This window comes from Bombina bombina, chromosome 1, assembly GCF_027579735.1.
Source record: "Bombina bombina isolate aBomBom1 chromosome 1, aBomBom1.pri, whole genome shotgun sequence".
NCBI classification, from domain to species: Eukaryota; Metazoa; Chordata; class Amphibia; order Anura; family Bombinatoridae; genus Bombina; species Bombina bombina.
The window spans coordinates 566,813,739-566,885,827 of NC_069499.1; positions in this window are offsets into that span (position 1 = coordinate 566,813,739).

Sequence of the window (72,089 nt, forward strand, 5' to 3'; positions counted from 1 at the left end):
CACACTCACAGGCATATCCCACACACACTCACAGGAATATCCCACACACACTCACAGGAATATCTCACACACTCTCACAGGCATATCCCACACACACTCACAGGCATATCCCACACACACTCACAGGCATATCTCACACACACTCTCAAGAATATCACACACACTCACAGGTGTATCCCACACACACTCACAGGTATATCCCACACACACTCACAGGAATATCTCACACACACTCACAGGAATATCTCACAAACTCTCACAGGCATATCTCACACACACTCACAGGAATATCTCACACACTCTCACAGGCATATCTCACACACACTCACAGGTATATCCCACACACACTCACAGGCATATCCCACACACACTCACAGGCATATCTCACACACACTCTCAAGAATATCACACACACACTCACAGGTGTATCCCACACACACTCACAGGTATATTCCACACATACTCACAGGAATATCTCACACACACTCACAGGAATATCTCACACACTCTCACAGGCATATCCCACACACACTCACAGGTATATTCCACACACACTCACAGGCATATCCCACACACACAGGAATATCTCACACACACTCACAGGAATATCTCACACACTCTCACAGGCATATCTCACACACACTCACAGGTATATCCCACACACACTCACAGGCATATCCCACACACACTCACAGGAATATCTCACACACTCACAGGAATATCTCACACACTCTCACAGGCATATCCCACACACACTCACAGGCATATCCCACACACACTCACAGGCATATCTCACACACACTCACAGGTGTATCCCACACACACTCACAGGTATATCCCACACACACTCACAGGAATATCTCACACACACTCACAGGAATATCTCACAAACTCTCACAGGCATATCTCACACACACTCACAGGCATATCTCACACACACTCACAGGCATATCCCACACACACTCACAGGCATATCCCATGCACACTCACAGGAATATCTCATGCACACTCACAGGAATATCTCACACACACTCACAGGCATATCTCACACACACTCACAGGCAGGGCCGCCATCATTGGGTAAAAGGGGTGACACCTGTCAGGGGCTCACTGGGCCAGGGGGCCCCATGAGGCAAGCACAACTATTATTAAAAAAATATATATATATTTTTTTTAAATGTTGGCAGGCCCCAAAGGGCGCTACAGCAGAGTGCTATTAAGCGTGGTAAATGTCATTACAAGGAGTAAAGCATTAGCATTTGAGAGGATTTCTGAGTGTGCACTAAACCACTATGCACAGTGTGAGACAGACATGGCACTTCAGTTTGTACAGTGTGTGTCTGAGTCAGACGGCAGATCACTTTCATTTGCAGAGGAGGTAAGACTTACTTAGTAAATGTTTTTTTTATTTCTGTGTGCAATTTCAGATTGTAACTTCTGTGTGGTAGTTGTATGGTGCGGCCAGGGGTCCATACAAACACATTTTTTTTAGCAATATGCAGCAGTGTATTTATGATTATTCGACAATGCTGTATAAATTCTATATTTAAAACCATGCATAAATGTTTCCTCCTTAATACACAAATGGTAGGTGCCCTTTTGGCAGATATTATTTTTTTTATTATATATATATATATATATATATATATATATATATATATATATATATATATATGTATGTATACAGGGAGTGCAGAATTATTAGGCAAGTTGTATTTTTGAGGATTAATTTTATTATTGAACAACAACCATGTTCTCAATGAACCCAAAAAACTCATTAATATCAAAGCTGAATAGTTTTGGAAGTAGTTTTTAGTTTGTTTTTAGTTATAGCTATTTTAGGGGGATATCTGTGTGTGCAGGTGACTATTACTGTGCATAATTATTAGGCAACTTAACAAAAAACAAATACATACCCATTTCAATTATTTATTTTTACCAGTGAAACCAATATAACATCAAAACATTCACAAATATACATTTCTGACATTCAAAAACAAAACAAAAACAAATCAGTGACCAATATAGCCACCTTTCTTTGCAAGGACACTCAAAAGCCTGCCATCCATGGATTCTGTCAGTGTTTTGATCTGTTCACCATCAACATTGCGTGCAGCAGCAACCACAGCCTCCCAGACACTGTTCAGAGAGGTGTACTGTTTTCCCTCCTTGTAAATCTCACATTTGATGATGGACCACAGGTTCTCAATGGGGTTCAGATCAGGTGAACAAGGAGGCCATGTCATTAGATTTTCTTCTTTTATACCCTTTCTTGCCAGCCACGCTGTGGAGTACTTGAACGTGTGTGATGGAGCATTGTCCTGCATGAAAATCATGTTTTTCTTGAAGGATGCAGACTTCTTCCTGTACCACTGCTTGAAGAAGGTGTCTTCCAGAAACTGGCAGTAGGACTGGGAGTTGAGCTTGACTCCATCCTCAACCCGAAAAGGCCCCACAAGCTCATCTTTGATGATACCAGCCCAAACCAGTACTCCACCTCCACCTTGCTGGCGTCTGAGTCGGACTGGAGCTCTCTGCCCTTTACCAATCCAGCCACGGGCCCATCCATCTGGCCCATCAAGACTCACTCTCATTTCATCAGTCCATAAAACCTTAGAAAAATCAGTCTTGAGATATTTCTTGGCCCAGTCTTGACGTTTCAGCTTTTGTGTCTTGTTCAGTGGTGGTCGTCTTTCAGCCTTTCTTACCTTGGCCATGTCTCTGAGTATTGCACACCTTGTGCTTTTGGGCACTCCAGTGATGTTGCAGCTCTGAAATATGGCCAAACTGGTGGCAAGTGGCATCTTGGCAGCTGCACGCTTGACTTTTCTCAGTTCATGGGCAGTTATTTTGCGCCTTGGTTTTTCCACACGCTTCTTGCGACCCTGTTGACTATTTTGAATGAAACGCTTGATTGTTCGATGATCACGCTTCAGAAGCTTTGCAATTTTAAGAGTGCTGCATCCCTCTGCAAGATATCTCACTATTTTTGACTTTTCTGAGCCTGTCAAGTCCTTCTTTTGACCCATTTTGCCAAAGGAAAGGAAGTTGCCTAATAATTATGCACACCTGATATAGGGTGTTGATGTCATTAGACCACACCCCTTCTCATTACAGAGATGCACATCACCTAATATGCTTAATTGGTAGTAGGCTTTCGAGCCTATACAGCTTGGAGTAAGACAACATGCATAAAGAGGATGATGTGGTCAAAATACTCATTTGCCTAATAATTCTGCACTCCCTGTATATATATATATATATATATATATATATATATATATTGCATTCCAGTTTACTGCCCCTTTATGCAAGGACTTTCCAGATGCCAGGAGGCATTTTATCTAAGATTTTTACATCTACACAAAATGTTATACTCTCAGGCTAAGATTGCTCAGTGTTTGAAATGAGTCAGGTTAACTTAACACTGTTCAATTTACACTACAGCTGAATTAATTTTGAAATACATACAAACAAGCCTAAATCCTGCATTTAACCAGATCTAATGGTATGAGACTGAGTACCACATCTTATGGTTTCACCAAGACCATATAAAGTACAGCACAGAGGGTGTGTGTGGGTGTCTTTGTGCATTTTATGTGGATGTCTCTGTGAGGGTGTGTGCATATGTCTGTGTATTTTTTGTGGATGCCTCTGTGAGGGTGGGTGTGTATGTCTTTGTATGTTTTCTGTGGATGTCTCTGTGAGGGTGTGTGCGCATGTCTTTGTGTATTTTCTGTGGGTGTCTCTGTGAGGGTGTGTGCGTATGTCTTTGTGTGTTTTCTGTGGATGTCTCTGTGAGGGTGTGTGTGTATGTCTTTGTGCATTTTCTGTGGGTGTCTCTGTGGGGTGTGTGTGTGTTGTAAGTCTTTGTGTATTTTCTGTTGATGTCTCTGTGAGGGTGTGTGCATATTTTTTTTGCACATTTTCTGTGGGTGTCTCTGTGAGGGTGTGTGTGTGTGTATGTATGTCTTTGTGTATTTTCTGTGGATGGCTCTGTGAGGGTGGGTATGTATGTATGTCTTTGTATATTTTCTGTAGATGTCTCTGTGAGGGTGTGTGTGTGTGTATGTATGTCTGTGTTTTCTGTGTATCTCAATGTGAGGGTGTGTAAATATTTCTTTGTGCATTTTCTGTGGGTGTCTCTGTGAGTGTGTGTATGTATATCTTTGTGTATTTTCTGTGGATGCCTCTGAGGGTATGTGCATACTGTATGTCTTTGTGCATTTTCTGTGGGTGTGTCTGTGAGGGTGTGTGTGTGTATTTTGTGTGGATGTCTCTGTGAGGGTGTGTGTATATGTCTGTGTGTTTTCTGTGGGTGTCTCTGTGAAGGTGTGTGCATGTGTCTGTGTTTTTTCTGTGGGTGTCTCTGTGATGGTATGTGCATATGTCTGTGTGTTTTGTGTGTGTCTCTGTGAGGGTTTGTGTGGGTGTATGTATTTGTGTGTTTTCTGTGGGTGTCTCTCTGTGTGTGTGTATGTCTTTGTGTGTTTTCTGTGGATGTCTCTGTGTGTGTGTGTCTTTGTGTGTTTTCTGTGGGTGTCTGTGAGTGTATATGTCTTTGTGTGTTTTCTGAGGCTGTCTCTGTGGGTGTTTCCTTGGGTGTATGTGCAGGTTTGTGTTTGAGTTTGTGTGTGTGTGTCCATTGTCTGTTCCTTTTTTGGACATTTTGACCTTACTACTGATTATTCACATCTTTTTACAGAATTTGAGACTAATGAGACCTTTCCGGAAGTCACCAATCCACCACTTAAAGGGACATGCCACCCACATTTTTTCTTTTATGATTTAGAAAGAGAATGCAATTTTAAACATCTTTCTAATTTACTTATATTATCTAATTTGTTTTATTCTCTTGATATTCTTTGATGAAAAGCATATCTAGATATGCTCACTAGCTGCTGATTGGTTGCTGCACATAGAAGCCTCGTGTGATTGGCTCACCATGTGCATTGCTTTTTCTTCAACTAAGGATATTTAAAAAATGAAGCAAAATAAATAATGGAGTAAATTGTAATGTTGTTTAAATTTCTATTCTCTATCTGAATCATGAAAGAAAGATTTTGGGTTTAGTGGCCCTTTAACCTTTAAATTTAGGCAGAGCAGGGTCCTTCCTTTCAGCCACTGCATGCTGTTGCCATCATATAGTTGGCATCTTCCTTGACAAAAAGATAATCAGAAAGCCATATTATGTCTTGTAAATCTCCTTTTTTGACAAAACTGTAGTCTACCTCATTACTTTTCAGGTCAGTGTAAACACGTGCTGTGTGGGTGTCTGTGTCTGAGTGTGTTTGTGTGTTTCTTTGCATGTCTGCTAGAGTGTCTATATGTGAATCCTTATGTGTGAGTGTGTGCTTCAGTGTATGAGTGTGTCTGTGTGTTCCTGTGTTTGTGTGTTACTACCTTTACAACATTTCCAAGTTTGACTACACTGAAGAATAAAGTGCATATACATTTTAGTCACTTGGTCAAAAATTGCACATGTCAAAGGGGGGGGGGGGGCTGATCAATGGTTAAGTAAGGGGCCCCAACATTCCTAGTGGCAGCCCTGCTCACAGGAATATCTCACACACACTCTCATGAATATCTCACACACACTCTCAGGAATATTTCACACACACTCACAGGCATATATCACACACCCACAGGCATACTTACATTTTCTCTGAAATAAAGACGTTATGAGACACGTTTGTCCACAAAATAACTTCTGCCCCTAGGTGTAAACACCTCTCTATCATGGTCATTGAAGCACTACTTTCTTTGCTCACTAGTTTAAGACCCATCTCATGTCACAAAGTGTCACACACAGTGAAGTGGCCAGAGGTATACACTTCATTATAAGCAGTGAAGGGGTCAGGTCCTTACAGAGCCCATATTTTAATCCTTGCACATGGAAACCTTCATTTGAAAGAGGGAAGTTAGGGCTGAGGGGGGCACTATAATGGAAACCTCTGTCTCATCCTACTAAGGGAGTTGGACAGGGGTAAAAATAAATATATATTTAAGTAGTTTTATACTTAATGATATTTCAGTTAAGTACAAGTTTGAAAATGTCATTTGAGTTTTTTCTTACTTTTAATGAAACTGGAAAATGATCATATTTATTATCATATCAAATGTAATGTGAACAGCCAAGATATGCTTAACAATAACATCCTTATAACACTAAAATTAATAATTTAGCTCTATCTATCTATCTATCTATCTATCTATCTATCTATCTATCTATATATATATATATATATAGAGAGAGAGAGAGAGAGAGTTTTCTACAGAATGAGTGTTGCTTCTATAAACTGCAACACCCCAATATTTGCAAGACACTTAGGTGCTAAGTCCCCTCTGCCAAGGTTTACTCAGTTGTATTAAAAAGGAAAATGCTTTATTAGTACATGAATTTCTAGTTATTCTTATACTCTACTCAAGTGCATTGTGGTTTAAAAAAATAAATATATATTTTATTGAGGGAATGTAGTAAATTGCTGTGGTGCAGATAAAGCATATAAAATAATTTGCAGCACACCATGTAGTATTTTTACAACAACTCCCATGGTATCAAATTCACATCCATCTGCTTCTATTTTACCAATATATACTCGGCTTCCTAAACAAAATAATAATTAAACTTAAAGTAAAGTAGAGCCAAACTTTAGGTTGAAAGTGTTTGGGAGATAACTAAAAATGTATTGGACCATTATAGTCACAAAATGAAATGCTCTAATTTGTTAGTTGTAATTATAAAGATTATGAATCCTGCATCTCTGTGTGTTTAACCCCAGCAAAAGAATTAAACACATAATAAACATACCACTCAGGACCTGCAGGGTACTGCTGGCCCCAAGCAGAAACTTCCACTGACCCAGTCAGCAGTGCTCTGCAGGTCACAAGTATTTCTTCTACTGTGTGTGTAACCCCTCTGTGGGAATTAAACACTAAGGGGCCTATCTATCAAGCTCCGAATGGAGCTTGATGCCCCGTGTTTCTGGCGAGCCTGCAGGCTTGCCAGAAACAGCAGTTATGAAGCAGCGGTCACAAAGACCGCTGCTTCATAACCCTGTCCGCCTGCTCTGAGCAGGCGGACAGACATCGCCGAAATTCAACCCGATCGAGTACGATTGGGTGGATTGACACCCCCTGCTGGCGGCCGCAAGTCTGCAGGGGGGCGGCGTTGCACCAGCAGCTCTTGTGAGCTGCTGGTGCAATGCTGAATACAGAGAGCGTATTGCTCTCCGCATTCAGCGAGGTCTTGCAGACCTGATCCGCACTGTCGGATCAGGTCCGCAAGACCTTTGTTAAATAGAGGCCTAAGGGCTCGATGATTGAAAGCTCTCTGGGCTGGCGAGATTATTAAAGAATGCTCACCAGTCCTTCTATTTCCGTGGTGGAATGATCTAAATCCACTTTTTACCCATAAAAAATGGTGTCTCGCTAAGGGGCATATACTGCATTTTCATGTGAAATGTGCACAACAAAATTCGTATTTTAAACATTGTACAAAACAAATATTTTAACCTTTCACTTAAAAATAAGCAGGAACAAATTGTATTGTTAAGGTGCATCAAAAATTGTAACACAATTCTTCACCAAAAATCGTATGTTAGCAAAAAAGTAAAAATCGTACGTAATTTACACAGGAATAAATCAAAATTAATATGCATAGCGTAAGTCATAATTGTAGTACACTGGATGTGCAAAAATCACTCAGACATTTGAACTTATAAATACAAAATGCGTAATTGTTGTTTTTTCATAAAATGGGCTGAACATGGGCGTTCCATGAGCGTATATGAAAATGTCTCTCTAATCCCAGCGTAATTCTATAAAAAAAATTGCACTGCAGATATCGCAGTTTTTTCTTGCCAACTAAAAGGTGGCGTGCTTTTCTCAGAATATTCAAAATAATTATAACCCTAATTGAAAAACACATATATACGAAAATATAGGCTAATGTAAGGTGCTCTATGCAGAAAGCAGCATACTGTGAGTTATATTGGCTGCAGGATTTTAATTTCAATGTGCTCCTCCTGCTCCCTGCTAACTTCGCTCTAAGGAGTGAAGTGTCCCTATCTAGCGAGCTCCAATACTTTTAATAGGAGCCATCTCGCCACTTGCAGGGACTGCCCCTTTTTATGTGCATTCCACCGAGGCAACCCTGTGAGAGTTGGCGAGAAAAAGCTTTGAGCAAGCGAAGTATATATCATCAAGCCCATAGAGGCGCAGGGCTGCTAGTCTTAAATTAAATGTTCTACTGATTTATTGCATGTCATTTTGTGACTATAACGGCCCTTTAATTAGAATAATTGTGCAGGGATACACATCAGTTATTTATCAATTATAAGAGTTATAAGGTTAATAGTGTTTACTTGAATCATGTAAAAACCATCATGATTCCCCAAGAAGTGAAAGATCCCAGAATATTATAAGGACTGAATTATTGAAGACCAGAACTGGAAGTATTACTATGTGATCCTCACTCCAGAGTTCTAGTTAAATCGTACAGTCTGTGGTTTAAGCAGATGATATTATTTATAAATCAACATATTTAATCAAAATCAAAATAATAATGCATCACTGATGTGATTTTAGATACATACTGGGTTTGTGGTTAGTGAGATCCATCCAAATTAATGAGTAGTGGTGCATTTATTTTACACATCTAACTAGGTAAAGTATAGCAAAATGTATCAATTAAGTGAGTATTTTTTCAAGAGCAGAGAAACGCCCATTTAAATCAGTCAGAATTCAGTGTATGTATAAAAAAAGGGCTCTCAGTGTATTCACTAGAGAAAATGATAAATAAGCTACATGTTTTATATATAGATAGATAGATATCATCCAATAACCTAATAAATTGTGGTAATTGTAATGACTCGATAAGATGCAATAGTAAAAATCTAACCTATATTACAGTTAGCTAGGCTGAACCCACATTTTTTCTTTTGTGATTCAGATAGAGCGGGAAATTTTAAGCAACTTTCTAATTTACTTCTATTATCAAATTTTCTTCATTCTCTTGGTATCTTTATTTGAAAAGCAAGAAGTTTAGATCCCGGACCATTTTTAGTGAACATCCTGGGTTGTTCTTTCTGATTGGTGGATACATTCACCCACCAATAAACAAGTGCAGTCCAGAGATCTGAACCAAAAATTATCTGGCTCCTTAGCTTAAATGCCTTCTTTTTCAAATAAAGATAGCAAGAGAATGAAGAAAAATTGATAATAAGAGTAAATTAGAAAGTTGCTTAAAATTGTATGCTCTATCTGAATCATGAAAGGAAATATTATATATTCTTACTGCAACAGAAGTCCTCATATGGATGTGCCAAGGGCTTAATGAGTACAACATAAAAGTCTAAAGAAGAATACAGTTCAGTTAAAAAATCTATAGTGTTTAAACAGCAGACTCAGGAAGTAGAAAGAAAACCTTGTAACTAAAGCAATAAGCCAAGTGATTAGGGTTAGTAAAGTTAACATAAATAAGGTAAAGTAACCCAATTATACATTAATAGCAGTAGATGGGCTCAGCAGCGAGGATCAACAGTGTATTGTAATGAGAGCAGTATCCATGTTAGTCCTCCGGTATTGTAACAATAATGAGGTTTTTACCTACTACTAGTGGTCATTTCCAACACTGTATTTATTCTGTACACACATGCATATATTATAGCATGGAGAGAAAGGGGAGCTGAACATTTTTAAGAGCTCTCACTCAATATAGAGAACATTCTCATAAAAGTGAATTTAGAGAGTAATAATACATGGTAATTAATGATGTGAAGTGAAGCAGACACCTCTGTCTTAATTTGCTATCCTACAAACAGCACTAGCCAGTTTTGTTCTGTTATGGCAGAGTCCTAGTAGCTGCAGCGTCTCTCTTAGGGTGGATGATGTGAACGATGTTGTGATTCACACTTGTGATTCATCCTCAGAGTGGTAGAGGTGTTGGCACACACATATTATTAAGTATGTATATATATACAGATAGCCCTCAGTTTGCGCCGGGGTTAGGTTCCAGAAGGAATGGTTATAAATCAAAACCGTTGTAAATTGAAACCCAGTTTATAATGTAAGTCAATGGGAAGTGAGGGAGATAGGTTCCAGGCCCCTCTCAAAATTGTCATAAGTAACATCTAATACATTATTTTTAAAGCTTTGAAATGAAGACTTTAAATGCTAAACAGCATTATAAACCTAATAAAATAATCCCACAACACAGAATATATAATTAAACTAAATTAAATGAACAAAAACATCTGCTAAACAACATTATAAACCTAATAAAATAATCACACTACACAGACTTCACTTGCATTTTTCTGCAAACAGTTCTTTCTATTCATTCCAATCTGGACTGATTTATAGACAGGAAGATCGTGTTCCTTTGAAATCTGCTCGATAGCTCAGGTCTGGTTAAACTGATTCATTTCAGCTTGCTTGGCTTTGCTGCAACACAAGGGGACAGCTCCACCTACTGGCTATTTTAATAAACGCACTGCTTCTCAATGCTTTTCAATAGCAGTCACATGACTGGGAAAAAAAGGTTGTTATTCTGAAATGGTGTAAATTGAACCATTGTAAAACGAGGGCCACCTGTATATATAAAGCTGGAAATTGGATTATCAACTGTATACACTAACACATAGATTTTTTTTCTCTATTTAATCCCCCTTTATTCCAAACATGTATTTTGTCTATTTCTTTGATTTTGTTATCCAGCACAGATCATGTAAAACTTAATTCAAGAGAAGCAGGGATGTAGGAGAGAGGGAAAGGATCAAATAGAAGTAGGATACATTTGTTAAATTTTTATTGCACAAATTATCATTAAATACATTTATGTCAAATTATTCAATTGATTGGTGTTTTGGATAGAGGAAAATTATATAATATTAGAAAATATTCTGGCAACATTTTCTGTGGAGAACACTGCCTATGCACTAGTACAAATACAATCCTGGACTTCTTCTATGCACCTTGAACTTCATGTTGAAAAGTTACATTGATACACTATATTTTATATTTATTTTGTACACACTCTGTGTCTTTCAATATATATGTCTCTGGTCACCAATAGGTTAAACAACTGATTTGTGTATGTTACTGGCAGCCAAAAGGTTTTGTGTCTGAGAGTTTTACTGTTAAACAGTGGGTTAAATGACTGTTTTATGTGAGTGTATTATTATTTTTTCAATAAAATATTAATCACTAGTTTGTCTGGGTGTTACTGCCAACCAAACAATTAAGTCAACCATTGGGTTAAAACTATAGTGTGTGTGTTTTATTGCAATCTAGGGAATCAGGTAATCATTCATTCTTATTGTCCAAAACAATGGCCAGGCTACGTTTTGGCAGTGAGCCTGCCAATCTGCAATCCTTATGGTTTATATTATTCAGGATTTTTTAAAATTCTTTATAAATGCAGTGGAAGCAAGAAGGATGCCCTAGCCCACAGTGTTAATACTGCTTACAAGGGAACTGTTAATGTTGTGTCAGAGCTAAATTGTATGTGCTAAATTCTAGCATATTTAATAATAATATGGTGGGAAGAATACAAAAAAATTATATCACTGGGACAATAAAGTAAAAATGAAATATAAATGGATTGTATAGAGCAGAGTTCTTCAAACCACGGGTCGGGACCAATTACTAGGTCGCAACACCATGTTTACTGGGTCGTGACTTGTGTATGTGTTATAGGAGAATGTGTGTGGTGTATGCTTGGTGTGTGAGTGTGTTGTATGAGAGTGTATATGTTTCTTATTAGACATGTGTGTTTCGTTTCAGGCCGAGTTTAGTTTTCGGCTGAATTTTGGCCGATTCGGAGATTCAAATGCATCCAAATTTCCGAGCCCTTGGTAGTTAATTATAGATTAGGGTTTTTTTATTTTGGGGTGTTTTTTTTTTTTTAAATGGGGTATTTGTTATTTTTAGTAATCGTAGTTTTTTATTTTTTGTAATTTTAGTGTTTATTATGTTTTTAAATTGTAGTTTTAATTTTTAGTAATGTTAGGTTTTATTAGTGTAAGCTTAGGTTTTAATTTTATTTCACAAGTAAGTTTGTATTTATTTTAACTAGGTAGTTAGTAAATAGTTATATTGTAGCTAGCTTAGGTTTTATTTTTATTTCACAGGTAAATTTATTTTTAAATAGGTAGTTAGTTAATAATTGTAACTTTAATTTAGGACTATTTTAATTATGTTAAAGTTAGAGGGTGTTAGGTTTATGGGTTAATACAGTTTAATTAAGGTTGTTGTGATATGGGGGCTGGCGGTTTAGGGGTTAATAGGTTTAGTTAGTGTTGGGGACGTTTGGGAACGGCGGTTTGGGGGTTAATAGGTTTATTTGGTGTTTTAGTTAGTGTTAGCGATGTTTGGGAACGGCAGTTTAGGGGTTAATAGTTTTAATTAGTATTGGTGATGTTTGGGAATGGCAGTTTAGGGGTTAATATGTTTATTTAGTGTTTCAGTTAGTGTCGGCAATGTCGGGGAAGTGCGGTTTAGGGGTTAATAGGTTTAGTTAGTGTCGGCGATGTTTGGGAATGGCAGTTTATAGGTTAATAGGTTTAGATAGTGTCGGCGATGTTTGGGAATGGCGGTTTAGGGGTTAATAAGTTTAGTTAGTGTCGGCGGTGTCAGAGAACTGCGGTTTAAGGGTTAATAGGTTTAGGTAGTGTTGGCGATGTGGAGGGGCGGTGGTTTAGGGGTTAATAGGTTTAGTTAGTGTCAACTATGTGGGGGGACAGCAGTTTAGGGGTTAATAGCTTTATTGAGTGTCGGCGATGTGGATGGCGGCGGTTTTAGATAATTTTGTTTCGGCAATCGCCTGCATATTAGTTATGTTTAGTTTTTTCGGATCCTTTTGTTTTTCGGATCAATTCTTTATTCATATGCATTATTCTTTTCTAAACTTCAGAATAGAATAATGCATATGAATAAAGAATGGATCCGAAAAAAAACTATTTAACTTAAAAATTTTTTTTAACTTAACTAAACTAACTTGCTGAAACAAAAATTATTTATTTAACTAATAAATACGAAACAAATTTTTTAGCGTTGCACATCTATTTCTTATGAGAGTGTGTGTGGTGTATGAGAGTGTGTGTGGTGTATGAGAATGTGTGTGTGTTGTATGAGAGTGTGTGTGTTGTATGAGAATGTGCGTGTGTTGTATGAGAGTGTGTGTGTTGTATGAGAATGTGTGTGTGTTGTATGAGAAGTGTGTGCGTTGTATGAGAATGTGTGTGTGTTGTATGAGAAGTGTGTGCGTTGTATGAGAATGTGTGTGTGTTGTATGAGAATGTGTGTGTGTGTTGTATGAGAGAGTGTGTGTGTTGTATGAGAATGTGTGTGTGTTGTATGAGAATGTGTGTGTGTGTTGTATGAGAATGTGTGTGTGTTGTATGAGAAGTGTGTATTGTATGAGAATGTGTTTGTGTTGTATGAGAGTGTGTTTGTGTGTTATCACCTTTTACAACACTTTTCAAGTTTGACTACAATCAGGAATAAAATATGCACACATTTTAGTAATTTTCCCAAAAAATTCCAGCTATCTTGTTGTATATTACTTTATAAAAAACTTTCCAATTTACTTCTATTATCAATTTTGCTTAATTCTCTTGACATGAGATGAGCTCAGGAGCGTGCATGTGTTTTTAGCCATCTGGCAGCAGAGTTTGCGTTTTTTATGGGTGTACAAACCGGGCAACTGCCCAGGATACCATTGGCTCAGTAAGATTGTCAGAATAGTATGGAACAGACTCAGGAAGGATCAGGAGTATTTACTTTTATAATGGGGATTGTTGTACTATTTAATGTTGGAAGCTGAAAAGCTCAGATGCAGCCGTTGCTCCTGCAAGTCAGTCTGTAGCTTTTAAGAGACTGCAGAAGACGGCATTGGAGCTTCTTCTAAGCTCCAGCTAACTCTATTGCCTAATATGGTTGGGACGGCAGGGAGTGACCACAAGCCTTCAATCTACGTGTACCTTCAGCTGTAGCATCAGCACCCAAAGGTAAGCAGTGCCCTGCACCATCCTGCTAGCTGTCTCTTCAGTGCTGCTCCTGTTCTACCTGGTACATATGTGTGGACATTTGCCCTTGGATTGTAACCATGAAATGTGCTGTCACATTGGGATTTGCAACAGGTTTTTTTCTCTGCCCATGTTCACTTTTCTGTTCTCTTTCCCTTTTTGTCACTTCTCTGCCCATGAGTTGCTCCCAGGGTGGGAATTACCCCTCTCCTGCCACCCAGGGTATCAGTTTGTTAGGCAGTGTAGGGGCATTTTGTCTGAGAGCAGCTCTGATAGGATGGTGCCAGAGGAGGGCTGGTGACAGTGTAAGGGACATTATGTCTTTGGGCAGCTCTGGTATGGTATTGCCAGGGGAGCAGTGTAGGGGCATTATGTATGGGGGCAGCTCTGGTAGGGTGGTAATAGGTGAGGGCTTGGACAAATAACTACTGTGTAATGTGCTTGTGGCTAACAAAGGCTTTATTGCCGCATTATCTGGCGCCCCCCTGTGATGGGGGTGATTTTCTTAGAGGTGGGAGGTGGGTTACTCACAGCTCCCTTTTTTTGGTTCCTTTGTTAGTATGGGTGACAGCCATGGCCCCTGAATAGCAGAGCTGTAATGTGAGCTTATGTGCCAGAGTAGCTAAAGGATGTGTAGGTTCTCCAAACTAGGTCCTGTATTGTCTGTAGTGGATCCCTTGGCATGTTGTCTGGGTCCCTGTATTTTTGTGCAATTAGTACGTTCCCTGTTTTGTTTGCAGGATGAGTATTGATCACAGTTAGCCAGGTCCCAGTAATATTTGGCTGGATATTGAAAGTAAGATGGGTCCCTGTATTGACTCTAGTGGTAGTCACATGTTTCTTTGTGTGAGTGTTTCTGTGTGTATGTGTGTCTCTCAGAAAAATAAATCTTGCCGTAAATCCAGATTATGGGGTAACTTTACCAGATACCACTAGTCCCCCAAGGAAAAAAACTAAGTATACCCAAAGGGTCAGTGCAAGATGCAAAAGACATTCATCAATAAATAAAGAAAATAGCATCCATCTGACACACTCACGCTCAGCTATGTGGTATAAGGTCACAATTATCATGGTAAATGAGCTACTTAATTAAAATATAACTTTTATTACATGATAAATAAAAGTGTTTTCACACCACACATAATTGAAACACCAGACTTATGATATACTATAATAACAATGAATAATTCTGTTAATAGACCAAGGTTAGCACAATATAGGTAATTATCCCTATTGCCAAGTAAATGCTGAATACAAAAGATACCTACTATGATTGATAACTATATAGTGACTAATTAAAGCCAGTGTCAGCAACACAATAAAAAAAGGGAAAGAGAAACTCCCTGAACCTTTTTTTTTTTGGTAATTTGCGTTGTCAGTATATTTATGAAAATCCTAGCGGTATTCTCCAAACAATGTGTGAGTATATGGCAGGGAATATATTTAACAATCTTCCTTTAGACTGAACCCACAATCAATATACTTCTACTAAGACAACAAATAAAATTAATATAAATATCTGAATTCTTTTATTTAGTTAATATCCATGAACATTTTTGAAATATATTTGCAATAAAAGGAATATGAAATAATATTATATGCGCTTGAAAACTATTTAAATATGCTATGCAAAGCTCATACACGCCCACCTTTAAAACCAACCCTATTTATAAATAGCTTTAACATCCAAGCAACAGTGCTTATAATCAATAGGGTAATATATATATTCTGCTATTTAACTGCAAGATATCCTAATACATAATTAACATACAATATCAGAACTTGCACAGATGCGTTACTTAACAAATCAGATACAGATTTAAACAATATGTAGGCTGTGACTACCAATTTGAAATACAATTTATTTCTCTGAATTATTATTATATATTTGCATAGATTAACAATTTAAGATTGGGATTAGTTAACAATACATAGGCTATGAAATGCTAACTTAAAATCCAAACTATTTCTTTAACTCTGCTACATACAGCAATAGTAAATGCTTACTTTAAATGCTTGCATACAAATAGGCAGGCTAAGAGCTATCTAAAATAATGACACACAGTTTAAAAGTACAATCTGCTCTTTCAATATATTAACTGTAATGGCTATGCATATAACTTATCTTACATGAAACCTTGTATACATCACCAAATAAACAGCAATCCAGTTTCCAATGTTTCTTAACAGATCCAATTTCACCTCAGAAATTCAAAATTTGGGGATAATGCATATGGAGTTTAAATCATCTGATCTCACCCCTCCCCGTTTTTGATTATTATCAGTCATTGGTGAATATTGGAAACGCCCACGGTCTTGTCTTGGATTGGTTCTTTGCAACTGAACATGGATTGGTTTATTTGGTAAATGTGTTGTCAAGGAAATGCATTCTTTGCAACAACCAATCATCTCATGGCTGCAATTTCGCATCATAACACTAGGTGGTAGCAGGCATACAAACAAAACAAATTCACCTTTAAAATTTCTAAACATTTTTAAACAACTTAATTACTTTTATAAAATGATTATTTAATCAGACCATAACTTTTTATAGCAATTGTTCATAATATTTGTTTTAGATAGGGTGCGGTTTTATGAATTTTCTGATTATTTTGATATGAAACATCAAATACATCTAACATTATATTAAAATAATTTATATTGCCAATTATTCTGAAATTAATGGCATTTATACATTCTGTTATATAGGTTTTCACGTAATATAATATGTTCTATATCTCCGACGATTTCTGCATATATGAATTGATGCCTGCAATAGAAATGGAAACAATTGTTAGAAATGATTTAAGCATTCATATGTCTATGGTCCATATGAAATAAAATTAAGTATTATTAATCATTTACTTTTAGGTCCACAAGTATTCTTAAAAACACAGAGGCTAAGTAAGACCTTTTATATTTTCAAAACATATATATATATATAACATATATATATATATATATATATATATATATATGCACATTCATTTCTATGTAGATCTGAAATGATATAAAATCCAGCAGATTATGCATTGTTCCCTTTGCAAAATGTATTTAATTCTATTTGTGTCACCTTCTCCCCAGCCGTATATCTGCAACATATGTCTTACTTTGAATCTACAAAAGTTAGGTGACAAATTCCAGAGGGCTCCCAAGCATATTCTCCACCCAAAACACAGATCATTTATTCTAAATAATCAAAGGGGTTTCCTGTAAGTACTATGCTTATCCAACTATTTTAGATTTTATCCTTTTAAGTGATCGTTTTAAATTGGGTAGACCAAATGTCTTAGAGTCATAAAACTCTGCATATAGTCAAATGAGCATGGTCACTGAGTTAGTTCCTTTTGGAAAATGTCTGTGTATTTTACACAGCAGGAGGTCGTACTTCAAAAGCTATGTTGATTTTCAATCCTGATAAACGTGTATTCACCCAGCTAACCCATTTGGTAGGGGGTGGGGACCTACAGTGGATTAGAAGCTGTGTTCAACAAACTCAGGTTCAATTAATCCTGAGGTCTCATCTAACATATACAGTGTATAAAATATACATATATATATACATATGTATACATATGTAATATTCATCAGAATATTCATATACTCTGACATAAAATGACAAAACAGCAGGCGAAACTCGTGTCAGGTGTCCCTTGCTTCTCTGCAAGATATGTGATCTATGAGATTTATATAATTGTGAGTTTAAAAGGTGGTTTAGATATTGGGACTACTTGATTTAGGTGTAGCACAGGAATACCCAGGTTTCTTCAATAATAATTGTAACATTTTAAAATTTTCTCCCTGGGAGCCAGATTCTATAGAAACTGTCCTTAGCACTGTAGCCATAGACTGCTAAAGAGACATGTCCACTCCTAAGCTCCTATCAGCGTGTCTAGATTTATTCTTTATTAAAGGATACCAAAAGAACAAATCATATTTGATAATAGAAGTAAATTGGACAATTGTGTAAAAATCATATTTGATAATAGAAGTAAATTGGACAATTGTGTAAAATTACATGCTTTATCTGGATCTGAATAAATGTTTAATATTGACTTTACTGTACCTTTAAAGCTTTGCATTTTAAAATATGACATACCAGAATAGAAATTAAATATTCTGCAAGCAGCTTTTAGCCCTGTTAAACTAGTGCTGAGCAAACTTTCTGCCTGGCTGGTGGTTACAACCTGCACATGTAGTCTTGTTGTAGTTTCCATGGTAACCGTTTGGACCCACAGTAATTGTCTTTTAGTCTCAGTAGTGAGAACAAATAAAGAAAAAGGGAATATATCTATTCTGACACACTGCTCAACCACAATATACACTCACCGACCACTTTATTAGGTACACCTTGCTAGTAACGAGTTGAACCCCCTTTTGCCTCCAGAACTGCCTTAATTATTTGTGGCATAGATTCAACAAGGTGTTGGAAACATTCCTCAGACATTTTGGTCCATATTGACATGATAGCATTGGGCAGTTGCTGCACATTTGTCGGCTGCACATCCATGATGCGAATCTCCCATTCCACCACATCCCAAAGGTGCTCTACTGGATTGAGATCTGGTAACTGTGGAGGCCATTGGAGTACAGTGAACGCATTGTCATGTTCAAGAAACCAGTTTCAGATGATTTGAGCTTTGTGACATGGTGCATTATCCGGCTGGAAGTAGCCATCAGAAGATGGGTACACTGTAGTCATAAAGGGAAGGACATGGTCAGCAACAATACTCAGGTAAGCCGAGAAGTTTAAACGATGCTCAATTGGTACTAAGGGGCCTAAAGTGTGCCAAGAAAATATTCCCCACACCATTACACCACCACCACCAGCCTGAACCTTTGATACAAGGCTGGATGGATCCATGCTTTCATGTTCTTTACGCCAAATTCTGACCCTACCATCTGAATGTCGCAGCTGAAATCGAGACTCATCTGACCATGCAAAGTTTTTCCAATCTTCTATTGTCCAATTTTGGTAAGCCTATGTGAATTGTAGCCTCAGTTTCCTGTTCTTAGCTGACAGGAGTGGCACCCGGTGTGGTCTTTTGCTGCTGTAGCCCAACTGCTTCAAGGTTCAACGTGTTGTGCGTTCAGAGATGGTATTCTGCATACCTTGGTTGTAACGAGTGGGTATTTGAGTTACTGTTGCCTTTCTTTCATCTCGAACCAGTTTGCCCATTCTCCTCTGACCTCTGACATCAACAAGGCATTTTCGTCCACACAACTGCCGCTCACTGGATATTTTATCTTTTCTCTGTAAACCCTAGAAAGGGCTATGCGTGAAAATCCCAGTAGATTTTTGAAATACTCAGACTAGTCCGTCTGGCACAAGCAATCCCCTTTCTTCCCCATTCTGATGCTCGGTTTGAACTTCAGCAAGTCATCTTCACCACGTTTAGATGCCTAAATGCATTGAGTTGCTGCCATGTGATTGGCTGATTACCAATGTGTGCTACCATGCAATTGAACAGGTGTACCTAATAAAGTGGCCGGTGAGTGTATATTGTAGATAGGGTATCTGTAATAACTTCCATGCACATCTATAGCCACGTCTTAGAGATGGATAAGACATTGCTTTGGGGTGTGAGCCTGTGCTTTCACAGAGGAATTTTTTCAACTTATACCAATGATTAAGGACTGCTACAGGTGGGGTGATTACAGATTAGCAAAACTAGAAAATGCCCCCCAGGGGGGCATTTGATCTGAATATCTAAGCATAAGCACCCACTTGAATTGCTCTTTTAGTTCCAGTGAACCTCAGTGTTTAATATGTGCAGCTCATAAGTGCAACATACAATGGGCCTGCTTACAAGTAGAGCTCTATTGTCATTGATATGAAATATTGCAAACGCACCAACATGAGCGCATATTACAAGTTGAAAGTAAACACGTTCGCTTGAGTGCAAACAAATTTAGCAAATTTAGAGTCGGATTTACATGACTGAAGACCTAGCATAAAATGTAAATGTTAAAATAAAATGTGCACCAAACACAACATAAATACATTAAAATTAAGTGTTTATATAATGGTTAAAAGGTATATAGTATATTAAAAGGTCTTTGAACGGAAAGGGATATATTGTGTGCATATAAAATATATATATATATGTGTGTATTTATGTACAGTATATATATAGTGTGTGTTTTATTTATATAAGTATATACATACATATATACACATGTATAGACAGTCACACACACATATATATATATATATATATATATATATATATATATGTATATATATATAATAAATAAAGAACATAGAAAGCGCTGGTTAATAAAATGTGCTATTACTGCATATACTACTGTAGATGATGGTGTATAAGCTTAACAATGCGTGAGTTAAATTAGCCTCTTAGTGAGACTCAAAATAGAATAAAATAAAGGTACAGTTTCTCCGAACAAATAATGTACACAAAATGTATATTCTCTTATATTTATTTGTTGGTCCTCTTCGTTGTTCCACTTTTAGAGGCCCATTTACTTTGTGTTACCTCAATCGATATGAGGCAAGTATTAGACATATCTGATGTATGCACCTCACACTTGCTCTTAAACGGGAGTTGTTTAGGTAATGATGCCTCTTGTCAGTGGTAGAATCTTTAAATCCTTTCACTTCCCAGGCCGTTCACTTTGTGATTTCGCCGTTCTCATAAAGATGGATGACAGAAAACAACTAACAGGGGCCTATCTATCAAGCTTCGAAAGGAGCTTGAAAGGCCCGTGTTTCTGGCGAGTCTTCAGACTCACCAGAAACAGCAGTTATGAAGCAGTGGTCACAAAGACCGCTGCTCCATAACCCTGTCCGCCTGCTCTGAGCGGAATCGCCACAATTCAACCCGATCAAGTAAGATCTGGTTGATTGACACCTCCCTGCTCTGCAGGGGGCGGCATTGCACCAGCAGCTCTTGTGAGCTACAGGTGCAATGCTGAATACGGAGAGCGTATTGCCCTCCGCATTCAGCGAGGTCTTGCGGACCTGATCCGCAAGATCTTTGTTAAATAGGGGCCATAGTGTAAATCCATTCATTTAAAACAACAGGTTAGAAATACTTTCATTCATCACACTCACATTTAAAATCCTCATAGTATGAGGTATTTATACGGCACATAAAACAAATTCAGGTGATAACTACACAGCAGAGGTATCTCTCCTAGTGTTTCCCTAACGCTCACACGAAATGGGGGTTTGTCCCTGGAGCTAACTGGTTCGATTATTCACAAAAATAAAATTTCAAAGTGCAGTCTTAAAAACAAAGGTCTACATATATCATCCACAGTCTGTATTGCCCTTACGTGTTTCGAAGGTAAAAAAGCTTTCAAAGCGCCTTCTTCATCAGAGGGTTTTATCGACTCCTTCCATTTCCGTGTTTAAGACACCATGGCGTTGATAAGTCAGAGGGGGCGGACCTCCCCTCATTGGTTAGTGCGGCAATCATGTGTATGAGAATCTAAAATTGTCATGCCCTATTAATGCTCAGTTACTGGAGATTGACTAGGTGCAATTCTTTGATCAAGATCGCTTTGATCAAGATTTGCAATGCAATGCAAATAGAGTTTTTTCTTTTTTATGGGGGACCATTGGTTCTTATCCTTTAGTACTTTCTATCATATAGTGAAGACTTTCTTTAAACACAATGCAATACATTAATAATGTTACAAGTAATACAGCTGAAAGTCATATTAATAAAGAAATATACATATAATACAACCTATTTGCATATACTATTTGAAGTGAACCTTAAGGGTAATTGGGAAGTAGATGGACACTAAATTCTCCCTGGGTTGTTATTTTTTTATATATTCTCATTCTCATACCGCCTATTCATAAAGGGATATATGTATAAATATAAACTGTAGCCTATTTGCATATTCTATTTGACGGCAACCTTAGGGATATATGAAATACAGATCGACACAAATGTATCCTTTATCAATCATTCTCAATATATTATCCTTCCCATATTGTCTATTAGTATATTTAGTTTAAAAGTTACTTTAAAAATGTTAAAAATACAAAAATGTCTCCCTAGGTTATTATTCTTTTTCTGTTCACCTTCTTATAGGTGTATATTCTCATTGCTTTCATAGTCTATGAAATACGCACTTTTGTTCCTTATAGGAAGGCCGCAATGTCTATATCTTTATTTAAACCCCATGGACTTAGACTATTTAAATAGTGTATCCAGTAGGTTTCTTGTTGTCTCTAAAGTATCTCTCTCCCCCCCCCCCCCCTCGTCTCCCAAAAGAACCTGTTCCAAAATTGTACCTCTCAGACATTTTGGGTCCTGATTATGTTTGGTTCTATAGTGTTCAGACAGGTTATGGGATTTTAGACCTTGTTAGATATTTGTGACATGTTCGTATAATCTCTTCTTGTATGGCCTTGTTGTGCGGCCTATATATTGAAGTTCACAGCTACATTGAAGTAAGTACACTACATATTCCGTTTTACAGTTGCACAGGGTTTGTAATTCACATGTTTTCACATGTATTCTCATTGGTTGTAAAGGTAATTATTTTGGTAGGCTTGCCAGTATTATACATATGTTCACATGAAAAACAATTCATCCTGTTGCACTTGTAAAAACCCTTTGTTCCTCTTTCATTTAACCATGTTCTCTTTTTTGGTTATTTTCTTAATTTACTAGGGGCCAAGATGCTTTTTAGATTTTTATTTTACTTAAAGACCAATCCTGGTTTCTGGCCTAAATATATTTTCAGTGAATACAAAGTTGCTAACAAGTGACTACTCACAAGGGTGTGTGCACTAATAAAGTGCAATATGTGCAGGCTGGGCTTTGCAGTTTCCAGCTGACTGATTGGGGCAATCTTCTTTAGATTTCAGTGAACTGGATACTGGATGTTGTAGCCTTTAAACACATAAAGGACACAGAACTTCTCCTAGTGCAGTTCAAACTTTTAACAGAATGATTCCAAGAAAATATACAAAATGGGTACTCACATTCCAGTTTGCACAATGAAATCGTGCAAACAAACAAGGCAGGCTGAATGTTACAGACACCAGCTGTCGGAATCAGGTCTCCCTGGATTGTTCTTTCAAATGGTTTGAATAAGTTGTGTAAAGTGCTCCAAAGTGAAAAAGTAGTTAAAAGGCAGACTACTTAAAATCACAGTTTTTTTTTTAAACATATTAAACATGAAACGCGTTTCTCAGCTGACTAGCTGTTTCATCAGGCATGTGATACTTGCCTGATGAAACAGCTAGTCAGCTGAGAAACACATTGCATGTTTTATATGTTTTAAAATAAAACTGTGATCTTTTTTAGATTCTTCTTGCAAGTTCAATCCTGCCAGAAGAAGAGCAGACTCATGAACTTTTAAAACACGACTTCACGAATTATAATTTTTTATTCTTATTTAATTTTCAATTTTTATTCTATTTTTATTTTTTATTTTTCACAATTATTAATGTTATAAATTGTATTGTATATACATGATTGCACATAACTGCACATTTTCCCATTATTATTATCTTTTTGATTCACACACAGAAATACCCAAATTATTTAAAGGACAACACAAATTGAAACCTAAGTTTCATAAACATCCATTTAATTTTCAGCACCTTTTTACAAAACTATTTATATTTGCGCCCTCTGCAAACCTCCTACTATAGGAATTTGCATTAGATACTCTATCTGAATCATGAAAGAAAAAATCTGGGTTTCATATCCCTTTAAAGGTAACACTGCCTATGTGTTAACCTCTGTTACCTAGAGTTAGTAATTCAACAATTACATGTTCTACAGAGTGTACTTTGTGCATTAGACTGTGCCTTTAATGTCCCTGGGATCTACATTGTTGATAGACTGTATCCTCGTGGCTAGCTTTCCCATAACTCTATGACACTCTATGAGTGTGTAGTCTTCTGTTATGTATACATGACCCACTGAGTTAAAAGGGCATTGAAAATAATCTGTAACAAAATCAGCCATATTGTATTGAGCATGGATAGTTCAAATTGTTGAGTTTTATTACTTTGCAAAACAAAATAATTCCACAGATACATGTTGGCACAGTGCACACCCTTCCAATCAGAAAAAAAGGTTGTTTTCATAAGTGTTTACCAATTTTCATAGCTTTATTAGAGTGATAGTATACTGTAAAAATGTTTTTCCCTTAATGTGTTTCCAATGGCTTTTAATACCTGTAGCATAGTATAAAAAATATGAGAAATTGATCCTTTTGGTTTAATTTTGCATATGAAATAGCTGGTTTCGTTCTTTGACACCACAACCCCTCAAAATAGGTTGAGCTTGCAGATCTCCTTATGTTATCACTTTCACTGCCTCATCTGTTTGTTTTTATCTGTTTTAGTTTCTCTGGATGGGATTAACTGAGAAGCAGCTGGATTGCTTATTTTCCTTAGGCGCTCCTATCCTTTTTTCTAACATCACTTTCTCTACACACAAATGCTTATCTCTGTTTGTATACCAAATCTAAATACTTAGAAAGAACAATTGGAAATTAACATTTTATTGCTTATCTTGCCTACCATCTCACCTACCACCCACTGGGAGCGTAATTTATTCTGCTGGCTGTATTTACACAGCCTGTTATAGCCTATACTTAAATATATAATCTTCCAATATAGTTAGGGATACCACAAGCAAAAACAGCTATTTCAATTGCTGATATACATGTAAAGGAACTATTTGTAAATAATTTAATACACTCCAGCATGTAAAATGAATCATTAGGAACACATTAAAGGGGAGATAATTTTAGGGTAAATTGTCCCTTTAACATCATGTAAGTTGAAACCACCCATTGTGCAGATTTGGCACAATTTTTCATATTTTAGTTAATAGATGGCTAACATAAATCATACCCACACTCTATCATGTATCTTGCAATATAAAGTGATTCATATAACTCACCAGTCTGCTAAATCCTCAACACTGATTAAAATTGGCTATAACACTTGCTGCAAGCGTTGAACTCTCTAATACATTGCTGACATTGCCTTTGGTTGTAAGGCTTCATTAAAAAAAACGTTGGCCTAAAATCTAATACTGGTAAAAAGCTGGACTTATTTTGCTCACCAGCATCTACATTTGTTTTAATACTTTAAATCGTTGATGGTTAGTTTTCTTTTTTTTGTGACAAATATATTGTATATTTGTACTATAAGATGTACCCTTTTAATATTAGGACAAACCAATCAGCCAGTAGAACAATATCATGAGTTTTTCACAACAGGCAAAAACAAACAAACAATCTATGTAAAATATTTACCAAATACACATACACATTATATTTATACACCATATACTTTCATACATACACAATCATTTTTACTAAAATCTGTTTATGGTTGTCAGAAAGCCTAATGAATCAATAGTGAGACTTTAGACAACCTCATAGACATCTTCTTTGTCTTAAAAAATATTTCATAGTTCCCTGCGTTTTATTTTATAATTTAATATACATTTTGTAGAAAACAGAATTGTGTTATTGATTGTTCTAGAGAACTGAATAGTGCTCTTATGCTGACTGTTCATGAGATGGGAACAATGAAGCAGACAAAAAATAAATGAAAATCACAGAGATACACAGTTTTAGCAAATCTATGTGTTCAGATCTCATACAAACTAAATTGTGCACAAACTACTGGCATTAACCCCTAAACCGCCACATCTCCCACTGCAATAACCCCTACACTTATTAACCCCTTAACGGCTACCACCCAAGAATTCTAATCTTAAAACCCCTAAGTTAAAAATATTACCATTAAAAAAAAAAATACCAAAAATAAAAACCACACTACCAGTAAAAAACCTATCCTAAAACTAAAGTACCCTAAAAAAAGCCCCCTCATGAAAAACCCTAGACTAAAACTAAAATAACTCCACAAAAAAACTATCCCCGTCGCTGCCCCCCAAAGGAGCCAGATTTAAGATGGTAAAAACTTTGGGGTTTAGCTTTCATTTTGGTTTTTTTTTGGGGGGGGGGATTAAGTTTAGTATAGGGTTTTTTCAAAAGAGTTATAATCACTTGCCCATTTAAGCGTGATTAGGTTTTTTGAGGGTTTATTTTTCTTTTAGTATAGTTTTTTTAGAGGGGCTTTTTTGGGTACTTTAGTTTTAGGATAGGGATTTTAATGGTAGTGTTTTTTTGTAACTTAGGGGGTATTAGGTTAGGGATCTTAGGGGGTTAGCTGTTTGCATTGGGGGTTATGGCATTTTAGGGGGTAATAGTGTAAGGGGTTTATTGCAGTGGGGGTTGTGGAGGTTTAGGGGTTAATAGGATAGGTAATTTATTGCAGTGATGGGTTGTGGCAGTCTTTGATGTGGGGTCTGTGGCTGATTAGGGGTTAAATAGTGTAGTGGTTAATAGTGATGGGATAATGGCGTTTAGGGGTTAATAGTTTAGCAGGATAGTTTGCTATGGGGATGTGGCGTATTAGGGATTTATAGTGTAGCTGGGTAGTTTACGATGGAGGATGTAGAGAATTAAGGGTTCATAGTGTTGGGGTGGATAGTGTAGGTCGTCAAACTTAATTTTAATGTTTTTCTTTGTGTTTAGTGCAACTTTTTTTCAAGTGTAAACCTTTTATGCCAGCTTTGAGCTCGTGTAAAATGTTTGAGCGTAAAATGCGATTGCTTTTGAGCAATAGCATTTACTTTAAACTTGTAATATAAGCGTAAGTTAACGCGATAACGACATTGCAATATAGTGCTCATGTTAATATTACCACTCCACTCGTAATTAGGCCCTATGTAGGTAATGGGTGCAGTAAGTAAAGTAGTGGGTGCCTGAGGTTACTACAATATACATCAAAGAACATACATCTGGTTTAAATGGACAATAAAGTAAAAAATGAAACGTTCAGGATTCAGATGGAGCATTCAATTTTAAACAACTTTCCGATTTACTTCTATTATCAAATGTGCTTTGTTCTCTTGGTATCCTTTGTTGAAGAGTAAACCTATATAGGGCGAAAGGAGCTTAGGAGCTTGCTTGTGTCCTTAACATTCTACGTCAGCAGTTTTTGCAACAATGTATAACATTACTATAAACTTTTTTTTCAAACACAGCTGCCAGATGGCTAAAGACGCGTGCACACTCCTGAGCTCATTTATGACTACTGTTAGGATAGTAAGAGAACTATGCAAAATTATAAATACAAGTACATTGGAAAGTTGTGTCAAATTTCATGCTCTATCTAATCCATTTAGGTTTACTTTTGTAAACTACAAGAAGTGATAAAGCAAAACATGTAATTAGTGTATGTAATTAGTGGCACGTCTTCTTTCTTTTGGCTTTTAATATATCTTACAGTTGTAGAGAAATATTTATCTGTTGAAATTAATATTTAAACAAATGTATAAGGGATACCAAATCAAAAGTAAATCTAGGTTAAGCTATAATATTATCATTCTCTTGCATAAATGTGATAAAGGATCAAAATGCAGCCTATGAGGCCTATTTACTAAAGGTCTTGCAGACCTGATCCGACAGTGTGGATCAGGTCCGCAAGACCTCGCTGAATGCGGAGAGCAATACACTCTCCGTATTCAGCATTGCACCAGCAGCTCACAAGAGCTGCTGGTGCAACGCCACCCCCTGCAGACTCCCGGCCAATGGGCCGCCAGCAGGAGGTGTCAATTAACCTGATTGTACTCTGGCGAATTCCTGTCCGCCTGCTTTGTGACTGCTGCTTCATAACTGCTGTTTCTGGCGAGACTGAAGACTCTCCAGAAACACGGGCCCTCAAGCTCCTTACGGAGCTTGATAAATGGGCCCCTATGTTTTCTTTTAAGGGCCTTACTTCCCAGACCATAAAGTCACACATTTGTGTCCTCTCTGTGTGGATTATAGTGTTTATTTTTCTGGTCTGTATACATATGGGTTTGCTTGTTTGAAAAATTATTTGGATACATTTCTGTCTATAAACAAAATTCATGGATATGATTGCTAGTATTAAATGGGTCACCTTTTAGTGGGATTATTTAAGCTTAACTGGAGCTTTTTGTATATATTTTAGATTTGTATAGGCTGAACTCGATGGACTTCGGTCTTTTTTCAACCTCATCTACTATGTTACTATGTTACATTATTGTTCCAGTAAGTAGAGTTTTGTTAAATGTATTCGTTGCCACATGAGTGAATAAAAATCCAGTCTCACCCTTGTTTGAAAGGGTTATAGATATAATAATTTTAATCTGTCCTTTTCACCCTATTACACTATTTCCTTTCCTTTTTATAATTTCAATATTTCCATTTTTTTTTTATTTATCTCTATAATTACCTCCATTACACTAACTCCCCTAGCCTTATTTGCCCTATCAGTCTACGGCAATCGTCCTTATCAACCAAGGAACATAAATACAGCAATATCAACACTTGAGAAAACTGTACCCTCCTGCATCATGCACTTGCAATAACCACAGCACACAAAGTAGTCCCATTGTCTTCAAATATATTCTTGGGCTGCTGAACCTCACTTGGGGAGATGATACAACTCGTCCATCTTTTCAACTTTGTCATTAAACCCCAGATGACTGTTCTCAACTTTCAACTCTTTCATCAGTTCTTCTGAACCTCCACCCACTACCACAGTACACTTGATGCAATTAGAAAGAACATCCCACAAAGTCTCACCTTCTACACACCCACTCTATCAATAAAACACTTAATTACTCCTATCTTCTTCTCATCTCACAACCTGTCATCTTGACCCTATTCCTTCATGACTTCTTTTATCTCAGTCTTCTTCTTTAACCCCAACTCTAACTTTTTATCTGCATTCTCAATGCTGGCATATATTTTGATCCGTTCAGTCATGTGATAATCACTCCCAAAAAACAATTTTCTGTTAACCCCACTACCCCTTCTAACTATAAGCCAGTCTCAATTCCCTTTGCCTCCATACTATTGGAATGCCTAGTCTATAAGTGGCATTCTCTTATCTAATAAACAAAAAGCCACCAATCCTTACTTATTCTTCTAGACCTATTAGCTGCATTTGACACCAACATGGTAGGTCATTCTCTCCTCCTAGATTATAAGTGGACCACTAATTTATTTGTCCCTTTGCGGGTGTACAATAAATAACCAGCCATTACAAGTGGCTAGTTATTGCTACTGTAAGCTCGCGGAAGCAATAAACACTTATAAAATTAACTAGAGATCAGATCTCTGGTTAATTTTATAAATGTCCACCAAAAGCCCCCAAAATCAAGTGTAATATACTAATATACTAGTAGCATCTTTATTTTTTAATAAAGTAACTGTACTTTTTTGGGGGGCTAAAGTTGGCGTCTGTAGGGTGTTGCAGTCTATGGGAACTGTGTGTTCCCTATAAATATATATGTATATGCTTATATGCATATATATTTACGTGCTAATATGTGTATATACACATATCAAAACATAAATATATATGTATATAAGCATATACATATATATTTAAAATATGTTGCCATCGCAGCGTGACTTCCCCCCTTCACTGCGCTAGTTCTTATATCCTGTCTCACGGCATGAGAACAAGGCTCCAATTGGAGCTTATGGAAGTGCGCTCTCGTGAGGTCTCATTCTCATTGCAGCTAACTTGCAATACCAGCACACATTTCCATACGCTGGTATTACTCAGTGGAGAGCAAATATCGCTTTCACGAAAGCGATATTTTGTGCTCCACTTGTAATCTAGCCCTAAATGTTCTTTTGGGATCTAATAAAATCTCTCTCCTAGTTTACACCCTACATCTCCAACCACTCATTTAGAGTTTCTTTCAGTGGCATATCTTCTGATCCTCTGCCTCTCTCCGTAGAAGTACCACACACCTCTGTTTTGGATCCCTTGCTTTTCTCAATATGTACATCCTTTTTTGGAAAGCTTATATATACCTTTGAGTTCCAGCCAATACCAACCCTGTGCTGATGACACCCAAAACTATCTACCTTTTTCAGTCATCTCACCCTCTATACTCAAACAGACCATCAACTATCTCTCTGAAATCTCCTCTTAAATGTCTTCACTCTACATCTGGCTTGATCCCTCAAAAACAGATGTTTTCCTTATTCTCTTTCTCTCATAGACACCCTACATCAGATATTTATTTTTCTTTAGCGGGGACTCAAAACCACAACCCATATACACTGTCATGACTTCATGCTAGGCTCAACTAACCAAGTCCTACACAGTTTCCCTAGAACTTTGTTTTCCTTACCTAGAAAAACAATAAGAAGTTACTAATTTTATTACATATTGACTACTGCAACTACTATTCAGTGGCCTTCTCAAGTCCCTTCTTCCCCCTGCAATCCATCATCATCAATGTCTCAGCTATTTAAATCACCAATTTACGTCTGCTAACACTAACCCACTCTGCTATTCTATATATTGGCTCCAGTTCAGAATATTTACCAACCTATAAGGCTTTAAACAACATCACACACAGCTTTATTTCCTCACTTATCTCCAAAATTTCACAAACCTTTCTCTAGTATAAACTTCCAACCATTATCTATCCACTCTTTATTACTAATTCCATCTCAAAGCTCCAATACTTCTCCTGTGCTGCTCCTTCTTTGTGAAACTCTTTACTCTATTAGGCTGACACAGGTTCAAGTGCTCTTTAAAAAACCCACTTAAACATTACTGATCTCAAGAGAAGAGTAAATGTAGCCACCAATCAGCAAGTGCTAACCAGGGTTCTCAACCAAAAATGGGCCTGCTCCTAAGCTTATATTCCTGCTTTTTCAACAAAAGATACAAAGATAACGATGAACATTGCTAATAGGAGTAAATTAGAAAGTTGCTTAAAATTGCATGCTCTATCTCAATAATGAAAGAAAAAATTGGGTTTCATATCCCTTTAACAATATTCTCAGGGGAAGGGTATACTATCAGAAGAGTAAACAGGCACACACATATACCAACGGTACTTTACCAATACTCTCAGGGGCACAATAAACAAACGCATTTTGCTTTAGTGATACTCTCAGGAGAAGAGTAAGCAGGCGCACATAAACACATTAGGTTACCAATATTCTCAGGGGAAAAGCAATCAGAAGCACACACAAACACACCTTAAGAATGCTTTCAGGAGAATACTGAATTACTGTATATACTTTACCTTACCAGTACTTTCAGGGGAAGTGTTAACAGACATACAGTTTATCCACATTATGTTGCTAAAATTCTCAGGAGATATTATGGTAGTATCATTCCAATACAACTTTAATTATTTCAGTGGAGCAAATTGGTCGTAATGATCAATAGAAAACCGAATTTAAATAGAAAAAAACTGTATGTAAATGTCCTTCTATCCAATAATAAAACAGAGCAAGAAGGTTTTATCACGGTTTGTTGATTAGAATGATGTGAGAAAATTTTGTTGAGTATCTCAGACAAACAGAACACATTTTTAACAGTTAAATTTTGAAGCTCTAAAATTCTATCCCGTGGCTCTGAGCTAGAGACAGGGGAATAGAGAGAAGTTATTTTGGAGCAGTTTTGAGGAGAAACCTATTATCGCTATAATTCTGCTAACTCAGTAGTCATAGACATTTTAAGTGCATCTTATGTAAAAGACCCAAGATAAACTGCTTCTAAGATGAATATTATTAAGTAACAGAGATTTATTCACAGTGGCAGTTACACTGTAACTGGTAGAACGCTGTGTTGGCATTTATTTTTTCTAATGAACAAATTCTTTTTATAACCAATTTGTCTTTTTCAGCAAAATTGGACAGCTTATCCAGAGTACTGGTGAGAAAGGATGTGCAGGGGATTCATATTCTAAAATTAAAGTGGGCAGAAATTAAAGATGTGAGATTTTACAGAAATGTCATGTAACTCCCAGTGGGGTTTGAGGAAAGCAGGCTTGTTCTAACATTCTCAGGACCTTATATTTGCTTAGCTTCCCATATTTTCTTTATTTATTTAGGTTTAAGTTCACTGTGGTTTACAGAGCTCCTGTTCCATTCCAAATATTTGTATTTATGGGCATAGCTGATTTGCAATTAGAATGCTTTTTACAGTCGTTGTAAATGTTTAGTGTATATTATGGATTATTTTTCCAATGTCTAATTACAGAGATTCTGGAAGAGGCTTTAAATAAAGATCAAAGAAAAACAGCTCCATAACAAGAGGGCAGTTTAAATTTTAGCTAATGGATTTAGCAGTCATATATAGTGCTGCCGCCATACTTACAACGCTCCTGGATCAATCATTAGTCACCTGAAGCAAAAGCAGACATTGGAGGTTATGGAAAGGGGGATGCTGCAAGTGGTTATTCACTCACCCTGTCTTAAGTGTTGCACCTTTTTTAATTGTGCAGAATGCTAAGTATTTTTTTTTTCAACTGTCTGTTTAGTTAATAAACAGCCTGCTGTATTGTTATAGAGCAGTTTTTTAGTCTTCAACAGGAGGTGTTGCTCAGGTTAGAAGAGTTTAGTGAGATCCTATGGTGCAAAATGAGATCCTGACACACCATGGAAGGTGGAGCTAGAGCCAAAAAAATATTGAACAGGACAAACCCATAGGAAAATATGTTTGCAGCTGTCCTGACATCTATCCATCCTGGGAATAGCCTAATCAAACGCCCCCTCCCCCCGCAGATAGTTCCCCCGGTAGATTCTGATTTAACCCTAAAGCAAAACCTTTTTTTAAGAGTTTCGCAGGTATATCCACATTCTTCAGACTGTTTTGGGACCTGACTCCATATACACATATTAACACATAAATATATATGTATATATTTATAATCATATAGATATATATTTATAGTTGCTGCCATTGCTTGCTATTTACCCCCTGATGGCATCAGAATGAGGCTCCCATATGAGCCTATGGAAGCACGCTCTTATGAGCGCAATCTTCCCAGCAATGCGAATGCGAGTTCGCGTTCGCATTGCTGACAACGTGTAATACCAGTACACATTGCAAATATCGCAATATTTAGCGATATTTATCGCTCCACTTGTAATCTGGCCCTACAGTATGTATATTCACACACAGGACTTTAATCCTTCACACGGTAGGACTTCAACCCCCGTGACGGCAGGCCTCTAACCCTCATAAAAATATATTAAACCAGCCAGATCCTTGGTCCGGATTCACAGAGGGAAAGCAAGTTAACAGTAAAACTCTCAACTTACCCTTTGCAAATCCCACTTGTCTGACACCAGAATTGTTAGGCGTGTTTTCCGGGGGTTGGATACACTGTGTCACTCACTGATCAGTATTCTGCACTTCACCTGGAAAAAGAGTATTTCACCTGATGAGATACCTCGGAGAATAGAAGTCGGACAGGCAACAAGTGAAGTCTAAAAACTGTTCTGTTTATTGACAGCTTGCACCACTGTTACATAGTACACATCACATACATAGTAAATTGACACAGAGGGGCTTCAAACACGCCATTATTTTAATTAGTGGAAAGCTACAAGTTTCAGACATAAGATTGTGTTTAATAAGCTGTCAGGCTTCAACATTATGACAGAGATAAGAACACATCTGCCTTAGCTAGGATATGTGGTGGCAGCATGTTTAAGTTAGCAAAATGCTGAGCTACACAAAGTAATGAGATAGAAATGTTTCCCTGTAACAGCAGAAATCAGGAGACTTAGTTCCATAGCATAATAAAGGTCAGTGTTAGTTCAGAATGGCTGAATAGATACAAGATAGAGGAATAGAGACAAGATGGAGGCAGGTTGGTTATACATTCTTACAGGCTCAAAGATATGAGGTCTTAGGAGTTAGGGGAAAAAAACGCTTCAAGTTAGAAAAACAAAGGCTGCAAAGGGCTTTAGCATTGAGATACATACATATACATAGAAGATAACTTACAAAAAATTCACAGCGCTATAATGGAAGGTGGAATCTTACAGTAATTGGCTATGAGAATGTATCCATTTAATTAACTGAATGATCTCATGATGTTCAAAAAAAAATAGGGTAAACTATAATAACATAAATGCAAATGATCACAGAGTAAAAGGTTACATTTAACTGGTGATCAGCTAGTCCTAATAGACCGCTTATTATAATAGTTACCAACTTGATGTCACTATTCGTAAAGCTGCATGGATTTAAAGTCCCAGCTGGTAAATTTCACCTGATCTCCTGTTGATTACTAAAGATAAAAAGTGATTGATCCCCGGGTGCTGCTTGAATTTGAAAACGTGCTGCTGACGTTTCTCCTGGTAGGTAAGTATCTTTGAAAGCAGAAAACAAGCGCAACCCAGATTTAAGGTAGTATAAAAATATTTATTGTACAATACCAATTCGCATATATATGCACTTACAAGAAGGTGGTTAAAATGAGCATATCAATAAGATCCCCGGCTTAGCTTTGTCACTGTGGCCATCCAAGTTTCTGTCAAACCCTCAATTAAAATGTTCTTCAGATAAAACGATAGCCAAAACAAGACTGAAAAGATTTGAATCCTCCAACAGTAAGTACAACTTATTAAATATATACCACTAAGCCTGATATTGATAAAAAGATTAATCCGTAAAAGCTTGAAGGTCTAAATCTATATTAAGACCTTGGGGAAAGAGGCTCCCTAGTTTATGAATCCATTTGGTGTTACACTTTCGCAGATTTCGCAGTCTTTGCATATTGATTTTCATAAAAGGTATAGTCTCAATCACCATCACTCTCAGTGTGTCTGGCTTCATGCTGTGAAATCTGCGAAAGTGTTCAGACACACTATGATTTTTTAATATTGGTAATGTGTTTATAGACCTGTTCTTTTTCTTTTTGTCCTACCAATATAAATTAAATTACAACTGCAGGTAAGCATGTATACTGCATAAGTGGTATTACAAGTGGTACGGGTTTTAAAATCTTGTGATCCATCCCAGTTATGGATTTGGATCCCTGATTTGATTATTGGGCATAAGCAACAGTTTAATCTTCTACATTTGAATAATCCGTTACTCAAGTACAACCACCCTGACAAAGAGCTGTCTTGTTAAGTCCCCAAGGCTTGTTTGGTTGCCAACATTTTTATGGCATCTTTCGAAAATCAGTATATATGAGAAAACAACCCATTTTGGGAGAATATAGTACGTTATCGACGATACATCGATGATATCATTATGATTTGGAAAGGAGGCAGTACCCAGGCAGAGCAGTTCTGCAGTCACATCAACACTAATACTTATAATTTAACATTTACACATAAGATAGATAAAGATCCAATAGATTTATTAGACCTCACTCTTTTTAGTGATCTAATTACAAACAAAATAGCTTTCAAAAACTATAGGAAACCCACAGACGACAATGGCTTCCTTAATGATAGTAGCAGCCATTTATCTAGTTGAAAGTCCAATATTCCCTATGGTCAGTTCCAGCGGATTCGCAGGAACTGCACTATAGATGATGACTTCAGAAAAGAGGCAGACATCTTAGAGAGGAAGTTTAAACATAAAGGTTTCAATCATAATTTAGTTATGACTGCTAGAGAAAAATTGGATAATACTTCCAGAGAGGTCTTGCTACAAACACAGACTGTCAATAAAAAAACATGATGGTATTAAGTTTATCACCGCTTATAGTATAGGAGCCCACAAAATCAAATCTGCATTAAATAAACATTGGAAAATTCTCAAATTAGATCCCATTTTAGGAAAGGATTTATCAGAAATGCCCAATGTAGTTTTTAAGAGAAATCAGAACTTTAAAAACCTATTAGCACCCTCAAAATTGAAATCAAGGGAAGTACCAGAAACCTTGGGAACCCAACAAGCCTTGGGGACTAAACAAGACAGCTCTTTGTCATTGTGGTTGTGCTTGAGTAACGGCTTATTCAAATGGAGAAGACTAAACTGTTGCTTATGCCCAATAATCAAATCAGAGATCTAATTCCATAACTGGGATGGATCACAGATTATTATTTTTTTACCCGTACCACTTGTAATACCACTTATGCAGTATACATGCTAACCTGCAGTTGTAATTTAATTTATATTGGTAGGACCAAAAAAAACAAAAAACGGGTCTATGAAAATATCGCCAACATTCATAAAGGATTCAAAAAAGATTAAAAAATCATAGTTTGTCTGAACACAATCGCAGATTTCACAGTATGAAGCCAGACACACTGAGAGTGATGGTGACTGAGACTATGGGGCCTATTTATGATGGTGTGAGCGGACATGTTTCGATATAGCGGATCATGTCCGCTGCACATCGATAAATACCGACAGCATATGCTGTCGGCATTTATCATTGCACCAGCAGTTCTTGTGAACTCTGGTGCAATGCTGCCCCCTGCACATTGGCGGCCAATTGGCCACTAGCAAGGGGTTTCAATCAACCCCATCGTATTTGATCGGGTTGATTTCTGTCCGCCGCCTCAGAGCAGGCGGACAGGTTATGGAGCAGCGGTCTGTTTCGGCGCTCCATACGGAGCTTGATAAACATGCCCCTATACCTTTTATGAAAAACAATATGCAAAGACTGCTAAATCTGTGAAAGTGTGAGACCAAATGGATTCATAAACTAGGGAGCCTCTTTCCCCAAGGTCTTAATATATATTTAGACCTTCAAGCTTTTATGGATTAATCTTTTTATCGACATCAGGCTTAGTGGTATTCATTTAATATGTTGTACTCACTGTGTATATATTTTTCATTTTTATATTTATTTGAGTTGGAGGTGTTTGCACACTTAGTTGGAGGATTCAAATCTTTTCAGCCTTGTTTTGGCTATCGTTTTATCTGAAGAACATTTTAACAGAGGGTTTGACTGAATCTCGGATGGCCACAGTGACAAAGCCGGGAATCTTATTGATATGCTCATTTTAACCACCTTCTTGTAAGTGCATATATATGCGTATTGGGATTGTACAATAAATTGTTTTATACTACCTTGAATCTGGCTTACGCTTGTGTTCTGCTTCCATAGATACATATACATGTCTATCTATCGGGTTTGCGTGCAAGTAGGTTTTTTTTTAACTTTTTTTTCTCCATTGACTTCTGGGGGAATAAGTTATCTAAGTTCGGCTTTTTGCATGTGTCGGGTTAGCACGAATGCAACAACTTTTTACTTTCAACCAATAATACCAGCGCATCCTGACATGCGCAGAAAGTTTACCACTAGTGCAATTAGCGCTCTAGCGAAAGTGCTAAATAGTACTCCACTCGTAATCTGGCCCTATATATTTTGTGCTTTTTATTTAATTCCACATTTTTTCTTGCTATAAAATTTCTGTTATGTAATGATGTCAGCTAATTAATGCCAGGTAGTATTTTATGGTACATGCAATACAAATAAGAAAGGCAACACTTAAAAGCTTATGTCCTCATGTAACTTCACAATAACAATGTCAGCGTTGCTCCACAAATGTGTTTAAATTACATACTTTATAAAACTGGCATTAAGCCATGGTTGTCTTGCCTTTTATTCAGTCAGACATGTTGCATAACAGTAATTTCAGAAAGTATGTAATTTTAACACATTTGATTAGTACTATGCCTTTGATGCAACCTCCTATAGTCAAATGTGTTTCCTAAAAAAGAATAATAATAATAATGTTTAAGATTTTTTTAGTTCATCTGGTTGTCCTGCTATGCAGACAGTTTAACTTAGCTGACACATTTCAATCAATCATAACTTCATTTAAAAACATTGTATGCAATCTCAAATTATTATTTTGTTTTTCTTTGCCATTCCAAATAATTAGAAGAGTCGCCATTTGAAGTAAAACTACTTGAATTTCATAAATGATATGATAGGAAACTGTACTTATAACTTTTATGTATTTATTTTTGTATTCATTTCATCTAACTACTCCCCACACAAGGATATGTGCATATCCAGTCTCTAGCGGTAGAGTATATTATAGGTACATTGTAATCCTAAATTTTCTGTCATCCAAATAAAAGAGCATCATTGAAACATATTAACCCCTTAAGGACAAGGCCATTTTTTAATTTCTTTCCCGTAAGGACCATGGCTATTTTTACATTTTTGCGGTGTTTGTGTTTAGCTGAAAATTTCCTCTTACTCATTTACTGTACCCACACATATTAGATACCGTTTTTCTCTCCATTAAATGATACAATTATTTTCATCATATCTTATAATTTACTATAAATTTTTTTATAAAATATCATGAAAAAATGAAAAAAAACACACACTTTTTCTAACTTTGACCTCCAAAATCTGTTGCACATCTACAACCACCAAAAAACACCCATGCTAAATAGTTTCTAAATTTTGTCCTGAGTTTAGAAATACCCAATGTTTACATGTTCTTTGCTTTTTTTGCAAGTTATAGGGCAATAAATACAAGTAGCACTTTGCTATTTCCAAACCTTTTTGTTTCAAAATTAGCTATACACTGTGTGCAGAATTATTAGGCAAATAAGTATTTTGACCACATCATCCTCTTTATGCATGTTGTCTTACTCCAAGCTGTATAGGCTCGAAAGCCTACTACCAATTAAGCATATTAGGTGATGTGCATCTCTGTAATGAGAAGGGGTGTGGTCTAATGACATCAACACCCTATATCAGGTGTGCATAATTATTAGGCAACTTCCTTTCCTTTGGCAAAATGGGTTAAAAGAAGGACTTGACAGGCTCAGAAAAGTCAAAAATAGTGAGATATCTTGCAGAGGGATGCAGCACTCTTAAAATTGCAACGCTTCTGAAGCGTGATCATCGAACAATCAAGCGTTTCATTCAAAATAGTCAACAGGGTCGCAAGAAGCGTGTGGAAAAACCAAGGCGCAAAATAACTGCCCATGAACTGAGAAAAGTCAAGCGTGCAGCTGCCAAGATGCCACTTGCCACCAGTTTGGCCATATTTCAGAGCTGCAACATCACTGGAGTGCCCAAAAGCAGAAGGTGTGCAATACTCAGAGACATGGCCAAGGTAAGAAAGGCTGAAAGATGACCACCACTGAACTAGACACACAAGCTGAAACGTCAAGACTGGGCCAAGAAATATCTCAAGACTGATTTTTCTAAGGTTTTATGGACTGATGAAATGAGAGTGAGTCTTGATGGGCCAGATGGATGGGCCCGTGGCTGGATTGGTAAAGGGCAGAGAGCTCCAGTCCGACTCCCGCCAGCAAGGTGGAGGTGGAGTACTGGTTTGGGCTGGTATCATCAAAGATGAGCTTGTGGGGCCTTTTCGGGTTGAGGATGGAGTCAAGCTCAACTCCCAGTCCTACTGCCAGTTTCTGGAAGACACCTTCTTCAAGCAGTGGTACAGGAAGAAGCCTGCATCCTTCAAGAAAAACATGATTTTCATGCAGGACAATGCTCCATCACACGCGTCCAAGTACTCCACAGCGTGGCTGGCAAGAAAGGGTATAAAAGAAGAAAATCTAATGACATGGCCTCCTTGTTCACCTGATCTGAACCCCATTGAGAACCTGTGGTCCATCATCAAATGTGAGATTTACAAGGAGGGAAAACAGTACACCTCTCTGAACAGTGTCTGGGAGGCTGTGGTTGCTGCTGCACGCAATGTTGATGGTGAATAGATCAAAACACTGACAGAATCCATGGATGGCAGGCTTTTGAGTGTCCTTGCAAAGAAAGGTGGCTATATTGGTCACTGATTTGTTTTTGTTTTGTTTTTGAATGTCAGAAATGTATATTTGTGAATGTTGAGATGTTATATTGGTTTCACTAGTAAAAATAAATAATTGAAATTAGTATATATTTGTTTTTTGTTAAGTTGCCTAATAATTATGCACAGTAATAGTCACCTGCACACACAGATATCCCCCTAAAATAGCTATAACTAAAAACAAACTAAAAACTACTTCCAAAACTATTCAGCTTTGATATTAATGAGTTTTTTGGGTTCATTGAGAACATGGTTGTTGTTCAATAATAAAATTAATCCTCAAAAATACAACTTGCCTAATAATTCTGCACTCCCTGTAGTTACATTGGAACACTGATATCTGTCAGGAATCCCTGAAAAAACCTTCACATGTATATATTATTTTTTAGAAGACAACCCAAAGTATTGATCTAGGCCCATTTTGGTATATTTCATGCCACCATTTCACTGCCAAATGCGATAAAATAAAAAAAAATCGTTCACTTTTTCACAAACTTTAGGTTTCTCACTGAAATTATTTACAAACAGCTTGTGCAATTATGGCATAAATGGTTGTAAATGCTTCTCTTGGATCCCCTTTCTTCAGAAATAGCAGATATTTATGGCTGTGGCATTACTTTTTGGTAATTAGAAGGCTGCTAAATGCTGCTGCGTGCCACATTTGTATGAGGCCCAGCAGTGAAGGGGTTAATTAGGTAGCTTATAGGGCACTTGTAGGGTTAATTTTAGCTTTAGGGTAGTGTAGTAGACAACCCAAAGTATTGATCTAGGCCCATTTTGTTATATTTCATGCCACCATTTCACTGCCAAATGCGATTAAATAAAAAAAGAAACTTTAACTTTTTCACTAACTTTGGGTTTCTCACTGAAATTATTTACAAACAGCTTGTGCAATTATTGCACAAATGGTTGTAAATGTTTCTCTGGGATCCTCTTTGTTCAGAAATAGCAGACATATATGGCTTTGGCATTACTTTTTTGTAATTAGAAGCCACTAAATGCCGCTGCGCACCACACTTGTATTATGCCCAGCAGTGATGGGGTAAATTAGGTAGCTTGTAGGGAGCTTGAAGGGTTAGTTTTAGCTTTAGTGTAGAGAGCAACCTCCCACCTGACACATCACACCCCCTGATCCCTCCCAAACAGCTCTCTTCCCTTCCCCATCCCACAATTGTCGCCGCCATCTTAAGTACTGGCAGAAAGTCTGCCAGTACTAAAATTAAAAAAAAACATTTTTTTTTAAAATCATATTCTGCTGTGAAAGATCCCCCCTTAGCCCCCAATCTCCCTGATCCCCCCAAAGAGCTCTCTAACCCTCCCCCCACTAACTTTTCCCCACCATTTTGGGTACTGGCAGCTGTCTGCCAGTAACCACTTTGCAATAAAATTTGATCTTTTTTATAAAAAAACATCACTTTTTCTGTAGTGTATCTGCCTCCCTCCATACTCTCCCCCTCCCTGATCGCTTTTTAAAAGTACCCACCACACTCTCCTCTTTTATGCTGCTAGATTGCACCCACCCCTCACCTTCCGTGCGCACCCGACATCAAAATCTGCTGGCCGGAAGGAAGTTCCCCAGCGATCGGCCGCCCACCCGCCTCCCTGAAATGGCTCCCACCCACCAACGATCGGCACCATGCCAAAAAAGGTATTGCAGTGATGCCTCAATATCGAGGCATCACAGCAATACCCTGAAAGCGGCTGCTACCCTGAATAGCCGCCAGCTATATTAAACACATTAACCCCTAATCTAATCCCCCTACACCGCCGCCACCTATAATAAATGTATTACCCCCTAATCTAATCCCCCTACACCGCCGCCACCTATATTAAATACATTAACCCCTAATCTAATCCCCCTACACCGCCGCCACCTATATTAAATACATTAACCCCTAATCTAATCCCCCTACACCGCCGCCAGCTATATTAACTATATTAACCCTAATTATATTAGGGTTAATATAGTTAATATAGTTATTATATTATATATATTAACTATATTAACCCTAATTATATTAGGGTTAATATAGTTAATATCGTTATTATATTATATATATTAACTATATTAACCCTAATTATATTAGGGTTAATATAGTTAACATCGTTATTATATTATATATATATATTAAGTATAATAACCCTATCTAACTCTAACATCCCTAACTAAATTCTTATTAAAATAAATCTAATTAATATTAATATTATTAATTAAAATAGTCGTATTTAAATCTAAATACTTACCTATAAAATAAACCCTAAGATAGCTACAATATAATTAATAATTACATTGTAGCTATTTTAGGGTTTATATTTATTTTACAGGTAACTTGGTATTTATTTTAACTAGGTACAATAGCTATTAAATAGTTAATAACTATTTAATAGCTACCTAGTTAAAATAATTACCAATTTACCTGTAAAATAAATCCTAACCTAAGTTACAAATACACCTACACTATCAATAAATTAAATAAACTACAAATATCTAAACTAAATTACACTTAAATAAACTAAACTAAATTACAAAAACAAACACTAAATTACAAAAAATAAAAAAAGATTACAAGATTTTTAAGCTAATTACACCTATTCTAAGCCCCCTAATAAAATAATAAAGCCCCCCAAAATAAAAAAATTTCCCTACCCTATTCTAAATTTAAAAAGTTAACAGCTCTTTTACCTTACCAGCCCTTAAAAGGGCCTTTTGCGGGGCATGCCCCAAAGAAAACAGCTCTTTTGCCTGTAAAAAAACCCCACAATACCACCCCCCAACATTACAACCCACCACCCACATACCCCTATTCTAAACCCACCCAAACCCCCCTTAAAAAAACCTAACACTACCCCCTGAAGATCTCCCTACCTTGTCTTCACCCAGCCGGGCAGAACTCTTCATCCAATCCGGGCGATGTCTTCAATCAAGCGGCAGAGAAGTCTTCTTCCATCCGGGCGATGTCTTCAAGCAAGCGGCAGAGAAGTCTTCTTCCATCCGGGCGATGTCTTCAAGCAAGCGGCAGAGAAGTCTTCTTCCAATCAGATTCAAGTTCAATCCGATTGGCTGATTGGTTCAGCCAATCGGATTGAACTTGAATCTGATTGGCTGATTCAATCAGCCAATCAGATTTTTCTACCTTAATTCCGATTGGCTGATAGAATCCTATCAGCCAATCGGAATTCGACGGACGCCATCTTGGATGACGTCATTTAAAGGTACCTCATTTCTCGTTCAGTCGTCGTGCCGGATGGATGCTCCACGGCGGAGGAGCGAAGAAAGAAGATTGAAGATGCCGGATGGAAGAAGACTTCTCTGCCGCTTGCTTGAACACATCGTCTGGATGGAAGAAGACTTCTCTGCTGCTTGCTTAAAGACATCGCCCGGATCGGATGAAGAGTTCTGCCCAGCTGAAGGGAAATTTTTTTATTTTGGGTGGCTTTATTATTTTATTAGGGGGCTTAGAATAGGTGTAATTAGCTTAAAAATCTTGTAACCTTTTTTTTTTTTGTAATTTAGTGTTTGTTTGTTTTTGTAATTTAGTTTAGTTTATTTAATTGTATTTATAGTTTATTTAATTTATTGATAGTGTAGTGTTAGGTGTATTTGTAACTTAGGTTAGGATTTATTTTACAGGTAAATTGGTAATTATTTTAACTAGGTAGCTATTAAATAGTTATTAACTATTTAATAGCTATTGTACCTAGTTAAAATAAATACCAAGTTACCTGTAAAATAAATATAAACCCTAAAATAGCTACAATGTAATTATTAATTACATTGTAGCTATCTTAGGCCTAGATTTGGAGTTTGGCGTTAGCCGTGAAAACCAGCGTTAGAGGCTCCTAACGCTGGTTTTAGGCTACCGCCGGTATTTGGAGTCACTCAAAATAGGGTCTAACGCTCACTTTTCAGCCGCGACTTTTCCATACCGCAGATCCCCTTACGTCAATTGCGTATCCTATCTTTTCAATGGGATTTTTCTAACTCCAGTATTTAGAGTCGTTTCTGAAGTGAGCGTTAGACAAAACTCCAGCCCCAGGAAAAAAGTCAGTAGTTAAGAGCTTTCTGGCTAACGCCGGTTTATAAAGCTCTTAACTACTGTGCTCTAAAGTACACTAACACCCATAAACTACCTATGTACCCCTAAACTGAGGTCCCCCAACATCGCCGACACTCGAATAATTTTTTTTAACCCCTAATCTGCCGACCGCCACCTACGTTATCCTTATGTACCCCTAATCTGCTGCCCCTAACACCGCCGACCCCTGTATTATATTTATTAACCCCTAACCTGCCCCCCACAACGTCGCCTCCACCTGCCTACACTTATTAACCCCTAATCTGCCGACCGCAAAGCGCCGCCACCTACGTTATCCTTATGTACCCCTAATCTGCTGCCCCTAACACCGCCGACCCCTGTATTATATTTAATCTGATCGGAACAGCCAATAGATTGCGAGCTCAATCTGATTGGCTGATTGAATCAGCCAATCGGATTGAACTTGAATCTGATTGGCTGATTCCATCAGCCAATCAGAATTTTCCTACCTTAATTCCGATTGGCTGATAGAATCCTATCAGCCAATCGGAATTCGAGGGACGCCATCTTGGATGACGTCCCTTAAAGGAACCGTCATTCGTCGTTAGTCCGTCGGGCCAGCAGGATGTTCCGCGTCGGAGGTCTGCAAGATGGATCCGGAAGAAAGAAGATTGAAGATGCCGTTGATAGAAGACTTCATCCGGATCATGGACCTCTTCAGCTCCCGCTTGGATGAAGACTTCATCCGGATCATAGACCTCTTCAGCCCCCCGCTTGGGCTTGGATCAGGACATCGGAGGAGCTCTTCAGGACGGATCGGTGAACCTGGTATGGTGAAGATAAGGTAGGAAGATCTTCAGGGGCTTAGTGTTAGGTTTATTTAAGGGGGGTTTGGGTTAGATTAGGGGTATGTGGGTGGTGGGTTGTAATGTTGGGGGGCTTGGGTATTGTATTTTTTTTTTTTTACAGGCAAAAGAGCTGAACTTCTTGGGGCATGCCCCGCAAAGGGCCCTGTTCAGGGCTGGTAAGGTAAAAGAGCTTTGAACTTTAGTTATTTAGAATAGGGTAGGGCATTTTTTTATTTTGGGGGGCTTTGTTATTTTATTAGGGGGCTTAGAGTAGGTGTAATTAGTTTAAAATTGTTGTAATATTTTTCTAATGTTTGTAAATATTTTTTTATTTTTTGTAACTTAGTTCTTTTTTATTTTTTGTACTTTAGCAAGTTTATTTAATTGTATTTATTTGTAGGAATTGTATTTAATTAATTTATTGATAGTGTAGTGTTAGGTTAATTGTAGGTAATTGTAGGTAGTTTATTTAATTAATTTATTGATAGTATAGTGTTAGGTTTAATTGTAACTTAGGTTAGGATTTCTTTTACAGGTAAATTTGTAATTATTTTAACTATTTTAGCTATTGTACCTGGTTAAAATAAATACAAAGTTACCTGTAAAATAAATATTAATCCTAAAATAGCTATAATATAATTATAATTTATATTGTAGCTATATTAGGATTTATTTTACAGGTAAGTATTTAGCTTGAATTAGGAATAATTTATTTAATAAGAGTTAATTAATTTCGTTAGATTAAAATTATATTTAACTTAGGGGAGTGTTAGGGTTAGACTTAGCTTTAGGGGTTAATACATTTATTAGAATAGCGGTGAGCTCTAGTCGGCAGATTAGGGGTTAATAATTGAAGTTAGGTGTCGGCGATGTTAGGGAGGGCAGATTAGGGGTTAATACTATTTATTATAGGGTTAGTGAGGCGGATTAGGGGTTAATAACTTTATTATAGTAGCGCTCAGGTCCGGTCGGCAGATTAGGGGTTAATAAGTGTAGGCAGGTGGAGGCGACGTTGTGGGGGGCAGATTAGGGGTTAATAAATATAATATAGGGGTCGGCGATGTTAGGGCAGCAGATTAGGGGTACATAGGGATAATGTAAGTAGCGGCGGTTTACGGAGCGGCAGATTAGGGGTTAATAATAATATGCAGGGGGCGGCAATAGCGGGGGCGGCAGATTAGGGGTTAATAAGCGTAAGGTTAGGGGTGTTTAGAATCGGGGTACATGTTAGAGTGTTAGGTGCAGACGTAGGAAGTGTTACCGCATAGCAAACAATGGGGCTGCGTTAGGAGCTGAACGCGGCTTTTTTGCAGGTGTTAGGTTTTTTTTCAGCTCAAACAGCCCCATTGTTTCCTATGGGAGAATCGTGCACGAGCACGTTTTTGAGGCTGGCCGCTTGCGTAAGCAACTCTGGTATCGAGAGTTGAAGCTGCGTTAAAAATGCTCTACTCTCCTTTTTTGGAGCCTAACGCAGCCTTTATGTGGACTCTCAATACCAGAGTTATTTTTATGGTGCGGCCAGAAAAAAGCCGGCGTTAGTTTTTCGGGTCGTTACCGACAAAACTCCAAATCTAGCTGTTAGGGTTTATTTATAGGTAAGTATTTAGATTTAAATAGGAATATTTTAATTAATAATATTAATATTAATTAGATTTATTTTAATAAGAATTTAGTTAGGGATGTTAGAGTTAGATAGGGTTATTATACTTAATATATATATAATATAATAATGATATTAACTATATTAACCCTAATATAATTAGGGTTAATATAGTTAATATATATAATAACTACATTAACTATATTAACCCTAATATAATTAGGGTTAATATAGTTAATATAGCTGGCGGCGGTGTAGGGGGATTAGATTAGGGGTTAATTAATTTAATATAGCTTGCGGCGGTGTAGGGGGATTAAATTAGGGGTTAATGTAATTAATATAGCTGGCAGCGGGGTAGGGGGATTAAATTAGGGGTTAATGTAATTAATATAGCTGGCGGCGGTGTAGGGGGATTAAATTAGGGGTTAATAATTTTAATATAGCTGGCGGCGGGGTAGGAGCTCACATTAGGGGGTAGTTAATGTAGGTGGCGGCTGTGTAAGGGGCTCACATTAGGGGGTAGATAATGTAAATGGCGGCGGTATAAGGGGCTCACATTAGGGATAGGTAATATAGATGGCGGTGGTGTAAGGGGCTCACATTAGGGGGTAGGTAATGTAGAGGGTGGCGGTGTAAGGGGCTCACATTAGGGGGTAGGTAATGTAGATGGCGGCGGTGTGAGGGGCTCACATTAGGGGGTATGTAATGTAGCTGGCGACAGTGTAGGAGGATCACATTAGGGGGTTATACTTTTAATGTAGGTGGCGGCAGGGTCCAGGAGCGGCGGTCTAGGGGTTAATAACTTTATTAGGGATTGCGGCGGGGGATCGCGGTTGACAGGTAGATAGACATTGCGCATGCGTTAGGTGTTAGGTTTTATTTAGCAGTTCGCGGTTGACAGGTAGATAGACATTGCTCATTCGTTAGGTGCTAGGTTTTATTTGGCAGGTAGTTTAGGGAGTTACGGGGCTCCAATAGACAGCGTAAGGCTTACTACGGCTGCATTTTGTGGCGAGGTGAAAATGGAGTAAGATTTCTCCATTTTCGCCACGTAAGTCCTTACGCTGTATATTGGATACCAAACATTGCGGGTTTGGTATACCTGCCTATGGCCCAAAAAACTACGGGCGAAGGCAGAAATATACGAGCGTAACTTCTAGGTTACGCCGTATATAGGATACCAAACCTGCGCAAAATTCGGCGGCGGCTTTTGCGGGCGACGCTGCATATCGGATCGGGCCCCAGTTTGTGTGTGACGTACCCTGTATGACATGCATCGTTAAGGGGTTAAAAAAATATATATGTTGTTAAAAAAATATGAATTCAAGTTCTTAAATTTTCTTTTTTTCTAATGTTAATTTGTGCCCCTTTTGAATAGACACATGTGACCTTCATGTGACACTGCTGCTTAGCTCTTATTCTTGTTCATGGGTGTCCGCCTGGGTTTTGCTCTCCACCTGGAGTAAAAATTGCAGTAAAAAAGACAATTACATTTTTTAATCCTCCTGAATGTAGCTCCATTTTAGAGGAAGAAGCACAGTATTCTGGGAGTCATATAGTATTGTGATTCTGCAATTCTGGACTCTTAATTCCCAGCATGCATTCTACAATGGTGCACCCTCCTCCATGCTGTGTGTGTTTATGTGTTATAGACACTAAGGAAAGCATCTGGGAGTATTCTCTGACCCTTTACACAGGTGTTTTATATTTATTGGTGTAGTCAGACCCTCTGCACAAGTGACTTACATGATATATATATATACATACAGTACTGTGCAAAAGTCTTAGGCCACAATTAGATTTGTTGTTTTAGAAAAGTTTTGATGACCATCCATAAATATATTTCAGGTCCCTTTAACAAACAGAAAATACAGGAAATATGTACACAAAATATAGAAAAACACAATTTTCAGAACAAAATGGCTTCTTCAGGCAAAAGTCAGTATTTAGTGTGAACTCCCTTGGCACTAAGCACATCTTAAACTCTTTTGGAGAGACTGTCCTGAAGTTTTCTGAAGTAATCTTCTAGTATATTATATGGCTTCTTTCAGCACTTCCCTGAGTTCTTCTTTAGATTTAGGTTGTCTATTATGTATTTCTCTGTTCAGGTGATTCCATACTGCCTCTATAATATTCAGTGTTTCTTTTACAAAGATATGACGAGTCCACGGATTTCATCCTTACTTGTGGGATATTAACTTCCTGCTAACAGGAAATGGCAAAGAGCACCACAGCAGAGCTGTATATATAGCCCCTCCCTTCCCCTGCACCCTCAGTCATTCTCTTTGCCTGTGTTATGCTAGGAAGAGGTAAAGTGAGGTGCTAGTTTTATTTTCTTCAATCAAGAAGTTTTTTTATTTTATATGGTACCAGTGTGTACTATTTTCCTCAGGGGGTTATAGAAGAAGATTTCTGCCCTGAGGTTGATGATCTTAGCAGTTGTAACTAAGATCCACGCTGGTCCCTACAAGACTGAAGGTAACACATAAGACATCTTCAGTGTGGAGACCGGTTTCATGCTACAAGCAGCATTAAGGTATGTGCAGCCTTTTATTTCTTGACTTGATATATCAGAACTGGCTGGCATTTATTTCCCTATATGGGAATGGGGCAAGCAGTAGACCTGTTTCACAGAAGGGTGTTACTGGAGTCCCTTGTTTTTATTTTATATTTCTGACATAAGGGCATGATATGACACTCTGGGAGAGGCATAAGGGCTTTAAATTGATAAGCAGTTAAACGATTGAGCTGTTTTTTTTATTATATATCCAGCATGGCTTGCTGGGATGTGTTTGGGGTGTGTTTTGTGTTCCACTTAGCTATATGAAAAACTGCTTCCCATGCGGTTGTGTTTAGGCCTACTCCAACTTCGGCCATAAGGGGCGGGGCTTGTCTTCCCGCGCTCAGATATGCACTTCCTTCTGACAGAGAAGCAGCAAGCAGTAACTCTGGTTGCTCCTGGACAGTAGTCTCTGGCTTGGAGTGTTGGCTATTCATTACAAAGTACCCTGGGGGCAGGTAGGCGCCACAGCATTGCTGTGGCAAGGTGCAGAGGGTATTTTTGTGTAAACTGATATATTTTTTACTTTAGAGCCTTATTTTTCACCTTTCATATAGGGTGCAATAATTTTTGGATATACCAATTAGTTTTAGTGAATTTTGGTAGCAAATTAACGTTATTTAAGCAGTTTTGGAAAAATTGTTCACTTTTTCTTTCTTAAAGGCGCAGTACACGTTTTTCAAAGTTTTATTTAAAGCAATAAATAAAGTGTTTAAACAACTTTTGTGGCTATTATTAGTCTGTTCAACATGTCTGACATTGAGGATTCTCATTGTTCTATGTGTTTAGAAGCTATTGTGGAACCCCCTCTTACATTGTGTACCTCTTGTACTGAAAGGGCCTTACATTGTAAAGACCATATTTTAGGTCAAGATAGTGTGCCTAAGGATGATTCTCAATCTGAAGAGAATCAGGTTATGCCATCCAATTCTCCCCAAGTGTCACAACCTTTAACCCCCACACAAGCGACGCCAAGTACCTCTAGTGCGTCTAATTCCTTTACTCTGCAGGAGATGGCTGCAGTTATGTCAACTACCCTTACAGAGGTATTATCTAAATTACCAGTGTTGCAGGGTAAACGCAGTAGGTCAGGTATTAATGTAAATACTGAATCCTCTGATACTTTATTAGCTATTTCTGATGTACCCTCACAGTGTTCTGAGTTGGGGGTCAGGGAATTACTGTCTGAGGGAGAAATTTCAGACTCAGGGAATGTGTTACCTCGGATGTTATGTCCTTTAAATTTAAGCTTGAACACCTCCGTCTGTTGCTTCGGGAGGTCTTAGCAACTCTGGATGATTGTGATCCTATTATGTTACCACCAGAGAAATTATGTAAGATGGACAAATATCTAGAAGTGCCTACTTATACTGATGTTTTTCCGGTTCCTAAAAGAATTTCGGAAATTATAAAGAAGGAATGGGATAGACCAGGTATACCATTTTCTCCCCCTCCTACTTTTAAGAAAATGTTTCCCATATCGAACATCATTCGGGACTTGTGGCAAACAGTCCCTAAGGTGGAGGGAGCTATATCTACCCTGGCTAAGCGTACAACTATACCCATTGAGGATAGTTGTGCTTTCAAAGACCCTATGGATAAAAAATTAGAGGGTCTCGTAAAGAAATTGTTTATTAATCAGGGTTTTCTTTTACAACCTACTGCTTGCAATGTTCCAGTAACTACTGCAGCAGCTTTTTTGTTTGAAGCTCTGGAAGAGTCCCTGAAGGTTGAGACTCCGTTAGATGACATTTTTGATAGAATTAAGGCTCTAAAGTTAGCTAATTCTTTTATTACTGATGCCGCTTTTCAAATTGCTAAATTAGCGGCGAAAAATGCAGGATTTGCTATTTTAGCGCGTTGAGCGTTGTGGCTCAAATCTTGGTCTGCTGATGTGTCATCAAAACATAAGTTTTTAGCTATTCCCTTTAAAGGTAAGACCCTTTTTGGGCCAGAATTGAAGGAAATCATTGCTGACATTACAGGGGGTAAAGGCCATGCCCTACCTCAGGATAAGTCTGTTAAGATGAGGGGTAAACAGAATAATTTTCGTTCCTTTCGGAATTTTAAGGGAGGACCTTCTGCTTCCTCTTCCTCCACAAAGCAGGAAGGGAATTTTACCCAATATAAGTCTGTCTGGAGACCCAACCAAAATTGGAATAAAGGTAAACAATATAAGAAGCCCGCTGCTGCTGCTACTAAGACAGCATGAAGGGGTGGCCCCCTATCCGGGACCGGATCTAGTAGGAGGCAGACTCTCTTTCTTTGTCCAGGCTTGGGCAAGAGATGTTCAGGAACCCTGGGCACTAGAAATAGTGACCCATGGTTATCAGTTGGATTTCAAGGATTTTCTCCCAAGAGGGAGGTTTCATCCTTCAAGATTATCTGCAGACCAGATAAAAAGAGAGGCGTTCTTACTCTGTGTAAAAGACCTTGTTACCATGGGAGTAATTTGTCCAGTTCCAAAATCAGAATAAGGACAGGGGTTTTACTCAAATCTATTTGTGGTTCCCAAAAAGGAGGGCACTTTCAGACCCATCTTAGACCTCAAGTGTCTAAACAGATTTCTCAGAGTCCCATCGTTCAAGATGGAGACTGTACGAACAATTTTACCAATGATCCAGGAGGGTCAATATATGACTACCGTGGACTTGAAGGATGCTTACCTTCATATTCCTATCCACAAGGATCATCATCAGTTTCTAAGGTTTGCCTTCCTGGACAAACATTATCAGTTTGTGGCTCTTCCCTTCGGGTTGGCCACAGCACCCAGAATCTTCACAAAAGTTCTAGGGTCTCTTTTGGCGGTTCTCAGACAGCGAGGCATAGCAGTGACGCCTTATCTGGACGATATTCTAATTCAGGCGTCAACATATAAGCTGACAAAATCTCACACGGACATAGTGTTGTCTTTCCTGAGAACTCACAGTTGGAAGGTGAACATAGAGAAAAGTTCACTTGTTCCACAGACAAGGGTTCCTTTCTTGGGAACTCTGATAGACTAGGTAGCCATGAAAATATTTCTGACAGAGGTCAGAAAATCAAAGATTCTAAATACTTGCCGAGCACTTCAGTCCATTCCTCGGCCATCAGTGGCTCAGTGTATGGAGGTAATTGGATTAATGGTAGCGGCAATGGATATCATTCCGTTTGCTCACTTTCATCTCATACCACTGCAACTGTGCATGCTCGGACAGTGGAATGGGGATTATGCGGATTTATCTCCTCAGATAAATCTGGATCAAGACACCAGAAACTCTCTTCTTTGGTGGTTGTCGCCGGATCATCTGTCCCAGGGGACTTGTTTCCGCAGACCCTCGTGGGTGATAGTGACAACGGATGCCAGCCTTCTGGGCTGGGGTGCAGTCTGGAACTCCCTGAAGGCTCAGGGTGTTTGGACTAGGTGGAGTCTCTACTTCCAATCAATATTCTGGAACTGAGAGCAATATTCAATGCGCTTCAGGCGTGGCCTCAGTTGGCTTCGGCCAAATTCATCAGATTCCAGACGGACAACATCACGACTGTGGCATATATCAATCATCAGGGGGGAACAAGGAGTTCCTTAGCGATTATAGAAGTATCCAAGATAATCCGTTGGGCGGAGGCCCACTCTTGTCATCTGTCAGCGATCTACATCCCAGGAGTAGAGAACTGGGAAGCGGATTTTCTAAGTCGACAGACTTTTCATCCGGGGGAGTGGGAACTTCACCCGGAGGTATTTGCCTCATTGATTCTCAGATGGGGCAGACCAGAATTGGATCTGATGGCATCTCGACAGAATACCAATCTTCCAAGATACGGATCCCGGTCAAGGGATCCTCAGGCCGAACTGATAGATGCCTTGGCAGTGCCTTGGTTGTTGAGCCTAGCTTATGTGTTTCCACCATTTCCTCTCTTCCCACGCATGATTGCGCAAATCAAAAAGGAGAGAGCTTCAGTGATCCTGATAGTGCCTGCGTGGCCACGCAGGACTTGGTATGCGGATCTAGTGGACATGTCCTCTCTGCCACCGTGGAAACTTCCATTGAGACAGGACCTTCTCATTCAAGGTCCTTTCCAACATCCATATCTAATTTCTCTGCAGCTGACTGCGTGGAGATTGAACGCTTGATTTTATCGAAGCGAGATTCTCTGATTCGGTCAATACTTTGATACAGGCTAGAAAGCCTGTCACTAGAAAAATCTATCATAAGATATGGCGTAAATGTCTTTATTGGTGTGAATCCAAGGGTTACTCATGGAGTAAGGTTAGGATTCCTAGGACTCTGTCTTTTTTCCAAGAAGGATTGGAGAAAGGGTTATCAGCAAGTTCCTTAAAGGGACAAATTTCAGTTTTGTCAATTCTGTTTCACAAACGTTTGGCAGATGTGCCAGATGTTCAGTCTTTTTGTCAGGCTCTATCTAGAATTAAGCCTGTATTTAGACCCATTACTCCTCCCTGGAGTTTGAATTTACTTCTTCGAGTTCTTCAAGGGGTTTCGTTTGAACCCATGCATTCCATGGATATCAAATTGTTATCTTGGAAAGTTCTGTTTTTAGTTGCTATTTCTTCTGCTCGAAGAGTTTCTGAGCTTTCAGTGCTACAGTGTGTTTCTCCTTATCTCATTTTTCATTCTGATAAGGTGGTGTTACGTACCAAACCTGGATTCCTTCCTAAGGTTGTTTCAGATAAACTGTTGCTCCTTCCTTGTGTCCTAACCCTTCTTCTAAGTAGGAGCGTATGTTGCATAATTTGGATGTGGTCCATGACTTAAAGTTTTACTTACAGGCAACTAAGGATTTCCGTCAATCATCTTCATTATTCATTGCTTATTCTGGATAGCGTAGGGATCATAAAGCTACGGCTACCTCTCTTTCTTTTTGGCTGAGAAGTATCATCCGCCTGGCATATGAGAATGCTGGATAGCAGCCTTCTAAAAGAATTACGGCTCATTCTACTAGGGCTGTGGCTTCCACATGGGCCTTTAAAAATGATGCATCTGTTGAACAGATTTGTAAGGCTGCGACTTGGTCGTCCCTTCACACTTTTTCCAAATTTTCCAAATTTGATACTTTTGCTTCTTCTGAGGCTATTTTTGGGAGAAAGGTTCTTCAAGCAGTGGTGCCTTCTGTTTAGGTTCCTGTCTTGTCCCTCCCTTTCATCCGTGTCCTTTTGCTTTGGTATTGGTTTCCCACAAGTAAGGATGAAATCCGTGGACTCATCATATCTTTGTAAAAGAAAAGTAAATTTATGCTTACCTGATAAATTAATTTCTTTTACGATACGTCGAGTCCACGGCCCACCCTGTTCTTTTTAAGACAGTTTTTCTTTATATTTTTTGTAAATTTCAGTCACCTCTGCACCTTTTAGCCTTTCCTTTTCTCTTCCTATACTTTCAGCCGAATGACTGAGGGTGGAGGGGAATGGAGGGCCTATATATACAGCTGTGCTGTGGTGCTCTTTGCCACTTCCTGTTAGCAGGAGGTTAATATCCCACAAGTAAGGATGAAATCCGTGGACTCGTCATATCGTAAAAGAAATTAATTTATCAGGTAAGCATAAATTTACTTTTTATCAGCTGTTTTTCTCTCCAAATATGATTTCACTGATTAGCAGTGTGCTTGGGATCATTATCATGCTGAAAAATAAAGCCATTCCCAATTAGGCGCTTTCCAGAAGGAATGGCATAATGAATTAAAACCTGTCTGTACTTTTCAGCATTCACAATCCCATCAATTCAGACAATATCGTCAAAACCACTGGCAGAAATGCAGACTCAAACCAGGACAGACACTCCACCATGTTTCACTGAAGGCCGCAAGCACTCATTTTTCCATCTCTCACCAACTCTTATTTTCACAAATTGTCGATTGGACCCAAAAATTTCAAACTTGAATTCAATTAGTCACTCCATAATACTCTTTTCCACTGATCTTCATTCCAATCTTAGTGAGCTTTAGCTTATCTTAGCCTTTTCAACCTGTTCCCCTCTGAAAAAGTGTTTTCTTGGCTGCTACCATTCCACAAAGACCATTCCTGATCAAGCTTCTTCGGACTGTAGAAAGGTCAACTAGGCAGCCTATAGAAGTTATACTTTTTTCTGTTTTTAAAAATACTGCATACAAATATCCTATATTTTCTGGTTGTATTCTAATAAAGAGACTGAAAAATAATTGTTTATGGTCATTATACCATTGCTAAAACAACAAATCTAATGGTGGCCTAAGACTTTTGCACAGTACTGTGTGTGTATATATATATATATATATATATATAAATATATATGTTTGTGGGCTTTGTTTATTTCGTGGTGCGATACAGTTGGTGACCAATCTGATAGAGGGGTATGACAAGCCTGGCCCAATGAGCACTATAGTCCTCTTTTCCCTGTGAATAGAGTGTACGTGGGTGATGTTTTTGATTAGCGATCACACAGAGGCTATCGATCTGTCTTGTGAGGAACGAGTTGGCCTTTCATCTGGGGATGTTTTTCTTTATAAAGGGGAACTGGGCAATAGACGGTGGTCTTAACCGGTGGTATTTTCTTTCGTGTCGGAATAGGGGTGTATGCAGACTGAATCAGCCAATCCGTAATGGAGGCATGAGTCTTGTACACCAATGAGGGCTTTTGTTGCTTTTAACAATATGTAAGATGCGGTCTGTGTATTTTTATTACGATCATGATCATTATTTGTATTAACAGGGGGATACATACATTCACCAGTATCAACATTATTTTACTGTTACACTAACATTGTTTGCACTTCACTTTATTTACACATTTCGATCAGCATAGTATTAATTGCACAGTTCTGTGCTTTTTGCACATGGTTCATCCTGATTGGCGGCCTACTAGCGGAGTGGTTTGTAGGCCTATAAAAGTCTCATTTTGTCACTTGATGTTTGTCAGAGGAAGGGATGCTGTTGGTCCCGAAACGTCACAATAAAGCTTGGATTTATCACTGATGTCTACAGTCCAGCGAGTGCTTTTTTATTCATAAACCTGCATTCCTTGTTATAGCACCCTGGCAGGTTGGAGCCTGTTGGTGGGAGTGCATATACTATTCACCTTGGATTTATATATATATATATATATATATATATATAATTCCAGAATAAGGTAACTCATTAATGTCAATCCACTCTGAGTTAACACTTTCCATGCAGAGTCCTCCTATTAACACATACTGGAATAGTTTGTTAAAATGTTTGCCAATAGCACAAATAGAGAAATGTACATTTGACGTATCTTAGGTAATGTATTGTTAGCAGTTTTAGGCTTTATATGTTAACTTATGTTGGTTCTTTTGTGTTACATTTTTTTTTCTGATTTGAAAATGTTTAATGCAAGAATTCATTAAGTAAAACACTAAGGCCTAGATTACGAGTGGAGCGCAATATTGCGCTTTTGCAAGCGCAATATTTGCACTCTCCTCAGTAATACCAATGCACGTAAATGTGCACTGGTATTACAAGTTAAGCACAATGCGAATGCCACCTTGCGTTCGCATTGCCTGGATCCTTGCACTCACGAGAGCACGCTTCCATAGGCTCCAATGGGAACCTCGTTCTCATGCCGTCAGACACGACAAAGCACCTAGTTCAGTGCAGGGGATAATTCGCGCAGCATTGGGCAGCAAAATAAAAATATAGATGTATATGAATATATACATATATATTTATTTGTTTATATGTGTATATACACACATTAACACATAAATATATATGTATATAAGCATATACCTATATCTTTACAGTAAAAACACAGTTCCCATTCACATCTATGTAAAGGCACTTTCAGTGACTTTTTTTTAAAACACCCCACCTCACCTTACTTTAACTCCTTCTAACTGCTTTGTGCAATTCTTTATTACAAAAATAAAAATGCTCATATTTTTTTTATTTATGTCAAAGAACTTTCCACTTTATTTGGGGCACATTTTTTTCATGAACCAGAAGTCTGACCTCTGGTTAATTGCGCAAAGTGAAACTGTGAGCTCGCAGGACCATTAACCAACCACATGTAATGGCTGGTTACTTAACGTGCGCCCATAAACGGACAAATTTGCCCCTTTACATGTGCACATTAAAATAGCGCTCCACTTGTAATCTAGCCCTAAATAGATGAATAAATACAACGATATGCTCCTTATGTTTTCATTTATAAGGAGTCTGGATGAAGACATTCATTTTATTACACCCCAAAAAAATATTTTATAAATGTGTTTTAAAGTTTAGCACATAATGACTCCAAAATGTATAGTGTACTAATAAACTAATAAGCTTTTTTTTCTGGGACTAGTAGCATTTTGGGATAATTTTCAACTAATGTTTTTAAATATATTTATTATCTAGGCACATTTAATTTTTTTGCCCCCCCCCCCAAAAAAAAATGATGAGTGCCCCCATGTTATTCTTTGGTGTGCTTGGTTGCAGATAATGGGATCTTGGACATGTAACTGGCCTGTATTTGTACTTTTATCTGGCTGTAAATATATCCTATATATGTATATGTCTGTCAGGGGGGCACTACCATTGGTGCAGCAGGTGCAGTGGCACCAGGAACCAAATGGCAGCCAGTCTATACATAAGCCTCATTTAACAATATCTGGCGGACCTGATCCGACAGTGCGATACGCTCTCCGTATTCAGCATTGCACCAGCAGCTCACAAGAGCTGCTGGTGCAACACCGCTCCCTGCAGACTCGCGGCCAATTGGCCGCCAGCAGGGAGGTGCCAATCAACCCGATCGTACTCGATCGAGTTGATTTCCGGCAATGTCTGTCCGTCTGCTCAGAGCAGGCGGACAGGGTTATGGAGCAGCGGTCCATTCGGAGCTTGATTGATAGGCCTCATAGTATGTGCAGAATGTGTCCAATCACTATTAACATTATCATTATTACTATATCTTACTACTCAGTTACCGTTGTGGGGGGCCCAAAAACTATTTGCTCCAGGGCCCTTTGTTGAGCAGGTCTGTATTAATTCCAGCACACAGTATTTGAGCAAGGTGTGCTTGTTACTTTGGTAACCACTTTAGGTTTCCATCTTCCTTCAGACTTTCTCACACAACCTTATCTCCATCTGCACACAAATCTGCAATGTAGCTCATTGGTCATAATAATGTTTCTGTTTTGATTTGATGGCATTAACCACCCCAGTGGCCTTGGTGCCTTGTAGCTGACCTCTTCAGAATTTGATCCTATTACTATTCTGTCTGTAATTATATCATCACAGCCTATCAAATGTAGCTATATGTTACCCATTGAGCAATTGTTTTCTATTTTTTTCTTCAGAAAACTGCTTTCTCTACACACATTTTTATTTTCTTAGGGTTGCAGGATGCTTTAAACTTGTAAAAATATATTACGGTCATCTTTTTTTTACCTGGTGCTGATATTGATCTACTAGTATTCCATAGCAAGCTGTTGCTTCTGCCTTTTTATCTCTAAGGCAAATAAAGAATTGTGCAGCATTTCATTCTTCTGTACATTTGTCAGCTTCATCATAAGCTCCTGCCATCTGGTCCTATGTTCAAAGTTATTGCCAGTAACAAAGTGCTTAGGAGACTTTTGATTTCTTCTTGCAGTCATAACAATAAAGTATAATAAAGTATAATAATAGCAAACAGTATTAAATATTAATTGCATAGCCTTTTAGAATGTACTCATGTGTTGCTTCCAAATACCATCTTGCTTCATTTAGAATTTATTGTGAAATTACCAATCAATTTTGATGTTTTCTTTGCAACAAAGAAATATCTGTTTAACATCATTGGGTATAAACACATGGTCAATAGACCACAAGAGGAGGTTAGCAGACAGAAAAATGCCACTACAACTGTGCTATCAAGTATTAACATAATACATTTTCAACAAGAGATCAAAGTTTTGTTCTTTCTATGTAAAAGAGCAGTGATTCTTTTTGTCAAGTTAGCAAATAAAACAAGGGAGTATATTTATGAAGCAGCAGATGCTGCTAATTCCGTGCAAGCCTTCTGGCTCGTCGGAAATATAGGTTAAGAAGCAGCGGTCTTTAGACCACTGCTCCTTAACTCGTCTGCTACCTCTGAACTGGCAGACTGCAACCATCCCGATCAGATGCGATCAGGATGATTGACACCTCGCGCTAGAGGACGATTAGCCCGTGAATGTGCAGGGGGCGGCATTGTGCAAGCATTTCACTAGAAATGCTTGTGCAATGTTAAATGCCTACAGCATATGCTACAGCGGATCATGTCCGTCCGACAGTTGTTAAATCTACCCCAAGGACCTAATAACTCAGTACTGTTTGTTTTTTTAGAATCTTTGGGTAGTGCCGGGAGGGATATGCTTGCACCTCACTGACAAGACCTACATTAGGCTGAAATGGGGTTTGCTGATCTGCCAGCTTTAAATATTTTATAGTGTGTATTAATTTACATATCTGGTGATCTCACATAAAGTGCCTTCAGAGGAAGAAATGTACTACAATGTACAAATTGGTTTCTCAATTTCATTTATATTTTACTTTAGAGACACATTATTTTTATATAACATATTTTCTTGTCTAATCTCAGTATATATAATATTGGTCTAAATTCCAGAATGAGCCAGGAAAAGCGAGCAATCAAAGCACCATTGAGTCCACTTCTGTATGTTTGCAATTTCTTCTTTTTTACTAAAGTATAATTGAACCATATAACAAGAAGAACACAAACTGTGGTGAGAAAAACCTAATGCATTTACAAAGAGTGAACCATGCTTTGTCAGAGAATCCTAATAAATAAAACTAATATCTCCTTGAAATAAACATGCGGCAACATCACAACTTAAAAATTTAAGAAATCATAAAAATTTGTAACAGCTGCATCTGTCTCATTAGTTTTTATCTACATACAATGCGTTCCACTGTGAAGAATACCCACATCACAGAAACACCTTCAAAACCTTAACAAGCAAACAAATACAAATAAAACTTTGAATTTAGTTAAAAAGAAATAATATAAAAATTAATTAATTGTCATTTTAGTGTTTTTAATGTGTCAGTACCAAATTATGCTATACTCTTAACGAATCTAAACTTATTGCAGATTTCTGACCCGGGGTAACCACACAGGAAGAGATTTTTCATAGTGTGAATTTACTGATCCATAGATCTAGAGAACAGAACTCACATGGAGGCCTATTTAACAAAGGTTTGTCGGACCTGATCTGACAGTGCGGATCAGGTCCGACAGACATCATTGAATGCGGAGAGCAATACGCTCTCCGTATTCAGCATTGGCTGCTGGTGCAATGTCGCCCCCTGCAGACTTGCGGCGAATCGGCCGACAGCAGGGGGTGTCAATCAACCCAATCGTACTCGATCGGGTTGAATTGTAGCGATCTCTGTCCGCCACATCAGAGCAGGCGGACAGGTTATGGAGCAGCGGTCTTTAGTCTGAAGACTCGCCAGAAAAACGGCCCTCAAGCTCCATTCGGAGCTTGATAAATGGGCCTCATGGTGTGTCACAATGTCTCAGAGTGGGTCTTGACAGCTCTGGGTTTGCCATGTCTCTTCTTTAGAGTGGGATTGCCTGGTATTTTTAGTCTTGACTATGCTTTTTAATTTATTTTTTGTTTTGCAAGGTTTGCACAAACCCAATGGCAGCTCAATGGAAACAAGGCCATATTTTTTAACCTAGATCCTAGATGTAACGGAAAATCTTGGTGTATCAAGTAACTGCTGAGTGGTGCAGTTGTCTAGAGCAGTGTTTCTTTATTTTCTTTCTTTAATCCAGTCCTCATACACACTAACAGGCCAGACTTTTAAGATTAACCTGGGTGAGAGCAGGTCAAATATCCTTAATATCTGGCCTGTTAGTGTGTCCTGAGTACTAGAACTGAGAAAAACTGTCTAGATCATAGACACAGGTGCCTGGCAGCTGTACTGTGCAATTTAAGAGGCATCACTAGGCAGTCAATGTGTAAGGATTGCCTGAGGGCTTTGAAGGAGTGGGGAATGCGAGTCAGGTAGCCAGAAGTCAGTAGAAATTACAAGGCAGGGAAAAGGTAAGAAGAGCATAGAACCACTGAGGGTATCTGAGAGCTGGGGAAACTAATAACTTGGCATTAGAATAACTGAGCATCTTCTCAGGGTTCTCATGGGAATTTATAGGACGTGTGATGTCTGTGTGACATAGATTTTTAGATTCTGATTGGGAGCATAATTTTGGGGTAAGCACTAACCTGCTATTTGAGGGTATAATTCAAAGAACACTCTTGCACGTGCACACACACAGGATAGCTCACCTTGGAAGACATGCCTACATGTCTTGACAATGTTGTGTACCAGGGCTAGCACAGCCATCACTCTGCTGTGTTGACCTGAGGAGAGGTTTTCCAATGCTGGTACTAGTGTGCCAGTAAAAAGATAAGTTCCGTCAGTAAAGCTGACATAATGGGCTTATGTGGTATCTCGTTTTGTGTAGCTAGGACATAAATAAGAGAAAAGGGACAACAAACTAAGTCCATCCCTGTAAAATTTTGAAATGTTTGGGAGCCATTAGAATGTACAGTATTCTGTATGCATTTACACGCTAAATTCTTGCTAAAATAAAACTGTAAGGTCCCAAATTTTCTTTTTATGCATTTGGGGAACTGGTTTTAAAATTGACAATAGTTTTGGCATGGCAAACACATTTTATGTGATTTGGACCATTATAGGTAAGCTCTTGAAAGCTTGCTCCTCTCTTCACCAGCCTCACATCTGGCACCTGGCTTCACCACTGTGTTAAAGGCAATGTGCAATGTTCAGCAGCCTTCTCCCTTATTGGTTGGACAGAATGATACTATTATTTGAACTGGTGGAGTAAAATGGCTGTGCTAAACATGTTTTGTAAAATACAATAAGTTTTTATATTTTTAACATATTACATCTACCCTTTTAAATAGTTTATAGAATATAAAGAAAACTCATGTGTTTTTATGGGTTCCAAAAGCAACTGACCCAGTATCTAAAGAGTAAACTATTGCTTAGCTATACATTGTGAATAATGTACGCTGAATTGTATCCTCTCTGGTTTTAGATCTTTCTCCTGCAAGACCCAGAGCTGGAAACCTCCTTAAACCTTTTGGTAAGTACTGTGTTACCTGTTTCCTTATTTTTTTGTGTATACTTATAAGCACACTGTTGTTATGTTGATAGTAAAAAAAATGTTATGGAACCACTTTGATTCAATAATTTAGTTATTTATTTACTGTATTTTTTAATATTTCATTTGAGAATATAAATGCATTGCGTTAGTTTATTTTTACAATGTATTTGCTGTTACTCTCTTCACCCGCCACATAGAATTCTTTATAAATTGTAGTGCATGCAATTTCAGTTAATTTATTCAGTGTTGTATGCCAGTGCTGCCATGCAAATCTTGCGTAAAAAAAACATTGTATGATAGGTCAGGTAATATTGGGCTTCCTTTTCAGAGCCATTCTGATATAAGTCTGGATTATTAAAACTATATAACTTTCTAAATGATAACAACACAATGGGGCATATCTATCATGCTCCGTTTGGAGACCGCTACTCCATAACCTGTTCGCCTGTTCTGAGGCGGTGGACAGACATCTCCGGAAATCAACCCGATCCAATACGATCGGGTTGATTGACAATCCCTGCTGCAGGGGGCAGCATTGCACCAGCAGTTCCCCAGAACTGCTGGTGCAATGATAAATGCCGACAGCGTATGCTGTCTGAATTTATCGATGTGCAGCGGACATGATCGGATCATGTCCGCTCGCACAATGTTAAATCGCCCCCAATCTAGTTAAACACATGAAAAACAATAGGCTTGTCAAGGGGATGTTCCCATGGATTTTTAACAGCTTTTTCAGGGAGGCAGATTATGTTCATAAGTAACACAGGTAGGATTAATAATTTATATGTATATATATATATATATATATTTAATGTCCAAACACATGAATGAACATGGTGATCTTATTAAACTATATGAAACACAAAAAGTTCAGTTTGAGATTCAGACAGAGCATACATTCTTTGTTGAAGTGATGCCTAGGTAGGTGTCTTGAGCACTACATGGTAGGTAATAGATGTAAATTGTAAACTTTTTTTTTTTTAAATTGCATGCTCTATCTGAACCACGAAAGAAAGAAAAAATGGCTTTCAAGTCTCTTTAATTCGAAGCTTTAAAGCTTTTTAGTTTAAAAGTGTTAATTGAGCTTTAGTTTTAGATTTTTATTAAACCAAAAAGCTATTAAAAAAAGTTTTTGTCAGGCAAGAAATACTGCTCCAAATAGGAGTTAAAATAAATACAAAGTTGCCTGTAAAATAAAAATAAATCCTAAAATAGCTACAATGTAACTATTAGTTATATTGTAGCTATCTTACGCCGAGATTTAGAGTTTTGCGGTAGCCGTCAAAAGCAGCGCTTTTGGCCGCCCGCAGGTATTTAGAGTCGTGTAGGTAAAGGTGTAACGCTCACTTTCAAGCCGCGACTTTTCCATACCGCAGATCCCCAATTGCGTATCCTATCTTTTCAATGGGATCTTTCTAACCCTGGTATTTAGAGTCATGGCTGAAATGAGTGTTACACCTCTACTGACAAGACTCCTACCGCCCATGGAAAGGCTGTAGTTAAGAGCTTTCTGGGCTAACGCCGGTTTATAAAGCTCTTAACTAAAGTGCTCTAAAGTACACTAACACCCATAAACTACCTATGTACCCCTAAACCAAGGTCCCCCCACATTGCCGCCACTATAATAAATATTTTTAACCCCTAATCTGCCGACCGCACATCGCCGCCACCTACATTATCCCTATGAACCCCTAATCTGCTGCCCATAACATTGCCGACACCTACATAATATTTATTAACCCCTAATGTGCCCCCCCCAACGTCGCCGCCACCTACCTACACTTATTAACCCCTTATCTGCCGACCGGACCTCGCCGCTACTCTAATAAAGTTATTAACCCCTAAATCGCCACACTCCTGCCTCGCAAACCCTATAATAAATAGTATTAGGTACAATAGCTATTAAATAGTTATTAACTATTTAATAGCTACCTAGTTAAAATAATTACAAAATTACCTGTAAAATAAATCCTAAACCTAACACTACACTATCAATAAATTCATTAAATAAATTACCTACAATTACCTACAATTAAATAAACTAAACTAAATTCCAAAAAAATAAACACTAAATTACAAAAAAATAAAAAAAGAATACAAGAATATTAGGCTAATTACACCTACTCTAAGCCCCCTAATAAAATAAAAAAGCCCCCCAAAATAATAAAGGTCCCTGCCCTATTCTAAATTAAAAAGTAATCAGCTCTTTTACCAGCCCTTAAAAGGTCTTTTTGCGTGGCATGCCCCAAAGTAATCAGCTTTTTTGCCTGTAAAAAAAAATTCAACCCTCCCCCAACATTAAAACCCACCACCCACATACCCCTACTCTAACCCAAACCCCCCTTAAAAAACCTAACACTACCCCCCTGAAGATCTCCCTACCTTGAGTCGTCTTCACCCAGCCGGGCCGAAGTCTTCATCCGATGGGGCAGAAAAGGATATCCAGACCGGCAGAAGTCTTCATCCTATCCGGGCAGAAGAGGACATCCGGACCGGCAGACATCTTCATCCAAGCGGCATCTTCTATCTTCATCCATCTGGAGCGGAGTGGAGCCATCTTCTTCCAGCCGACGCGGATCCATCCTCTTCAACCAATGCCTACTCGCCGAATGAAGGTTCCTTTAAATGACGTCATCCAAGATGACGTCCCTCGAATTCCGATTGGCTGATAGGATTCTATAAGCCAATCAGAATTAAGGTAGGAAAAATCTGATTGGCTGATTAAATCAGCCAATCAGATTCAAGTTCAATCTGATTGGCTGATCCAATCAGCCAATCAGATTGAGCTCACATTCTATTGGCTGTTCTGATCAGCCAATAGAATGCAAGCTCAATCTGATTGGCTGATTGGATCAGCCAATCAGATTTTTCCTACCTTAATTCTGATTGGCTGATAGAATCCTATCAGCCAATCGGAATTCGAGGGACGCCATCTTGGATGACGTCATTTAAAGGAACTTTCATTCGGCGAGTAGGCGTCGGTAGAAGAGGATGGATCCGCGTTGGCTGGAATAAGATGGCTCCGCTCCGCTCCGGATGGATGAAGATAGAAGATGCCGCTTGGATGAAGATGTCTGCCGGTCCGTATGTCCTCTTCTGCCTGGATAGGATGAAGACTTCTGCCGGTCTGGATGTCCTCTTCTGCCCCATCGGATGAAGACTTTGGCCCGGCTGGGTGAAGACGACTCAAGGCAGGGAGATCTTCAGGGGTGTAGTGTTAGGTTTATTTAAGGGGGGTTTGGGTTAGAGTAGGGGTATGTGGGTGGTGGGTTTTAATGTTGGGGGGGGTTGTATTTTTTTAACTGGCAAAAGAGCTGATTACTTTGGGGCATGCCCCGCAAAAAGCCCTTTTAAGGGCTGGTAAAAGAGCTGATTACTTTTTAATTTAGAATAGGGTAGGGACCTTTATTATTTTGGGGGGCTTTTTATTTTATTAGGGGCTTAGAGTAGGTGTAATTAGCCTAATATTCTTGTAATCTTTTTTTATTTTTTGTAATTTAGTGTGGGTTTTTTTTGTACTTTAGTTTATTTTATTTAATTGTATGTAATTGTAGGTAATTTATTTAATTAATTTATTGATAGTGTAGTGTTAGGTTTAATTGTAACTTAGTTTAGGATTTATTTTACAGGTAATTTTGTAATTATTTTAACTAGGTAGTTATTAAATAGTTAAAAACTATTTAATAGCTATTGTACCTAGTTAAAATAAATACAAAGTTGCCTGTAAAATAAATATAAATCATAAAATAGCTACAATATAATTATTAGTTATATTGTAGCTAGTTTAGGGTTTATTTTACAGGTAAGTATTTAGTTTTAAATAGGAATACTTTAGTTAATAAGATTTCATTTATTTTGTTAGATTAAAATTATATTTAACTTAGAGGGGTGTTAGGGTTAGGGTTAGACTTAGCTTTAGGGGTTAATACATTTATTATAGTAGCGGCAAGGTCCGGTCGGCAGATTATGGGTTAATACTTGAAGTTAGGTGGCGGCGATGTTAGGGAGGGCAGATTAGGGGTTAATACTATTTATTATAGTGTTTGTGAGATGGGAGTGCGGCGGTTTAGGGGTTAATACATTTATTATAGTGGCTGCGAAGTCCGGTCGGCAGATTAGGGGTTAATAAGTGTAGGTAAGGTAGCGGCGACTTTGGGGAGGCAGATTAGGGGTTAATAAATATAATATAGGGGTCGGCGGTGTTAGGGGCAGCAGATTAGGGGTTCATAGGGATAATGTAGGTTGCGGCGGTGTATGGAGCGGCAGATTAGGGGTTAATAATATAATGCAGGTGTCAGCGATAGCGGGGGTGGCAGATTAGGGGTTAATAAGTGTAAGGTTAGGGGTGTTTATACTCGGGGTTCATGTTAGGGTGTTAGGTGCAGACTTAGAAAGTGTTTCCCCATAGGAAACAATGGGGCTGCGTTAGGAGCTTAACGCTGCTTTTTTGCAGGTGTTAGGTTTTTTTTAAGCCCAAACTGCCCCATTGTTTCCTATGGGGGAATCGTGCACAAGCACGTTTTGCCAGCTTACCGCTACCGTAAGCAATGCTGGTATTGAGGGTTGAAGTGGTGGTAAATTCGGCTCAAGGCACCCTTTTTGGAGCCTAACGCAACCCCTCAGACAACTCTAAATACCAGCGTTGTCTTAAGGGTGCGTTGGGAAAAAAAGCTGCGTTAGCTACGCGGGTCTTTACCGACAAAACTCTAAATCTAAGCGTTAGGGTTTATTTTATAGGTAAGTATTTAGTTTTAAATAGGAATAATTTAGTTAATTGTAGTTATTTTATTTAGATTTATTTAAATTATATTTAAGTTAGGGGGGTTAGGGTTAGACTTATTTTTAGGGGTTAATAACTTTAATATAGTGGCAGCGATGTTGGGGGTGGCAGATTAGGGGTTAATAGTTGTAGTTAAGTTGTGGCGACATTTGGGGTTAATAAATATAATGTAGGTGTCGGCAATGTTGGGGGCAGCAGATTAGGGGTTTATAACTATAATGTAGGTGGCAGAGGTGTCCAGAGTGGCAGATTAGGGGTTAATAATATAATGCAGGTGTCGGCGATGTCGGGGGCAGCAGATTAGGGATTAATAAGTGTAAGATTAGGGGTGTTTAGACTCAGGGTTCATGTTAGGGTGTTAGGTGTAGACATAAAAAGTGTTTCCCCATAGGAATCAATGGGGCTGCGTTAGGAGCTGAACGCTGCTTTTTTGCAGGTGTTTGACTTTTTTTCAGACAGCTCTGCCCCATTGATCCCTATGGGGAAATCATGCACGAGCACATTTTGCTAGCTCACCGCTACCATAAGCAGCGCTGGTATTGAGGTGAGATGTGGAGCAAAATGTTGCTCTCCGCTCACTTTTTTGTGGCTAACGCCGGGTTAAAAAAAAACGTAGTAATACCAGCATTGTCTGTAGGTGAGCGGTGAGCATAAACTGCTCGTTAGCCCCGCACAGCTTTACCGACAAAACTCGTAATCCGCCCGCATGTAAGCAAAGAAAAATCTAGTGTACAATGTCCCTTTAAAGAGAAATCCTAGGTGAGTTCAGGAGCATGCATGTGTCTTTAGCCATCTGGCAGCAGTGTTTGCTACAATGTTTCTAGAAATGTTATACATAGTTGCAAACACTGCTGCTATAGAGAGCTAATAGAACGTGCACGGTCCTAAGCTCCTATCAGCCTACCTAGATTTACTCTTCAACAAAGGATACTAAACAAACAGAGCACATTTTATAATTGAAGTTTATTGGATAGTTGTTTAAAATTCTACACTCTATTTAAATCATGAAAGTTTAATTTTGTCTGTTAATATACATTATGCATGTGGTAGTATAATTCACACTACAATATTCATTTTTGATAGCACAAGTGCTGTTTTTTCCTCAGATAATTGACTTCTATAAGGGACTGCGCTAAAATTAATTTTGGCTTACACTTGAGCACTAAATCCCCGCATGTAATGGAGTTTTTGGTTAAGTTCATCATTACTATACACTTTCCATGTTTTGAATGCACAATAGCAAGATATAACACTTGCACTTGTTTTTTTTAGCTAGGCCTTTATGTTACAGAGTACACTGAACCCATTTTTTTTCTTTCATGATTCAGATAGAGCATGACATTTTAAGCAACTTTCTAATTTACTCCTAATATCAATTTTTCTTCATTCTCTTGCTATCTTTATTTTAAAAGCAGCAATGTAAATCTTAGCAGCCAGCCCATTTTAGGTTCAGCACCATAGATAGTGCTTGCTTATTGGAGGATTACATTTACCCACCAATAAGCAAGCCTAACCCAGGTTCTCAACCAAAAATGGGCCTGCTCCTATGCATCACATTTCTGCTTTTTAAATAAAGATAGCAAGAGAACGAAGAAAAATTGATAATAGGAGTAAATTAGAAAGTTGCTTAAAATCTCATGCTCTACCCGAATCATGAAAAAAAATTGGGTTTAGTGTCCCTTTAATATATCAGACAAGTCATATTTGGAAGCAAATTAATACACAGTCCCCTAATTGTACTTCTATAAAATTATAATATGTCTTATAATTTGAGCTATATCTTGGGGACTGGTTTATTGCCCTCCATAAAGAGGGAATTGTACTGCCTGCTCACTCTAGAAGAGGCAGCATTAGAAATTTGTGATGAACAAAAATGTATTTAACGCATACAATTGGGAAGCAATTCAAATTGTATGAGTGGATAATTTATTCATCAGCTCCCTTAAGGCAGAAATGACTATATTATTATTGGTATTAATGTAGGATTTTCAGTTTATGTTTAGCCCTTTATATTTTTAAGCTGTTTTGCAATGTTTAATCCTGTTGGTATAATATATATATATACAGCTCATAAGTTTACATACCCTGGCATAATTTATGATTTCTTGGCCATTTTTCAGAGAATATGAATGATAACACAAAAACTCTTCTTTCACTCATGGTTAGTGTTTGGCTGAAGCCATTTATTATCAATCAACTGTGTTTACTCTTTTTAAATCATAATGACAACAGAAACTACCCAAATGACCCTGATCAAAAGTTTACATACCCTGGTGATTTTGGCCTGATAACATGCACACAAGTTGACACAAAGGTGTTTGAATGGCTATTAAGGGTAACCACCCTCAGCTGTGATCTGTTTGCTTGTAATTAGTGTGTGTGTATAAATGGCAAATGAGTTTCTGGACTCCTGACAGACCCTTGCATCTTTCATCCAGTGCTGCACTGACGTTTCTGGATTAAGAGTCATGGGGAAAGAAAAAGAATTGTCAAAGGATCTGTGGGAAAAGGTAGTTGAACTGTATAAAACAGGAAAGGGATATAAAAAGATATCCAAGGAATTGAGAATGCAAATAAGCAGTCTTCAAACTCTAATCAAGAAGTGGAAAATGAGGTGTTCTGTTTCATAACATACTGCATTCATCTTGCCATCAATTCTGACCAAATTTCCTGTGCCTTTGTAGTTCACACATCCCCAAAACATCAGTGATCCACCTCCGTGTTTCACAGTAAGAATGGTGTACCTTTCATCATAGGCCTTGTTGACTCCTCTCCAAATGTAGCGTTTATGGTTGTGGCCAAAAAGCTAAATTTTGGTCTCATAACTGAAAATGACTTTGTGCCAGAAGGTTTGAAGCTTGTCTCTGTGCTGTTTGGCGTATTGTAAGTAGGATACTGTGTGGCATTTGAGTAGAAATGGCTTTCTTCTGGTGACTCGACCATGCAGCCCATCTTTCTTCAAGTTCCTCCTTATTGTGCATCTTGTTTAAACAGCCACACCACATGTCCTGTATTTCACCTGAAGTTATTTGTGGGTTTGTCTTTGCATCCCGAACAATTTTCCTGGCAGTTGTGGCTGAAATTTTAGTTGGTCTAACTGACCGTTGTTTGGTTTCAACAGAACCCCTCATTTTCCACTTCTTTATTAGAGTTTGAACACTGCTGATTTGCATTCTCAATTCCTTGGATATCTTTTTATATCCCTTTCCTGTTTTATACAGTTCATCTACCTTTCTCCAACATTGGTGTGTCCGGTCCACGGCGTCATCCTTACTTGTGGGAATATCTCTTCCCCAACAGGAAATGGCAAAGAGTCCCAGCAAAGCTGGCCATATAGTCCCTCCTAGGCTCCGCCCACCCCAGTCATTCTCTTTGCCGTTGCACAGGCAACATCTCCATGGAGATGGTTAAGAATATGTGGTGTTTAGTTGTAGTTTTTTATTCTACTATCAAGAGTTTGTTATTTTAAAATAGTGCTGGTATGTACTATTTACTCTGAAACAGAAAAAGATGAAGATTTCTGTTTGTGAGAGGAAGATGATTTTAGCAGACAGTAACTAAAATCCTTTGCTGTTTCCACATAGGACTGTTGAGATGAAGTAACTTCAGTTGGGGGAAACAGTTAGCAGACTTTTCTGCTAAAGGTATGACTAGCCATATTTCTAACAAGACTGTGTAATGCTGGAAGGCTGTCATTTCCCCTCATGGGAATCGGTAAGCCATTTTCTTAGTTTTCAAGCAGAATAAAGGGCTTAATATGGGCTATAAAACTGGTAGACACTTTTATGGGCAAAATCGATTGCTTTTTTTGGGCATTTTATACATGTTTATGCTGTAATTCACACTTATAAACTTGGGGAACGTTTTTTAACGTCAGGCACTATGTTAGACACCTTTTCCAGTCAGGAAGGGCCTTCCCAGTTGTGGGCTGAGCCTCATTTTCGCACCATTACTGCGCAGTTGTTTTTGAGAGCAAGACATGAAGATGCATGTGTGAGGATCTGAAAATAGTTGGAAAAGTTCCTAGAAGGCGTCATTTGGTATCGTATTCCCCTCTGGGCTTGGTAAAGTCGCAGCAAAGGCTGTAGCTGGGACTGTAGAGGGGTTAAATCTGTAACCTGCTCCGGTTTCGTTATTTTAAGGGTTAAAGCTCTGAAATTTGGTGTGCAATACTTTTAATGCTTTAAGACACTGTGGTGAAAATTTGGTAAATTTTGAACAATTCCTTCATATTTTTTCACATATTCAGTAATAAAGTGTGCCCTGTTTAAAATTTAAAGAGACAGTAACGGTTTTGTTTTAAAACGGTTTTTGTGCTTTATTGACAAGTTTAAGCCTGTTTAACATGTCTGTGCCTTCAGATAAGCTATGTTCTATATGTATGAAAGTCAATGTGTCTCCCCCTTCAAAATTGTGTGATAATTGTGCCATAGCGTCCAAACAAAGTAAGGACAGTACTGTCACAGATGAAGTTGCCCAAGATGATTCATCAGATGAAGGGAGTAGACATGGTTCTACATCATCTCCTTCTGTGTCTACACCAGTTTTGCCCACGCAGGAGGCCCCTAGTACTTCTAGCGCACCAATGCTTATTACCATGCAAGAATTGACGGCTGTAATGGATAACTCCATAGCAAATATTTTATCCAAAATGCCTGCATATCAGAGAAAGCGTGATTGCTCTGTTTTAAACACTGAAGAGCAGGAGGGCGCTGACGATAATTGCTCTGTCATACCCTCACACCAATCTGAAGGGGCCATGAGGGAGGTTTTGTCAGATGGGGAAATTTCAGATTCAGGTAGAATTTCTCAACAGGCTGAACCTGATGTTGTGACATTTAAATTTAAATTAGAGCATCTCCGCGCACTGCTTAAGGAGGTGTTATCTACTCTGGATGATTGTGACAACTTGGTCATTCCAGAAAAATTATGCAAGATGGACAAGTTCCTAGAGGTTCCGGTGCACCCCGACGCTTTTCCTATACCCAAGCGGGTGGCGGACATAGTGAATAAGGAGTGGGAGAGGCCCGGCATACCTTTTGTCCCCCCTCCTATATTTAAAAAATTATTTCCTATGGTCGACCCCAGAAAGGACTTATGGCAGACAGTCCCTAAGGTCGAGGGGGCAGTTTCTACTCTAAACAAGCGCACTACTATTCCTATCGAGGATAATTGTGCTTTCAAAGATCCTATGGATAAAAAATTGGAGGGTTTGCTTAAAAAGATTTTTGTACAGCAAGGTTACCTTCTTCAACCCATTTCGTGCATTGTTCCTGTCACTACAGCAGCGTGGTTCTGGTTCGAGGAACTAGAAAAGTCGCTCAGTAGAGAAACTCCATATGAGGAGGTTATGGACAGAGTTCACGCACTTAAGTTGGCTAACTCTTTTATTTTAGATGCCGCTTTGCAATTAGCTAGATTAGCGGCGAAAAATTCAGGGTTTGCAATTGTGGCGCGCAGAGCGCTTTGGCTAAAGTCTTGGTCAGCGGATGTATCTTCCAAGACAAAATTGCTTAATATCCCCTTCAAGGGTAAAACTCTCTTTGGGCCAGAATT